The sequence below is a fragment of the Setaria viridis genome, chromosome 6 (assembly GCF_005286985.2).
Source record: "Setaria viridis chromosome 6, Setaria_viridis_v4.0, whole genome shotgun sequence".
Lineage (NCBI taxonomy): Eukaryota > Viridiplantae > Streptophyta > Magnoliopsida > Poales > Poaceae > Setaria > Setaria viridis.
The window spans coordinates 34,441,147-34,502,094 of NC_048268.2; the positions used below are offsets into that span (position 1 = coordinate 34,441,147).

The following is a 60,948-nucleotide window of genomic DNA, read 5'->3' on the forward strand; positions in this document are numbered from 1 at the left end:
GCGATCTTGCCTCGCGATCCGCTGCACGAAAACCAGCTCGGCGACGACCACCGAGTGGTCACCCGTTCCGCCGCGCGCTCCAGGGCTGCCCGGCCTTTGCGCCCGCGGTGGGGTCGATGCTTGGACGGAGGCCGGCCGGATGCGCCGAGGAAGCAGGCTGTTCGGAGTCGAATTCCGCCGACGGCGACACGGGTGGATGATGGCAACCAGTCCAAGGGGAGGGAGAGGGAAAGCTAAGACGAAGAAGAGGGACGGAGCTGGAAGCAAGCCGCCCGGGGGAGCAGCTAGGCTCGAGCACTGTGGGCAATGGATGGATGGATCGGCGCTGTCACTGACCTGACCAGGCGCGCGTGACGGCGACGCCGGCGATGGATCCATCATCCACCTGCAGCTGGTACAGTACTTGTGGGCACTGCAGAATTGCAGATCCATCCATCGCTATAGCCATAGCCTGCCCTGGAGGCTGGACGTACGCCGTCTTCTCTAGCGCTTGAATACATCCGGTCCAGGGTGTCCATCCACCAAGGGCGCGTTTGGCAGACCGCGTGGAGGTTGGCCCATGCTCAGCTGGTACAACTAGCTGTGTTTGCTAGTCTGGTTGGCCTTCCGGACTAGGTCCGTGCAAAAACGGCCCGCCAGCTTGCATCACGTGGAACGCAAAAGCCGGACGTTTCACGCGGTGCAAACCCGCACAAGCGCGTTTTCACGCACGCAGAGGGAAGCGCGGGAGATGAACGCGGCCTGACGCCATTATTTGGGCTGGCTAGGGTTACCATCGCCGGTATATAGCGGTGGTCTCCCGGGCACGTCGCCCTCCTCCCCGCAGACGCGCCGCCTCCACCGACTCCTCCACTCCTCTCTCCTGTCTCCCTTTCGCACTCGACTCCTTCACTCCTCTCCTCTCCTCTCATTCTGGTGACTTTAGGGCGGAGGCGACATCGCGGCTGGTGGCGGGACGCCTGATCCAGAGGTGTCCGTGGTCGCCTGCACCGGCGGCCACGGGTACTTCTTCACCGGCGAGCGCGGGTACTTCTTCACCGGCGAGCGCCGGGTCTCTGTTAGCAACGAACATTGGATCCATGCTTCGTCTTCATCACCGAATAGATCTGCTACCTCTTCGTCCCCGGCAACTTGAGCAACATTTTCGTCCCTGGCGTGACCTGCTTCTTCCTCTCCACCGAGCAGATCTGCGTCGTCTACTTATTGTTCCAGGCGTCCCTCAGCTCATCCACGGCACGCGCTACTTCCTCATCTTCCCCACGATGGTCGTTTTCATCTTCGCGGAGGTATGTCCCGGATCCACTATCCTCTTGCAGTTAGGATGGAGGTTCATCTTGTTGTTCGATCTTTTACGATTTGTTGGGTGGAATCCCTCGGGTTAGGGTTCCCGCAGAGTGGATCTGATATTACGGTTTCTTTATGCGGTTAGTGGGGTATCCTCGTCGGATCTGCATGTCTATTTGATGCACTGTCCTAGCTTCTATGTCTTAGCTTGTTGTTTATAGTCGATTCATGAGGTTACTTACCGTTCATGTGTAGTTACTGCGTGGATGTGGACATGTTGCCATGAACCTATCTCTAATTTCGGTCTGTGTTGCTGACGAGGAGCCTGCCTGGGGCTAATATGGTTGATCTGTGATGTAGTAGCTAATACTGCCTTCTAGCTCAGGGAAAATAGTTGAGCATGTCTCCATCCCTAACCAGTCCTTTCTTTTGCACAGATCTTTATATACGTAGGTCTGACCTATTAGGGTGTAGCCTAACTTGCACTTGCCCTTTTGTGTTAATTTTTGGATTCACATGGGGTGGCTAATTACTAATTAAGTTCTATGGCAGCATGGCAAGGCTAAGAACATTGGAACTAACTATTTGTAAGGAATTGAATGGTAAGTAAGTATTGTAATATGATGATCTAGTACTGCTATATAACTGTGATGCTTGTGATGTGATGCTATGTATGCATGTTTACGTCAGATGCCTATTAGCTTTACTTTAGCAATTTGCCATCTTGAGATTTTCCCGATCCGCTTTACTTTGCCATGATCTTAGTCTGTTCTTTACCATGTTAACATGTTACTACTGTTGTTTAACTTGATATTTACCTTGGTGAGAGTTCCTGCTGTTACTTACCTACTTGGTTGCCATGTTAAGTTGTGATCATGTTCCTTCTGTTATTGAATTATGTGTTGAACTTGATACCATTTTCCCGTTATTCTTCACCTATTTCACTTGTTACCTTGTTGCTGCTGTTGTTTCCCTCTTTCTTTGGCCTATGATGATTACTACTGGGTTGGGCAACGATGAAGTGGCATTTCTATTATGGTTCTTGTACATGTTATTTTTTGTTTGGTGCCTTTCAACTTTATTGCTTTTGTTCTACTCTTTCTTTCTACTCTTATGCTGCCACTTTGGAGTCCACCTGTCTATATGGCAGTTTGTGGATTTGACTTATGATCTAAGACCTGTCATATTTATTTCTATGCCTGTGATGCACTTGTACTGAGACAATCTCATGTTGGCTGATGTTCTGTTATGTTTGTTTATCTGGAGATGATAACCTTAGTTATTTGTGCTTTGACCCAACACATTCTTGATCTGACTTTGTGGTTTTTGGTGTTATGGGTGAGAGGCCTTAATAACCTCAGTTGACCTAATTTCGTGTCAAAATTCTAGTTTTGTGGTTCTAATTTCGCTACTTCAAGTCATTTGTGCAAGTGTACATTATTCCTTGTTGGTTCACATGCAATTGTCATGCAACATACCTCTTAATGATGTTGCCGTACTTGTTAATTACTTTCTCAAACTGATGTTATTAGCTTTCTATGTAAATTTTTGTTATATTTGAACTGATGAACTTCCTAATTAGGTCTTTCCAATAAGAGTTTATGCATTCATCCTTTGTTCTCTACATTTCTGGGCGGGTGGTAAACGGTGAGGGCACTTGTCCCCTGTGCACGCCACCAAACGCTATCTTTAGATGGCAGTTTGGGGTAGTTATGAAGGGTGCACAGCCAGCCCACCATAACAAACACAATCCCGACCCAAACAGCACCATAGAGTGCAGATTTACCAATCAACATTTCTGCACCCTATGAGCCTAGCCCGTCTGCCTCGGGCCTAGCTCACGGGTCCGACTGAGCCTAACGCGCCCAATGGTCCACCGTCCATGGCCGACGATCACTGATTGATCGATCGTCGTCCCAGCAGCGCGTACGACTCAGATGTCATATCCCTCTTGTTCTCCCGTCGGTCGAGCCGGAACAGTGATCCTTCCTTCGATTGGGCATGCTCAAGCATGTGTGATTGATATAATGCTGTACTTAGCAGCTGGCTGCTACAGTGCTAATGTGCTATAGTGCGAGCAATAAGCGTGTGTAATGTGTTCGTGCACGTGGACGCTTTACTGGTGCTCGATTAGCTCTGCTCCCAGAGCGCGATGAATAGGCGATGCATGACTGTCAGCAATCAGCATGCGCAACTGTTGCTTTCATTCAGAGAGGCCTGCCTGACTGACTGACTTACGATGTTGTGTCGGCTGCAGCCTCGGACTTTCTGCCTCGCTCCCTGCCATGCGCCAATGGTCGATCGATCGCATCTGAATCCGTTACTGACGGTGCTACACTGGAGTACTTTCTTCCTTGAAACAAAAAAAAAAGTCCTAAAGAAAAATACGGTGCTAGCTAGCTAGATTATTGCTGATGGAGATGGATCGATGCTGCTGCTCAATTGCTATTCGCATGCAGGAGACGGCGTCCGATCGATCCGCCCGGATAGAGCTTGCGTAGAAAACGAACACGCACAAGCAAGAACAGTGACACAGTCCGGATCGAACCTATCCATCCAACTCGTAGCAGGAATTGAAGGTATTTCAGTCTCCCACTCCAGCGATATATCCACGCTCTGCTGATCTCCGTCCTTGCATAGTTGCATGGGTTGCTTTCTGATCGATAGCAAGATCGAAGAGGCGATTGACGCCGCTAGCTAGGTGCTGGACTGCTGGTTGGTCAGTCGACGTCGACCTGCAGTTACCCGGCCAGCTGCTGGGTTGCCGGGAGTTCCGGTAACTCGTTGGGCCACACCGGGGCAGGGCGGCGGACAGGCTTGCGAATGCCAAACTCTTATCGCGTACTTGACCTGCCTGCCTTCCTGATTATACTCAGACGTCCATCGATCGGTACGTTACTTCAGTCCACGCCACGATTACTTATACATATACATATACATATATATATATATATATATACTGTATGCAATTAATTAATTAGCATGGGCTGGCTGGATCTGGCCATCTGGGCGATGATATACATGATGGTGACACTGATGAGCAGCACAGGATATACTATGTACGTCGTGCGTCCGACAGCGCCGGTGAGACGTCGTCTTTTCGGCACAGCTTGCGTTGTTGTATGGATAATACGTACATACTACGCCTCATATATCATCGCCAGGCCCGGCCCGGCCCTGGGGGGGGGGGGGGGGGGGGGACGGCTTTCCCGGGCCCCCGACACCTCAGGGCCCCCGATCAAGTACACCTCCTGCATGTATACTCATGCGGTCATGCCAATGATGATCACGATATTAAGTGTTTGTTACAGAAATCCATTACCAATCGTGGTTAGAGACGGATAATATTGTGATTTGCTAGTTATTTGATGATAGGTAAGATTAATTGCTAGTTATTTTTTTTAAAATTTTCAGACCATCGTGCCATCTAGAAAGCATGTATCCGGTAGCGAGAAAAGGAACAGGACCGGCCCTGCTCCTAAATGAATTTTCTACGAAGGTCCCTTAGTTTTTAGTTGGTCCTGGGCCCAAAAACCCTCAGGACCGGCCCATCGGATTGGGTTTTATGTGATTCACCATGAAATGTATTTCCATATTGTATTTATTATTTAGTACTGTGCGCGTATATTGTATGTATATGTGTGTGTATATATACAGAGTATAGTCGAAGTCAAACAAATTTAAATCAGAATAAATGAAAAAATAAACATTACTTTAAACGGCGCTACTAGCGCCCGGACGTCTGATGGGGAATTACCCATCGGACGCTCTGTTACAACATCCAACATAAATACCCACAACATCGAAAACATAAGATTGCAATATTGAAAAATTATGTGAAAAATATAGTGCAATGTAAACATCATATTCTAAAGGAAAGAAATTCCAGCCATAACATTGAACGTCTGTTTCATGCAACATTTCTCAACCATATGATAGGTTAAGCTTGAGCACGGTGAAACACTAAAACACAAAAGTTGCAATATGAAACATCAACAGATGGAACATCAAAACCTAACTGTTGGAACATTTATACCACACACATCTATAGCGTTTTGCAACATCCAAAAATTCTACCGGAACATCATGGGTACCTAATGCAACATGGAGTCAAGAGCGCAAAGTTTGCCTCGTGCACCGCCGACCTCGCACGCCGCCGCTCGTGCGGGGTCCGCTGCCCTGGATTTCCCGCCGCCGACCTCACGCGCCGCCGCCCTGATCTCCCGCTGTTAGCTTCGCCCTCTGCCAGCCTCGCGCGCCACCACCCCGGATCTCCCGCCATCCGCCGAAGGCGATGGGGCGGTCAGCCGGCCATGGATAGGCTGCGGAGTCGCCGGACCTTAACTTGGCACATCAAGGAAGGAGAGGGGAAGGGAGCCAGGGAGGTGGACTGCTATGACCTTCGTACCTCCATGGTGATACTTGCGAAGAGGATGGGAATAAACCTGCTGAATGGATAAAAACGCCTGGTGTTGGGTAGTCTTGTGGATGGGAGAGAAGCCACGTCGCTTGAAAATAATTAGCCACAGGTGTGGACGTGTGGGTAGGCAGGGCAGCTGGGCCTCCACGGTAGAATCGTCTGACAACTCGGACTTGTGTCGGACGCACGACCCGAAGCATTACCGTACTTTAAAATATATAGGGAGTACCGTTATTTAGACCTGGCAACCTACCGAGGGGGGTGCCTGAAGTAGTGTTCTGGTTAGTGGGGCTCTTATTATAACGAATACTTTTTTAGTCCTCAATTAGTTCTTGTCTTTCCATATAGACTACACCGTCCTACGCCATTTATGTCAAATGCGTTTCGGTATTCAGTCCTATATTTAGAACTGTCCAAACCTTTCGATGAATCCATAGATTATGCATGTACGACAGGGAGTACAGCTGGGCTCACGTGGGCGAAGGAGGGTGATGAGAAATGGGAGCTGGATGATTGGCAGGGCTCACGTGGGCGGAGGAGGGTGATGAGAAATGGGAGCTGGATGATTAGTACCGTCACTTCATTAGGAATTGACAGTTGTAATGATGATCGCAGCTAGCTGTCGGCTGTACTGAACATACAGTGTCTGAATGTTGGTTCGTCGCACGTGAACGTGATCATGTTTCAATTGATTTCGGTGCAAATTGTATTGCGCACGTACTAGCCAGGGCTCGACACACAGTCCACCTCGTATATATATAAAATGTATTTAGCCGTTTTAGCTAGGCGCGTATATATATATATACACGTATATATACTATATATCATTAGTAAGCCATACGTATACGGTCCTCGAGAAAAATCCTCATGCGTGGCCATCGATCTGGTAGTGGTACTGGTTGTTGAACGCCTCCAGCGATCTGCATGCGTGCGTGCACGGCGCGACGCGTACGTACGGCACCCTGCAGAGGCGCGCAGCAGCGAACATAATGCATGCCGACATGCACAGCACGGAGCAAAACAAACTAACATCTTGCGGCCCGGCCCATCCATATAGTAGCCTGCTGCCCCCTGTGTGTTGTTGTTGGATATGGATGATGGATGGTGTGGCTGTGAGAAGTTGGGCCCAGTTCAGGCGACATTCATGGCGGCCTTAACAACGCGCGGTATTGCTGTGGCAACGAGTTGGGTCGCGACGGTTTCAGGCCTAGTAGTGCTCCTGCACTTCCTCCCGATCGGAAATACATGACCATCTCTAAGACAAACTTAGTCTCGCGCAAAAAAACCCCCGAATCTCTAAGACAAACTTAGTCTCGCGAAAAAAAAACCGACTCTCTAAGACAAACTTTTATACATTTAGCTATGTTATATGTAAAACCAATTTAATACAGATTGAAACATGTATATACTTTGTATTACTGGGTCCATTCATTAATTATGTCTAATAGTTTCTAACATATGACTATTTCTACAAGATAGTACTCCCTCCGTTCCAAATTATAAGTCATTCCAACTTTCTTGGAGAGTCAAACATTTTTATGTTTGACTAAAATTATAGAGAAAATCACAAAAGTTTATGGCATCGAATAGATATATTATGAAAATATATTTAATGAAGAAACTAATGGTACCTATTTGATATCATGAATGTTAGCACTTTATTGTATAAATTTGGTCAAACTTGAGATGCTTTGACTCTCCAAAAAAGTTGGAATGACTTATAATTTGGAACGGAGGGAGTATTTTTTTAATAGATGACGCCGGCCTAAGATTCACTTTGTAGGCCGCCTCGATGTCATAGTAGTTGGCTTATATTCTCCGATCGAATGAAGCACCTTGTTCCAAATTACGACATAATGCAAGGCGTATGGCGTTTGACCTTTATTTTCTTGTAAAAAAGAGGGAAGCACGAATCTTAGAAGTTAGAATAGTCTAACAAGTTGCAAACAGGTGCTTATATTTCTCTTGTTGGCATCATTGGCAGGCCTACTTTTCCATGGCTGGAGGAGAAAAAGGAGAGGGAGATGGAGGGAATAAAGAGCAATGATCGCCGATTTGACTAATGCAAGAAGAAATGAAAAAAATACTAGTGCGTATAGACAGATGGGCAGATGGCTTGTATAGTGGTGTTATAGCTGAGTTGATCATATCCCTGTAGCGATAAACAAAGGCTCCCACTTTTCAATTAAAACAAGGCAAAAGCAGAGTCAGATTCTTCGTGCCCAAAGTCCAAACACCATTGTTATGTTAAAGCCAACCCGTAGCAGCGTCATCTTGTCGTAACCAAATTGGCCAGCACATTATTAGTCCATAATTAAACAAACAGCGATGAATGGTCGGCCGGCGGGTAGGCCAAAAAACCCAAAAGCTGCAAGCTCCCCCGAACCGAGGCACCTGGCGAGAAGCTGAGAAACATCACGAAAGTAGTGGTAGCATACACGCGCGAAGCTAGCTGATCGTCGTGGCCACCGCCCACCGGAGGTCCCTGCCCCTGCTCCCAAAGTCCCAAGTGCCACGGCCCAGTCGCCGCCACTCCTCGCATGCACACGCGCCGGTGGCCTCTGGCTACATCACGGACCACACGGAGCGTGGGAGAAAGAATACGACGTGGCTTTGGCTCCTGAACGCCCCAACGGCCGTGCGGGGGGAGCGAGAGCGACGGGGTTTCGCTGGCTCTCGGCGCCATCGCTGGCCAGATGCCGGGCCGGGCCCCCATGGCCCCCACCAACTGGAGCAAGCGACGACGACCCTGCTGTCTCCGTCTCCCTCCTTTCTGCCCCAGCGCCGGGGACGTTACCCGGTCGGTGTCGGCGATACGATTGGTTAGCATCTGCGACCTGGGTTTTCCGTAGCAAGCGACGATACGCTTGTGTCCCCACGTCCCGCGGATTTTGCACGGACGCGAATTCTTCTTGCCTCAAATGCTCCCGTGCATCTGCAGACACGTGGCCCCGTAAAGTATTTACGTCATTTCTTAGGGTTTTCCGAAATATAATTTTAGTTCAGGAAAAATAGTGCAGATATTTTTTTTTTCACTCTAGGCCGCAGGCCGCAGACTGGTCGCGCCCCTGCCCCGGCGCGCGCACGCACAAACCGCCCCGCACGGCCACGCAGCGATCGCGGCGTGTCCTGGCAGAAAGGCACCCGCACCCGCCACCCACCCCGCCGCCGCCGCCGCCCCGACTCGACTCCCCCCGTGCCCGGATACAGATACACCCACCGGGCCACGCCAAATCGAACGACACCTAATCCATCTCCCCCTCCCTCGTCTACCAGCCCTCCTCCGGTCCACCCTCCCTCCTTCCCCCGTCGCCAACCTCCAGCCTCGTCCCACACCGATCGCGCCGGAGATGCTGGGCGTCGCGCGGAGGCGGCTCGGATCCAGATGCGTGAGTGCTCCCTGCTCCCCCGTCACCGCGCTCTCCTCGCCTGGGTCGGGTCTCGCCGTCCCGGTTTCCTCTCGGTCTCAACGTGATCCGTTTTCCCTCGGCTCCGCGCAGGTGCTCGGCCAGCTGGCGCAGGCCCTCCGCCCGGCGGCCGCCGCCGCGGCTCCAGCGAGGACCTACTCCGCCGCCGCCAAGGAGGTGAGCGCTTCGCAACCAATGACCCTGCGATCCCGCGCGTCGCGTCGGTGCGCATGCGCTGTCGAATCTATTCCCGTTTCGGAACTACTGTATTTTTTTTTTGCTTCCCCCACGATGGGGGAATGGGAATCGTCTCGTCGTTGCCAGCTCCCGCATGCTGCGGTGCTGCCAATGTTTTGCGGGCCGCTGGATTGCTCGCCGTGAAATTCTCTCCTTAGATGGTAGAATAAAACCCTTTTTTATTTGCTTTCAATTTAGATGCAAATGGCAGGAGCTTCGTGATGGTGATTGGTGTTTGTTGTTGAGCTTGAGCTTGATGGATTTCGGATGCTTGTAGCTGTAAAGGGAAACGGGTTAGGTGGCAGGTATCTAATAAGTGGTTGGGTGATGGCTTGCAGCTGTGTGCATAATAGAGATAATTGGTTTGCTCGCGGTTCAAACCGGTGCAGTTTTGGACTATGGACATTTCAGCACAATTACTGTTTAGATGAGACCATGGGAATCTGAATGGTAGCTATCCCGGTTGGCTTAACTGTGTGCTGAGTAGATGGTGCTGGATGTTTAGTGTGTGCACTATATAGGACTTGATGATTTAGTTGCAATGGAAGAACCTGATCACCTTATCCTTTTGTTCCAATACCTGCCCCTGAGGAGGTGCACCACCACCATCATCAGGTACCATGACATTTGACCTCTAAATTGAATATTACAATGAAACGGGTAGGTGGTAGGCATCTAAGTGGTTGGTTGATGGAGCAGTTGTGTATAATACATATAATTAGTTTGCTCGCAATTGAAACCGATGCAGTTGTAGAGTATGGACATTTCATTACAGGTTCTGTTTAGATATGTGGAGAACGTCTGACACCATGTGAATCTGAATGGTAGATAGATGTTTAGTGTGTGCACTATAGGACTTGATGATTTAATTATGATGGCAGAACCTGATAATCTTATCATATGCTGTTACTTGTTCCAATACCTGCTCCTGAGGAGGTGGCATCAGCATCACGTACTGTGACATGTCACCTCTAAAGTGAAGATTAGAAACGCTGAAGGAGGGTGAAAAAAATTGACCAAGTTGGAATAACTGAACCAAACCATGGCATAATAAGTCGACTTTGGGGATTGGATAGTTTCTGCAGATAGTATTATTAAGTTCCCATTCCCTGTGTGGTCTCTGCTTATCTGAGTCATGCCTCAAGATCTCAGGGACTTGGTACCTTTATACATCATGCTATCTTGTTAGTTCAAGAAAATGACATGCTTGTCTACAGTAGTACTTCTATGTTATGAACTTGAGATTTGGCAAGAAAGTTTACTCAAGTACTCTTTTTTCTTATTAGATAACTGTGCGGGAAGCATTGAATTCTGCGCTAGATGAAGAAATGTCTGCAGATCCTTCTGTTTTCTTGATGGGAGAAGAGGTGCCGCCAGTAACTGAACTTGTTTCTTTTGTTCTCCCCTCTGCTTCTTTTGGTTTAATAATTGTCACTTCTGTGGTAGGTTGGGGAGTACCAAGGTGCATACAAGGTCAGTAGTATTTCTAAGAAGATTTATGCTGCATTTTATCTCCCTGTGGCAACTGAAAAGTAATATGAATGCTGTTAGTGTTGAGCTTCTCTTCATTGGTGTTCGTTGCAGATATCCAAGGGTTTGCTTGACAAATATGGCCCTGATAGGGTTCTCGATACACCAATCACTGAGGTAATAAACCTGAAAAAAACCAATCACCATTGTCCATTCATAAGCTTCAGGTTGATTTGGTCACACACTAATACTGATCTGCTTTGGTCCTGTTCAGGCTGGCTTTACTGGTATTGGTGTTGGTGCTGCCTACCATGGTCTTCGACCTATAGTAGAGTTCATGACATTTAACTTTTCAATGCAGGTTAGTTTTTTCAATCATGTCTGCAAATCATTGTGCGCATTCAATTAGTTCTTTTGTTTACTTGACTTGGAATGTGATTTATTCCTTCCCTTTTTTTTTTTCATATTCCCATTTGCTCCACATGTTCCTGAATTTTAGAAAATTCATGTTTTATGCAGTACCTTATTTCAGACATGTTTCTCTTTTCCCATCTCTAAGCTGCATAAATTCTAATAGCTACCGATGACATCTTTTAAGTAGCACCTCATGCAAGAAAGTATATCTTTGTGTAATTTTGATGTTAAATTGTTCGGAGACATTCTTCTCTTAGCAAAACTTACATGATTCCCATGCATCAGTTTACAATCATATAATAAAACCACTGGAATAGACGAATAGTTATGATTCATATTGATCCGGTCACTGAATCAGACGCTCGGTATAATCTGATATGAAGTCCTTGCATGGTGATTTCCTTTGTGTTAACATTCCTTTTCCTGCAAGAATATTGTTCACGATTTCGATACTGTTCTCCATCTGGTGGCACCTTGTTGTATTTATTTGTTTTTTGCTTACCTTTGTGCAATAATGCCCACGTTCTTGACTTCTTCCCATATTGTGGATCTTTGAGAATGAGTACATGCTACAAATTTCACATGCTTAAAACCAAAATCCCTTGACTGTACCCTTTTGCATATTCAGGCAATTGATCACATCATTAATTCAGCTGCCAAGTCGAACTACATGTCAGCTGGTCAGATATCTGTTCCTATTGTCTTCAGAGGGCCAAATGGCGCTGCTGCTGGAGTTGGTGCTCAACACTCGCAGGTTGTTTGCAGAAACTTGCCTCTATTTGGTTGTTTCACCGTTGTTGATTCCTTAGAATGCAGAAAATCATGGAATACCTGGTTCTGTAACAAATAGAATGAATTGTAGAACCAAATTGTTCATTACATGAGCTGTTTGTCTCCTATACTCGAATATTTTGTTTAACGTTTCTCCTCAAAATAAAAATAAAAGTGTTCAACTGAGTAATAGGTGTAAGCTTGGTGTACTTTAATTTCTTGCAGTGCATAATGTCTTGTGGGTATCTGTTTTATGCAGTGCTATGCAGCTTGGTATGCTCATGTTCCTGGATTGAAAGTTCTAGCACCATATTCTGCAGAAGATGCTCGAGGTTTGCTGAAAGCAGCAATCAGGGATCCAGATCCTGTTGTTTTCCTGGAAAATGAACTTCTGTATGCAATACTTGCCCCATTCGTCTTTTTTCTCTATGCTTGTGTTCACATCTCATCATATAATGTATTTTCCTGCAGATATGGCGAATCATTTCCTGTTTCTGATGAGGTACTCGATTCTAGCTTCTGCCTTCCAATCGGCAAGGCTAAGGTATGTCTTTGTATTTATGTAGCGGTAGTGAATTGTTCGATTTGATCAGACTTCTCCTGATGGATTGTCTGGAAGAATCTTATTTTTTGTTTTCTTTTTTCTTTTTTTGGTGTAGATAGAGAGACAAGGAAAAGATGTTACAATCACTGCATTCTCTAAGATGGTCGGATATGCTCTTCAGGTGTGTGAATTCCAGATTTCTTAAGCAGATTGTGTTGAATTCCATTATTTGTCTATCATGTCTTATATTTCTGGGGGGAATTGAACATGCTACTGATAAAGAATGTGATTCTAATTTGCTTCTGTTTTTGAAATATTTTCATGTGAAAATTGCCAACTAGATTGATATGTAACACATGTTTTGGATCATTTACCTAGCCTTGCTTATGAATGGTAGGAGGTATGATACATGTTTGGTTTCTTTCCTTACCTTGCTTTTGGGAATGATAAGCAATGATTTCCGTTTCCTTGCTTCTGAGGTTGACTGTCCCCCACTAGTAAAGTTTTCCTCATGAATCTCTGTTATATGAGCCATTCCATTTTTAAAATTATAGCTATATTCTATTTCAGTTTTGAACAAAACAATTTGTTTTGGGGTGAGATCTACTTAGTTGACCAGATCTATCAATGCAATAGCTATGTAAAATATATCCAGTTGATGTTCTGGTGGCATTCTCACGTACTGTCATTTTTCAGGCTGCAGATATACTGGCCAAGGAGGGTATCAGTGCTGAGGTAATTTCCTTTTGTCATTCTTAGTACAGTTTTACGCTACCAGATACCTCTCTTTTCGGATGGAGTCCATCATCATTTCCTTATGCTTTAGTAATTTTGTGTTCAGGTAATCAATCTTCGTTCAATTAGACCGCTGGATAGAGCCACTATTAATGCATCTGTGAGGAAAACCAATAGATTGGTAACAGTAGAAGAAGGCTTCCCACAACACGGGATTGGCGCTGAAATATGGTGGGTCTCTCGTTTCTCCCACCCTTCCTATGCATGGTCTTTGTCTCTAATAATGGGTTGAAATGTGTCTTGTTTGCAGCATGTCTGTTGTGGAGGACAGCTTTGAGTATCTTGATGCGCCAGTTGAGAGGATTGCTGGAGCTGATGTGCCCATGCCCTACGCTGCCAACCTAGAGAGGATGGCTGTTCCACAGGTCCATACTGACTATTCTTTTGCTATCATTCCAAGTTTGCATAGGAGTTTGTGGTTCTACAAAAGTAATGGCATGGCGGTTTCAATAGCAGAGTAACACGACTACTATGCCACGGTTTCAGTTTTCTTGCTTATACCATTTATTTTAGCCTGCACCCTGTACAATTGATTATTGGCGTGCAGCCTTTTGACAAAACAATATTTTTTTAATGGTATAGCTGTATTGCGAAACACGGTCCTAGTTGTGTGACATAAGTTGGTAGGTTCTGAGGTGCATGAGAAAATTGTAGCAAACAGTTGGCAGATCCTGAAGAAAGAGGTACTAGTATCCCATAATCTCTGGTAGGCACGTGAGAATAGCTGGAAGATCTTGAGAGGTCAATATTCAGAAATATCTGTAGGGGATAGAGTTATGGAAATTGACTCTGAAAAGATAGTATGGCTGTGGAATTAGTCTATGTCATTGAATGTAGTAGGATCTCGTGCTTGACCATTTCTCCGTTCTCATTGTGCCTATTGTTATTACCACACTTGCAGGTCGATGACATTGTCCGAGCAGCGAAGAGGGCTTGCTACAGGGTGGTACCAATGGCGGCAACAGCCTGATTCACCCCGTTCCTCAACCTTCCATTCCGTTGTCTATGTCCAGAAAGATGTGTGGCATAATGGTACGAGTAGAGTACTCCCTACCGCTCCAATTCAAGTAGCGTGAGCTGATTTTGTAGAGCAACCATGAGGTGTCCAGTTCCGTTAACTCCGCCCGCGGCAGCCGGATGGCTGGCCTGACTCTGCGTCATTCTATTACGGTTCAACTCGGGGGTTCGCGAATCATGCAGGATTTACATGAGGGGGTGATGGTGTCATCAATAACATGTATTTGAAAGGAGCTCTAAGAGGTCCTCGGATATAGAATTTCTGGTTGCGCACTTCTTCTGTTTTTTAATCTATGTTTCCATGCTAGAAGCTCTATATATTGTCCTGCCTTGCCACACGTTATGAAATGTTATCCGAGAGTGGAAGGCGAAAGCATGATTCAGGCAAACATCGAAGGATTTGGTGTCAGAAAGCGACGCGTTTTGGCACGTCCACTCTCGCCTGTGGACGCGTCCAAAGTACCGTGGCATTCAGGCAACCAGTCAACCAGAGCAGGGGCAGGGTCCTGCGGAAGATTCTATCTACGATGTAATACAGGTGCGGTGGACGGTGGTATATCCAGGGAGAGCGACAGATGGTGACGGCGGCAACTTGCAGGTTTGTGGGGTCTGGAGCTGGATGAGCCGTCTCCTCGCTTTCGAAAGATCCACACGCGTATGGGAAAGGGATGTTGGCTTGCCATTCCCAGCCCATGACACCACCGGATGGCGTTGTGGATCAGGCAGCCTCTGGGGCACTTGTTTATCTCTGGCTCTGCACTGCATACCTCTTCTAGGTCCTGATCGATTTGTGGTGGATGGATAGCTGATATTAGCTGCCTTTGATGCCACCATCCATCCTCGCCTTTTGGGCGATATTTGCAATAGTGGACGGCCCCGTGCCTCCCATCACATCGCAGAGGGGGAGAGACTATTCAAGCATTCCCAGCCCAGCAAGCGACGCTGGTGGTGCAGAAAAAGAGACGATTTGGCGAATCGGATGCCATTTTTTTTATTTCGAAAGTACCTTGAGCCAATGCGTTTTGTAGTCCAACAACTGAACACTGCAACTCGCAGTTCGAGGAAAGAAACCAAAGAAAATTGCAAGTCATGGCAAGGAAGCGCGAGGCAGGAGCAGGCAGGCAGGCAGCGGATGCAAGAAAAATGGAGCAAAGCTGAAGCGAACGCAGGTTCCAATTATTATCGTCCTTTAGATTGATGCAAAAGTGGGAAAGTGCGGATCTGAGCCGTGCCGGCAGTGGCCCAATTTCTTTTTTCTGGTCACTTTAACGAATACCCCTCGTCCCACAAAATCGGTCATTTAGCTTTCAAAACTTATCCACAAAGAGTGCCCGTATAAGATAATCCAACAAAGATTCTTATAATACCTTCTAGCCCAGTTAACAAATCGATCATTTACTCTCACCATCGATGCCCGAGCCATACTCGTTAAATAAGGAAGGCTAATCGGTCCAATAATTACTGTACTTGGTAATCCATCCAATTAAGAAAAGTTATTAGGGTACTTTGAACTTTTAGTATTACTACTATCTTATCTAGAATTTTCAAAACGAACCGTCTTTGTGGGATGGAGGGAGTAAGTCCTCTTTCAGAGGAATGGTTTTATAATTACCACTCCCACAGCCCAGGCCATCATTCTCAGGGTCTAGAGGGGGCCCAACCGTAGTGATGAAAGGTCGCTTTGTTGATATTTGTATGATGCTATTTTTCCCGAAAGAAGAGAGCTATTCTGTATGATGCTATTTTACTTTCTTTAAAGTATGAATTGTCCATTTATGAAAGAAAAAATTAAGACTTTACGGAGGTTTACAACTAATGTAATATCTCCTGAGTGACATGAAAACTTGAAACATTCTCCATAAAATAAACCTTCCCTAAAATAAAATTTTGGACATAAAGAGTTAAAACCGTCCTCTAACAATTCCCAAAATACATGTTTAATATTTTAGTTAGCCGAAACCCACTGACAGATTAATGCGATATGCGGAAGGTTTACACATGTCGATCGCCGTTTCCGCATTAAAATCAATCCTGGGCATCTCCATCAATTTTAAAAAAAAAACTTGCCCAACGTGTCCTAAACTATTAATAGATGATGTTACACATATTTAATTTTCTATCTGATTTTTAGGAATTGTTGGTAGGGATTTTTAGTTTTGGAAAGACCTAAAACTTGAAATTTTCTCTTTCAGAAACGGGTGGAGATGCTCAGCCCAGAATTACTTCATGAGCATTGGAAAAAAACATCATGAGCGGTTGGTACTCATCTCGACGGCCCCGGTGCAGCCAGGTATGTGCGGTTTGTTGGATCCGGTTCCTCTGAAGTTTTTGAAACTACCTCAGAGAGAGGTAGGTTGCTGCTGGCCAATTGTTGGACATCTAACGGACACGACGGGAAGTAAGGAACTTGGTTCATACATATGGCCCGTAAATAAAATAGCTCAGGCTTGCCACGCAAGGTGAAAGAAGTCTCTTCGTTAAAAAAAAAGCAGCTGCTCGTTAGGCTTAAGTTTAATTCGGCTTTGTAGTCAAATTTGGTATTGTTATGCTCAGAACACGATGATTCTACTTGTACTATTTAATTTGGCCAAATGATATTCATGGGCCAGTTTATTGAATGCGAACTTATCAGAGTATAGTTCATTTTCCTTTCGAGGTTGCTATAAATCTTTGGATAAGCAACGCATTTTTAAAGCTCATATTAAACCTATCAACTTGGTGCTGATGGTCATATTTTTCTAAATTTATTTTGAAAATTAATGACGCTACTCTTTTTAGTGGTCGGTGGCGTGCTTGACTGTTTGTCAATAGTGAGGTGCTTTGCGGTGAATTTATCAATTTCTATATCTATCAGTCTACTATTTAGAACATGCTCATACATGTAGAGTTGCACGTATATATTTATAGAAATAAGTTGTGCACTCGACGGGTTCTTTTTCAGTCTATTTTTCTTCTTACCTACACATTCATTTTCCGACTGATTTTAGTACCTGTAACAACTGGTCCTACCACTACTACGTGGAATGTTCTGTGTAGGTACAAAAATTAATTGAAGCATCCAGAAAAACACCCGAATGTTGTGTTTGTTTTTTAGCGAACAGACGCCCTTCGCCTCCTGCGGCAGGCTATTTGTTTATGGACCTTACGTACAGACCAAGTCCATTGTTTCTCGTCGTGGGCATTGGATGCCGAACGATTGTTCTGAGGTAGGTAGTTTCAGGGTGTGTTTGGTTTGGGAATTGAATTAGGTTGGAACGAGTTCGATCCCTATTAACCTGCGTTTAGTTGAAAATGCATCTAGGTTGGGTCGAATTCAGGAGGGAATATACCGTGGAGATGCAAGTTCATTGCGTCTGCTCAAAACGACAGGACGCACTCGATCCATTTCCATCCCGTCCATCTTCATCTCAAGTCCGTCCGTGGGACGTACGAAAGCTGCTGATGCAGGGAGGCCTGCCGACGCGGGGGAGGAGCGACGGCGCGGAGGGAGGGAGAGCGGTGGCACGGGGGAGAGGGAGGGTGGCTAGAGGAAGAAGATAAGGTGAGTGAGGATGACATGTGAGTCCCGTAGCTGACAGGTGGGACCTGTTGCTAACGGTATTAAAATGGTATCTATCCCATCCTCACAACACCTTCAACCAAATAAAAGAGTGGAACGAACCCGTCCCTCTCATCAAACATGAGATAGATTCATTCCAGAACCGGTTCCAATTGATAAAAAAAAACACTGTTAAATACTTCAGAGGAACCGGATCCGGTTTGTTCGGTGAAGATCGTAAACCTTACAGAAACCGAATTGGGCGCTTTCTCAGGGACTAAAATGAAAGAAGAATCCTCGGGAAACATTTATCCATGGGCGTGGAATGGAACAACCGAACAACAGGAGCACAAAGCCAAACCAAAACAGCCTCCCGCGGATTGGAAGCTACCAGATGCTACCAGCGCAGCTAATCCAGCGTTTCCCACCCTAGTAATTCCTGATTAGCGCGACCCGTGGCAGCTCGCAGAGTTATATAGCCACCATTGGAGAAGATAGGAGGGGGAGAGCAACCAAGAACGCAAGAAGGGAGGGGGGCGAACCGGAGAAAGTTAGGAAGGGGAGGGAGATATCTCGAGGGAAAGGGTATAACCCAGGAGGAATCGGCCGGAATAGACCCCGACTTCTGTGGCGAATTCCTAGCGATCGGATCGAAGCAGTTGAATCGCAGGCAGAAGACCCGATTCCGTTCTTCGGCCATGCGGTTGATCTCTCTGTTTGGTTTCTCTGGTAGGCTGGTTTCTTGATTTATCCGTGTTCTTGCTTTGGATTCCCGCAATTTCTCCTATCATGTTGTGCTATGTTCAGTTATTTTTTGGTATTTTGCTCCCGATCGATAATACAGCGAGTGTTGGAGTTCGCCCCAAATTTGTGCTTCTCGCTTTCTTACGCTTTGCTGATGCTAAGTACCTTCTTTAATTAGATTGGGGTTCGCTAGTCCGAATGTTATTGTTGGTTCATTTACAATTTGTTGTTTCCAGAGTACTGATATATTTGTGTGATGAACCTCTCTCTACTTTTGTGATTTATGCGTACTCTGAAATGGTGTAATATTCTCTGTATTTCATGGTCTCATGCTTAGTCATGCAATCATTGAGTTGCCTTTCACTTGCTATTTCTGATACACAAGTAGAAGAAGCTTTACAAGCTGACACTTTCCTTCTATCATAAACTGAATAAAGTATACTAGCTTATAGCATTAACTGAGTTCAGCACTATGGTGCAGTATGTAATGCCCTTCGATTTGCTTTGCCTGCAGGATTGTGATGGGCATGGTTCATCCCAGGTTTCTGGTTGCTTGCTCAGGCTTCAAGTTATGCTTCATCTCCGGTTGCTGTAGTAGCAGTGAAAAGATGATGATATCCTTGCTTCAGATGCGTTTGAGTAGGATATCGGAGTGTAGTTCTACCCTTCCAGTATTGATTGATTTCAGTAGATGATTCTTGGAGCATCAGTTTGGTGGTCTGGCGACTGAAATACAGATTCTGAAGGACATCAAAAGAAGTTGAATAAGTTCATTTTAGGTGCAAATCCAAATTAGGAAACTAAATCTTTCTGCGAGGATAAGAAAGATTGGTTCTGATGGGTTTACCCCAACTTTCTTCAGTCAATGATGATGCGCCAACAGCACCACACACTCCCTTCTCATGCCCTCCACATTGTGGAGGTGTTGGTGCCTGTGATTTGGATGGTCTTGCGGGAAGCTCAAGTAGCAGGGTGTTTTCATACCCATTGATTGGTGATTTTGATAGAAAAACTGCATTAGATGCACCGAATGAATCAAATGGGTATTCTGAAGGCAATAACGTGTTTCACGAACCTGCAGACCTCCATGGACTGAAAATTGATTCGAGCGATGCAAATTCTAGATCTTACACTAAACTGTTGCCTTCTGTCCATATGCCAGTAAGGAGGGTTGTGGGCTTTGAATCTAGTTGTATTAGGGCTACTGATGGAACAGAAACAGATATTGTCAATTCATCTTTGGTCAACAGCAATTGTCATTTGCCATTTGATCAGCATGAGCTTCAGGCAAGGAAAAGACTGCTCTCCCCATTGAAAAATGTGCTCACTAAACAGTTCCATGGTGATATGCTCAATATTTCTTCTGGCGATTCTAGATTTAGGCATTCTGATTCAGCTGGTAAACTATACAGTTCTGGCTTTCAGGATAATAAAAAGGCCAACACTGGATGCCTCAATTCTTTTGAAACACAGGAAAGTCCAACCTATAGGTGCTCCAATTGGAGCCCAGAATGGGATATTTCTAGGAGCAATTCTAATTCATTCACTGATGGTCCTTTACTTGGGAGCAAGGATTCTATATCCTATTATGACCATCTAGCAGCTAGTGCAAAATTAGCACACTCTCCACTTTCTCTGTCTCCTCTCAGCCCTAAATATATGAACAAAATTAAGGTTGCAGGATCCCAAAGATATATAATGAGAGATCTTGAAAATGACTTCCTTGATTTAAAGGAAACTGGAGGTTCTGATGGAACTAGGATGCAGGAGATATCAGAAGAAACTAACTTCTTACATGATGAACTTGATGTTACAACACCTAAATGGGTTTCACTGAGAAGATATCGAAATTGGGGCCCTCAAGCTTCCCCTACATCTCCCCGAATTGGTTATGGTCGGAGTTCGAGTTTGCTTGTGAGGAGGTCACTAGTTGGCTCCTTTGAGGAGTCCCTTTTATCTGGTCGATACTCGTATGGAAAAGACAATCAGGTCTCTAATTTCTTGTTTACTTACTAAGAGATACAAGCATACAGGTTCACTGATTGTTGAATTTGATTCCATTTTCTTCTCAATGCAGACGATTGATGGTTTCTTAGCTGTTCTGAATATCACTGGTGGTAGTTTCTTCCCCCCAACTCAGAAACTTCCATTCTCAGTAACAAGCATCGATGAGGATAGCTCCTTATTGTACTATTCTTCTATTGATCTTGCGGGGAGGTTGCCCGCAAATAACAGCAAAAGCCCGAAGCTCCAAAGAAGCTATAGTAATAATGATTCACGATCAGCAAAGAGTCGCCTACGCATCCCTGTGAAGGGTCGCATACAACTGGTAATAAATTGTTTTGTATCCTTAAGATTAATATCGTTCCGACCTTTCCCCAGTTTATTCTTGGTGAAACCATTGTTCTATATCGTACGCTAGTCTATGTTTTTTCTCTATTTGAACTCATCCATAATCAGACATGGAGCTGTCTGCATCTGCTTTGATAGAATTGGTTACAGCTGAGATAAAACATGATTAATTTTCCTTGCTACATGAAATTTATACTGTCAAATGCTGTTGGGTTCATGCAAAATACTCAGCATTTATGAATAAATATCCTCCCTTTGGTACTAAGTCTATTGGTAATTTCTTATAGGCATCACTGAAGTTTGTGTATATACTTTTGTTTTTATAGATTTTTTGTACCTTACTGCGTTGCACTCTACAGGCTTGATGTTTCGCTGATGGCATTTTATTTTCAATCCTTCCATTGTTTGCACAGGTCGTGAGCAACCCGGAGAAGACTCCACTTCATACTTTCTTCTGCAACTATGACTTGAGTGACATGCCTTCTGGAACCAAGGTACATGAATGATTAATGGACAATTATTACTATCTGCTACCATGGACTAATATTTTTCATTGCATACTGAAGGGAACTGAATGTTCATCATATGGTTGCATGTTGACCTGTCCGAAATATGTAGAGACATTGTTTTCCTTATTGACTAATGTTAATCATGTGCATAAGAGATCAGCATATATTACTGTGCATTAATCCTCTATATTAGATCTGCCAAGTGGTTTGCCATCAACTAAGTACTGGATAGATAAACTAATTTGGAAATAGGGTTGAGCAGGTAATCTATTGTTTGCATGCCTGAAGGTATTGAGACCTGCAATGAAAATGCTTTTATCTTTTCTCAGAGGGATTGAACGCCAAGTGTTTTTTAGGGCTGTTTATCAATCGTAGTGACATGTTTTTGTTTTTTTCTATCTGTCATTCTCATCTTGTTTCTCCTGTTGTGTAACGAGACAGACTTTCATGCGGCAAAAGGTCACACTGTCCCCCTCTGTCTTACCCTCTAATCCAGCGGAAGAAGGGAACAGGCCATGTGATGTTAATGTTGGGCCCAAATCTTCTCAGTCAGTCTCATGTGGAAGTGAACCTAGAGAACGGGGAACTCTATGTTCTGAATGTAATGGAGCTGATAGCCTGAAAATACCAAATAATGGCTGAATCCAAACTGGTAGATTTTGAGGCAATGCTAATTTTTCTGTTTTTCTTTGCAGGCTGCAGCGGTGGACAGAACTGCAAGTCAAATGACGAATCAGAAAAGGGAGATCCGAATGCGGAGAGTGATTGTAAAAAATCAAATAAATCTAGTTCTCCTGGGAATAAGAAAGACAATTCTGATTCTGATGATTGCTGCTGTCAAGCGGATAAGGTTGGCTTAGGTGGAAAGAAACCATGCTGCTCATCTTCTAAGATCAATGATAGTTCAGGTGGAGGTGTACTTCGTTATGCTCTGCACCTACGTTTTCTGTGCCCCTCCAAGAAATCCTCGAAATCAATGCTACGGTGCAAATCTGATCCATCATCAGTGCCATACAACAGTAATACAGTGGCCGAGGAAGAGCGTAGGTTCTATCTCTACAATGATCTTAGAGTTGTATTTCCTCAAAGGCACTCAGATTCAGATGAAGGCAAGGTAGGCAAACTGATGATGTTGAAATTCTCTCTCTTGGCATTTACAGTATAGTTTCTTTCTACCATCATCAGTCTGAAACTGGGTTGATTTACAGCATACTTGGCTGCACAACACAATACTTAAAAATGATATTCTGTTATTCCCTAGAGATGATGGTAAACCATCTTTAGTCTTTCTTGGAATCATTTCAAAACACTTATAGAAGTTTGCCCTAACATCCTATCACCGACAATCAAACTGCTCCTTGCTTGTTTCTTGTTCTGTTAAATCCATGTATTTTAGTGTGACAGTTTTCATCTTTGTTGCAGCTGCGAGTGGAGCATGACTTCCCCGCCGATCCCAAGTACTTCCCCATAAGCAACTGATGCTTCTTGCGCTCTGATCTCATGTATAGCTTGCGCTGCTGCGCATAAAAAGAATCTGTAAATATTTTACAATGACTAACTCAGTACCAGCCGTTTCATCTTTGGCCGGCAAACTGTACAGGTTTAATCTTCCAATAAAATGCATCTCCTCGATCATTGTTCTATCTATATGCGCTTCTGCTCGTGATTTTGTAACCGTTTGAAAGGCTGTGCTGTCTTCTGTCTGAACACCAACTCAGAATTCAGACTTGTGATCACGTGGTTTCATGATCATTTGGAAAATGAAATGGTTACATGCCCGACGGAAATGTGGCCCATGCCCAGGCAGTATGGAGTTTTATTCGTGTGTGGGCCGGCAGGGCGCTGTTCCCGGAAGCCCATGTTATGGCCCGCTTAATGACTGCTTGCGGGTTTGTGGGTCGGGGCGTGAATTGGGCTGGGCTATGACACACGTAAAAGCAGCAATACCACGTGCGGCGTGTTATTTTCCTGAAGAATTCTCTTCATGCACGCCCCCAAGCAAATGAGACATCCTTTCAGAAAGGACTCGTAAAAATCCCCGAAATTAAAAGGCAATATTTTTCGAAGAGAGTCCAACGTTCTGAGAAAAAAATTGGTCTGTTCAATCTGACACTGTCGTGGCCTCCTGGGTATGTGTATATCCGTGTGAATGGAGATGGGTGCACATACGAGAGAGAGTCCGGCAACGTTCTCCGTTGTTCAAACCCTTTCGTCCTGCAGATAGAGCACGCCTATTTATTTGTCGTGTAATAATGTACCCGAGAGGCTCCGACAATTAGCTGTCTCGGCTCCGACAATTAGCTGCCTGCCGCTGTTCGCGATCGTCGCACGCCGCACTCGTGTCAGGGTTAGATAGCAGAAGAAAGGATGACGGTCGAGCTGGAGTCGCAGGAGGAGGCGGCGGCGGCGGAGACGACGATGACGATGGTGGCCGCCTCCGCCGCGCACGTCAGGACCAGCGCGGCGCTCCGGGTGCTGGCGTTCGCGGCGTCGCTCGCCGCAGCGGTGGTCGTGGCCACCAACAGGCAGGACCGCTGGGGCATCATCGTCAGCTTCAGGATGTTCGCCGTCTGGGAGTACGTATCGCTATGCATCAGCAGCAGCAACGCGCATCATCATCAGATCTACGTAGCTAGCTTTGCTGGCGATCAACTAACTGATTGATCATCGCGATGCAAACTTTTAACTTTTGCAGGGCTTTCGTGGCGATCAACTTCGCCTGCGCCGCCTACTCGTTGCTGACGGCGATCTTCGTGAGGCGGCTCGTCAGCAAGCACTGGCTGCACCACGGCGACCTGCTGACGGTGAACCTGCAGGCGGCGTCGACCGCCGGCGCCGGGGCGGTGGGGTCGGTGGCCATGTGGGGGAACCAGCCCAGCGGGTGGTTCGCCGTGTGCAACCTCTACCGGCTCTACTGCGACAGGGGCGCCGTCTCCCTCGCGCTCGCCTTCGTCTCCTTCGCCGCCCTCGGCGTCGCCACCACGCTCTCCCGCTTCCCCAGGGCACCCCCACCACCACCGGAAGCCTCCAGATGATGCATTAGCCACATGTTCTTTCTTTTTTTCTTTTCTTTTTGTTGCAAGATGCAGCTCACTCTCTTTTTATGCGTTTGCTAGCCTAATCTGTTTGTCAGAACTAGAATTGTACATCTATTCTCCTCCAAACAGCATGGACATGTGTCCTACTAAAATATGGTCAACACACAATGAAGGATTCATCAAGATGGTAAAAAAATAAACGGATATAAAACACTCCACTGCGCTCGCAGTGAAACCACATGGTAAACAAGTACCGTAAGCTACCTATTTCTGTTCTGATGGCAACAGCAAAAAGGGGTTGTCGTTCCTTACAACTTACGAGCACACCGTGCGATGCAACCTCTGGCGTTGACTGACCAATGACAACGATTGCTTCAACGCAAAAATTTGGCCCAACACTGCGCAGCGATTCAACGATAGCATCGTGCATAGGTGTAGCGCGCCGTACCACCTTCGGATAGCACTACCTTACCACACGCAACGCAGCGAGCTCGATCTTCACAGGCCCATGGATCATCCGCCATTGCCGGCGTTCAGTGCCTCGGTCGACTTGACGAACCGCCCTTTCACCCGCTTCCGCGTGTCCGCCCTCAGCTTCCTCGACTCGTACCGGATGTGCTTCTCATACCTACAGAAGAATAACCGGAAGATGGGGTAAGAAAAACTGTAACTGTCTCCTAATAATGCAGAAGCTGTTGCTGTCCGCAGCAGGCAGGTAAGGGTCAAGGTCAGCTCATGGATCCGTGCCTGCGATTCTTCCTCTTCTCCCTGTACCGCTGCATCGCGCTGTCCCTGTTTTGAGCAAGCGTCTCGCTGTCGATCCTCATGGCAGCAGGCCTCTCAGCTCCTGCGGGAGAGACGGTTTGATCCCCAAAGGAGATTTCCCTTGTGAGAGCTGGTCCTGAAGTGGGCACATGGTTCCCAGAGGTTGTCGGTCCATCCATCGTCGAGGTGCTGGGGCTCACCTTCCTTTTGTTGCTCCCAGTACTCACCTGAGAAGAGGAAAATTCAGATACATATCAGCAGCTTGGAAATGCTGAAAATTTTACTGCATAGCTAGTTAGCTACAAATACAGACTTCTACTTCTCTACAATTATGCAAAACCAAAAGCACGTGGTAGGGATTTTTTGGAGGTGACAAAATCAGACTTTAATGTTTGATAAAGAAACAAGATGCCTCCCATAACTTGTGGACCAGAGGAGGACGCAACAAGCATATGTATGGTGGCCCATAACTATCCTGGTGACTGAAAACAGCTCGACATGTTCATACCATATGGGACCATTGAGCCCACTTTTTCATGAATAGCCCGTTACAAGATAAGATCTTATCTAATGATGAGCATGACTGCCTGAACACATTCAACAGTAAGTAGTGCATCAACATCAGCAAAAGCTCGGTTATGCAGTCAATTCGAGCGGCAAGTAGTGCATCAAGCTATCAAACATGTGCGATTTGTTGTCTCCTGTAAACATAAACTTGTTTTTAGAAGTTCACTGAAATCTTCAAACAGCTGATTTTCAGTAATTTGTTGATCTTGAAGCTTTGCTTGACAAACAAAAATATCCTTAACTCAACCCATAGGATTTTATCATGGAAGCTAGCTAAGAGTTTCTTGAGAGGGCAAAGTCATGGTACAAATTAAAGGATGACTGCTCATCTATAAGAATGGCATATTTAATCAGAAAAGTATTTGTTTCCTTTGACTTTGCTCCTCCGCATTTAGGGCTATAGCGATATGAAGGGGAAAAAATGCATCAAGTATGAGATAAGTGATGCCTTCACATCATGACTAATAATACTTATTTTTATCACATGGCCGACATGAGAAGAATACATAGTTGACACTGTAACTACAGTGAACTTGCCACATGTGCTGGATAGGCACAGCTGCACACCAGGCATCCTTTTAAGTACGGAAAAAGGGGAAGAAGACTTACATTTTTCGATGACACCTGACAGATATTAGAGGACATGATATCTTCAGCAGTTGAGCAGTATCTTGAGTCATAAATATCTTCCAGATCCTTCGTTGTCCCCGAAGAAATTTCCTTAAGCATGTCACTATAACTCTTAATCATAAAGCCTCCATGGTTCGAACCAAATCCAACTTCAATAGAAGACTTCTCATCGTGATCCCTTGACCTTCCTAAATTGAAGTCCCATATCTAGCATGCAAATAACAAGCAATGAACTGTTTTGCATAACTTGGCAATAAACACACTCAAACATGTAGTTGGAACAAAATTTGAGGACTCTGGAGCATCCGTAGTGTGAAGGATGTGACTCATTGACAATAAAACATGCAATCAGAAGTTCAAATAATTATTATTGCCATTGGGGCATGATTGTTGAGCAGATTTACATGAAACATATGCTCCATTCCATATCCGAAAAGTCAAATATAGTCTGAAATTCTGAATAATAGTCAGTAGCGTGCAAAATCACATATAGCGCACTTTTCCACATCATGATAGCAACGCCTCTTGAGAAAGGTATGTCTAATTTGCATCCTTTGCTAGAGGAAGTGCATCTTTCTTCACCGGCTCAATTTGTGCATTCAATGTCACTAAAACAACTTGTCCGTGAACCTTTATCCCAACTAAAAGCTCACTGTTAAAAAACCGAATCATAAATGGTGAGAGGCTGAGAGCATCCCAAAAGATCAAACTTATCTCTAGTTCTCTACTGAAAGCTACTGTGATCATTCTGTTTTCCTGGCTGACAAAACCTAGGAAACTAGAGGAAGAGCCATGACAAGTTCAGAACCACAGATTAATACCTGGTCATGATGCGCAAAAGGCGCAGACCTGTAAAATTTGATGGCTTTCGGGGGACCGACACCTATAAATCCAGATGAAACTACAAATATAAAAGATTCATGTAAACTAAATGTTTGCATCTACCCACTCACCTACCAGATATCTTGACTGCATTTCTCAATCTTGCTTGTATGCATAACGAACTGTTAACCACAGCCAATTTGATTTCTATTGCTCGCTTTGAAGATTAAGATCCTATGACCTTAATGGGTGTGAGACAACTGAATTTACAGCTCAACTTCACAAGACTAACATACTACTGATAAGGAGAAAGTGTTAGCAGTACAACAAATTAACAGCAATCGAATTTATGAAGTCATAAAAATCTCTCCTTTTTCTTTTTCACCTGGGTTTTCTAGTAGAATTCTAGTTTACCTGTGTGGGCGGCACTGAGGGCGGTGCGCAATCCCATAGCAGTTGCTCGTCGTCATCAGCCATCCGGTCGTGTCCGCCAATGAGCTCGGTGCAGTTCGCCGATGCCATCATGAGCAATGACGTGTACGGCAACGGCACCTCCTGAACCGCCGCAGGCGGATGATGAGGCGGCGGCGCGGGGGGTGCCATCTTGCCTGGCAGGCGTCCGCTTGAGGCCGCGGAGTTCCGGCGCGGCGTGCGGGGGCTCAGATCCGAGTGCGGCTGGTGCGGGTGCGAGGTGTCGGCCTCGCGGCGCGCCATCTCCGCGAGCTGGTCGCACAGCGCCTCCCCCTTAAGCCGCCTGGCGCCACCCGCGTGGGCGGCCCCCTCCGGCGGGTCGCACGGCACGTAGAGGTCGCGCAGCTCCGGGTCAGCCCCCAGCATGGAGTAGTCGAGCACCGAGAAGAAGGCGTCGTCCTCCGCCTCTTCCTCGCCATCGCCGCCGCATCCGCCGCCGCGGAGGTCGAGCCCCCACGACGCGGCGAGCTCGGCCGCCGAGGGGCAGCCGGAGAACCCCTCGACGGCCACGCGCGCCGCCGCGCCGCCGTCGCAGTCGGCGCCCTCGCAGCAGTCCGCGCAGAGGAACGCCGCCTCGCCCCAGGCTGCCGCGGTGGCTGGGGCGGCGACGCGCGCGGCGGCCGGGCGCCCCGCGCAGCCCGCGCAGAGCGGCGCCCGCACGTGCTTCCGCGACAGCGCGTTGGCGGCGTGCACGTGGCGGTCGCACGCCACGCAGAGCCGCGCGGCGTCCGCGCGGCAGTGCAGCGCCGCCGCCGCCTCCCCGCAGTAGTCGCACGGCCACTGCTGCCTGCCCCCTCCTCCTCCTCCTCCTCCTCCACCGCCTCCGCCGCCGCCGCTCTTCATCTCCCGCGCTGCCACCAAACCAAACCAACCCGAGCACAACGCACCCCAAGCCCGCGCGCACGTGAACCACGAGGCCGCCTTGTCTCGCGCTACGGGACCAGCCGAGCCGCCGAATAAAACGGCGAGGAAGGAAGGCAAGGGAGGGTTCGCTTGCTTGCGGCTTTGCGCCCGCGCCGATGCCCCCGCGCGACGCAATAAGCAGAAGGCAGCGGGCGCGGGAGCCAGCGGAGGAGCCGCGGAGGAGGAGACCGGGCGGATCCGCCACGCGGCGCGGAACAGCGGACAGCTCGGGCTCCCCCACGTGTCACGCGGCGGGGCCCGCGCCGCAGCGGCGGCGGCGGGGGTGCCGGAAAATATCTACTGCCTCGCGGGCCTCCTCGCTGAGCTGGCGCGGCGGAGTGGCGGAGCACACGATCCGCGTCGCTGACGGGGTGGGCCCACGCTCGGCTCGTACAAGCAAGGCTTCGTGGTGAGGGCCCACCGGGTGATGGATCGAGAATTCGTCTCGTAGGGGTGGCGTCAAGATGGGGCTCCAAGTGAAGTGATTTGGGCACATGACACATGAGATTAGACGACGGCAATGCAAAAGAGGATGGGATGGGATGGGATGGGTCTCCAAAGGTTGATCGGCCATGGAAAAGGAGACACGATGAAGCACATGCTCTTGCCTAAAAGCCAGTGATGGCGAGGACGCTAACTTTTTCCGGTGGTAATTGTGATGTTGACGGATTACTGTGAGCTTTAATTTGGTTTGTTTCCATAGGTGCCTCAGCTTTCATCTGTTGATCACCTTCACTGGCCAGGCGCGCGCGTGTGTGTTTTGCTGGCTTGATTAAGTTCCAACAAAGTCTGTTATACGATGGAAAATCCAATGAAACCATGTTACAGGTCTTATGTGCATGGCCATGTAATAATCTCCACATATCATATGTGTTTATGTGTTTAGTTGCCTGGCTAACTCCTACATGCTCACTAGAACCAACTAGCTCACGTTTGGTTGCTTGTTTAAACCGCTTGGTCAGATTCTACTTATGCAAGAAGGGGGTCTTAGCTAGGCTCAGCTAGTACAAGAAAAATAAGGTAGTGTTTGGTTGCTCGCATGGAAGATGATCCTGTGTGGGATGGTTCAGCTGGATGGGTTGATCCTGGATGGATTGATACAGGTGGGGATGGTTCCATCCTGTACCTAGTCGTTCGGTCGATTTTGGCGCACAGCTCGGTACGACATCTTCTCGGTATATTCCAAGAATCTGAACCATCTCATCCTGGACGAAACGGTGCGATTCAACGAACCAAACACTTGGGCGTGCTCAGATCTCGCACCAGTTCATACATGTATCGGTTCATACAAGGAACCAAACACTACCTAACAGTCCCCAACAAACCAAGCTTGTGCTAGCGGCCCGCAGAGCCATATCTCCTTTGTCTCCACCTTCAGCATCACCTCATGGAGCAAGGAGGAGACCTTGTTCAAGCCAAGTCACACGATCAAACAAAAAGTATCCAAGCTATACTAACTTTATACAGGCAACCAAACATTAAGCAATGCATTACTTGCCAAGTTTCAGCTAGCCAGGCTAAGATTTCTAACTAGACCCAGGAAACCAAACACACCCATAGATCACTTGATATCCAGCCTATTATTGAGTTAGGTTTTCATCTATCTTTTATTAATTCTATCTATCTTTTATTAATTCTATAGGGACCTCAAAACCAAATGAAATTAAATTTCTTATCATCGAGGTAATTGCAGTACCATAGCATTACCCATTAAATTAAATGACTTCTTCTTCCCATCATCTAAAATTCCAAGTGACAATGCATGAGACTGCAAGGCAACAATAGATGTTTTTACTATGCTTAGCTTCATCATCATGCAATGCCAGCAAGAAACTTGTATGGCGTGATGGTGCCTCATACAGGCCACTATCAACACCATCGGTGTCATCCATCCAATGGGATCCTCCTAGTACTATTCGTGATTTTCGTGACAAAGGTAAGGTAGAGGCCCTTTTTTATTATTTAATTTCTTTTCACCGATAGAGGATGGTTCCGAATTTTCTAAAACTAAATCATAAAGGCTCTTCCTGTATAAAGGTATGAAAAGGTATAGCTAAAAATGACATGAAGATAGTACAACTGATTTAATTAAGGTGAATGTTTTTCCCTTTGTTGTCCTTGTCTAATAGGAAAAAGAAGAATTCTAGGGAGAGAATCCTACCTGAATTTCATTTAAAGGGCCTTGGTAGGCTAAAAACCTAAGAGTACAATCATACACAACAAAGAAACAAGAGAAACCTTTGAACTTGGATTAATTTATCTAGGGTTTATTTTTAGTTTGTCTATTGGCGCAAAAACCTTTGAACTTGATTAGTTCTTGGATTAGTTCTAATGTCAGTGGCCAAATAAACTTATATCTAGAATAGCACAACTTCGTTCGTACGATAGCGTACCTTTCTGATCATGTGCTAGATCTTTAATTAATAACTTGGATATCAGACTCCGATTTGAGCCAATCGTGCTTGTCAAATTCAGGAGGTTGGCGATTGGATGCTTTCCTCGTCACAAACAAGACATTTGCACCGTCCATATGGTACTAAACAGATATCTTCCAATTAATTCCACAAGGACACACCAAAGAGCATTGGACCATAACATAGCATGGCCCGTTTTCTCTGTTCTTTTTGGGAAAAAAGAACTATATCATGGTCCTTTGGTCACACACCACCCTCCTCTGTCCTATCATACTTCTTCTTCAGTGGAAATTACCATGTCCTAAACTAATTAAGTCTATTAGAACTTTAGATAGTAAAAAAAAAAGTATTTTAATTTTGACCATGTATATAGGCGTGTTTGGATGCACGCCACAGTTTGCCAAGTTGCACGTAGGGTGCAGCCACAAAACTTGGCTATTGATCAATTCTTGCCAATTTTTGACTCGCCACACGGAAACTCAGTTCATTTTGAGTGCGTGGCTCGCCAAACTCTAGCGCCATTTACCTGCGCCACAACTGCAGCGGCCACGACGCCCGTGGCTGGGCGGGTTGTGTCTAAACAAGTTTAAAGGGATGTTTGATACTAAACTTCAGCACCAGTCACATCAGATGTTTGAATACTAATTAGGAGTATTAAATATAGTCTAATTACAAAACTAATTGCACAGATGGAGTCTAATTCGCGAGACGAACCTATTAAGCCTAATTAGTCCATGATTTGACAATGTAGTGCTACAGTAAATATTTGCTAATGATGGATTAATTAGCCTTAATAGATTCGTCTCGCGAATTAGACTCCATCTATGCAATTAGTTTTGTAATTAGCTAATGTTTAGTCCTCCTAATTAGTATTCGACCATCCGATATGACCCTGCTAAAATTTAACACCTCGTATAAAAATACCACCAAAATCACGTCTATTCAACATTCCACAACTCTTAAAATTCAAGAAACCAAATTCTAGCTCATCATGAGCACTGCACACACACAGTGCACGTATGAGTACGACCAAAGACTTTCATTGAATCTGTAAAGGTTACTGCACTCTACTACGTGCTGACCTGGCACACGTGCAGTGCCCTCTCGAAGCATCTGGACTCGCGTCCGTACACCATCTATTCTAACCATTTTTTAAAAGAAAAACACACTGGGACAGCGACAACAATAGAATAGTACATCCATATCTCTTAAAGATTGACACAATCATGCTATTAATATAAACTAATCCACCCTCAACAGCTTAAGAAACACTTGGATTCATCCTTTCTATTTCCACCGCTGATATAGTTCCAATTTCATAATTTGCACGGCACCTGTGATTTTACATCGGCTGTTGCATGTGGGCCCACAAATTGTGGTCCCCATTTTCGAGGGCACAGGAGTGGTGACATGAGTTCCCTATAAACAAAGAGAAATAGGCCATTCAATTTCTCCACTTGCAAACAAACTTGCAGCATTTTACACTGTACTTAAGTTCATAATCAAACACTGTATTCACCTTTATGAAAAATTTGCAAGCAAGTAGAAGCGATGCATATGCCCTTCATGGGAGCTGATCAGCTGGGCCCACCGAGACACCACACTATACGTACAAAAACTCTTTTTTTTTGTACATGTAGAAAGAATGGTATGATACTCCTCCCAATTGAGGTCACGCGTGACGTAAAACTGCGGATGCACTGAGACGAATAAACAAATCCTGATAATTGCTCGGACGTTCGAACCGGGCGCTGACACGTAGCGCCCGTTTTAGCTGGATTTAGCAAGTTGGCGGTTAGATCAGGCTTAAACTAAGCTGAGCCTGTCCTGGCTAGGCGAGTGGGGGACCATGATTAGATTGGGGGTGCTATATTATTATTAGCATTAGCTGCCTCTTTTAGCAGGTTTGGGTTAGTTAATTGGTTTAAAAGATGCCGTGACAGTTGCGGCGGAGTCCAGAAGCGTCTGTTGGGTCTACGGATCCGAGTATTCTAGTGCATCAATCTTACCAGAAATAAAGTCCCCCTGTCGGCTGTCGACTACGCTTTTAGTACTCCAACTGACACAGATTAGTGGAGGTTTAGAGAGAGAGAGAGAGAGATGGAGTGACAGCGAGAGGAGTGAGACTGAAGAAGCATCAAGCAAGCATCCATGCATGCAGAATGCATGTGCCATCCGGTGTGTGTGTGAGAGAGAGAGAGAGACTGGTCGACTCGTGAATGGGCCTATATTGGGCTTCGGCCTGCTCCGGGTATGGGCTACGATTTTAGACGAGAAGGTGATGACGGCCCGTGTACGGAGGCCCATCGTCGATGGCGAGGAGGCCCAGTATGGACTCAGTGTGAACGTTTCTCAGGACTGCGTGCTAGCTTTTGGCAGTTTGGTGTAAACGTTGGAGGAAAAGAAAAACTGAGAATGGGAATGGCAATCAATCTGATATTCTGATGCAACATGTTGGGGGTTGACATTATCTGGAATATGTTCTCTGCAAAATAAAAAGGCGATAATGATGAAAGATTCTATATGGTTACATTACATGCATGAAAACGAATTCGTATTTTGCAAGCTACTGTCTGCATGCCTATAAATAGCTCTGGGAGCAAGCACTGCCAGTGCACCAAACAAGGCAACCTAGCTAGTGTCAAGCCATTAGCCATGCATGCGCTAGCGGCGGCGGCGGAGAAGAAGAGGAGGAGGAGGAGGAGGAGGAAGAGAGAGCAAGGCTTACATGGCGATGAGGGTTTTAGTAGCTCTGGTAGCCAAGGATGACTTGCCTGTGTCGACCTGATCTTTCCCTGAAAGGATCGTCGTCGTCATCAGCAGATGGTCGTCGATGAGCCTTGGGGTGGTCTCACCGGCAGTCTCCTTGGCTAGCCTGGCTCACTCTCCTCGCTCATGCTAGCATTGCATCTCTCTGCTACCATTTTCACACAGCAAACACATATGCTTCATTGGTCGTATCGTAATACATCCTTCCCCTATCTTCGTCAGATTATCGATCGGCTGAATCCTTAACTGTTCATGGTCTATATATTATGCGCATCGTAGAACTTGTTTTCAGATCGAACGAACGCATGGATTAGTCAACACAACAATATATGATGGATCTTCCTGAAGAACAAGGGGGAGGATGAAGGCGAGCGAGATTTGCTGCATGAAGCTGGCCGGCGAAGATACGATGATGATGATCCACTGAAAATTAAACATCTCTTTTGCTGATCTTCCTGTACACTATATCCAGAGATCGGGCTGCACCTTATGCTTCCCAATTTCTACTTCTACCTTTTGCCTTCAATTTGTCCAGATGGTGGGCTTTTCTGAACTTAATTTGCAAGTCTCTGCTTGCATTGTGCCTTAGAATGACAAAGACATCATACTCTGGCCCCTGTACGTTGAAGTGGGAATGTTATGCAATGATCTCTAATTCTCTATCGCCCAGCAATTGCAACGTCCTATACACTGTTTATACGTACTACCATGCATGGTTTCTACTGATGCTCGTGGTGTTTTCAAAGAATATGATCAATTCATTCTCGAACAGATATTAAAAAGAACGGAAACAAAAGAAAGTGCTCGATCGAACAGAGATATTAAACAGTAGCAGGGGACAATATATTTTTTTTCCAGAAAAGATAAGTATTCCATTGACTGAAAAGCTCGAGAACGAAGATGCATGCACGGACAAGATCTCGAACGCAGCCGCAAAGTAGTTGATGAAGATAATGTGTGTGTATTTCTTCCCGAGACAAAAGCTGGCTAGATGCACATATTCCCTTTTTTTATTCTGCGTGTATTGTAGGCGCCGCTGCATGCTGTTGTGTCCAACGGATACTCACACATAACATAATGAGAATGCAGATAACGCTGGAAAATGAAGAAAATGGCAGCTAGTTACTTAGTTAGCTTAGCATTTTATTCAGGCATTCATGTTAGGTGCCCAGAACTTTCAAGCTTTCACTTCCAGCACATGGATACGTTTACATTGGACAATATACGGTGGAAACTACATATTAGGTGGAAACATAGAAACCAATTTGAAAACTGTATTTCGATCGCTTCAAAAAAATTGAAACGATGTGCATCCATGCATTAATTTTGTGGCAAAAATTGGGATGCAAATTCATTTTTAGAAAAATTCATACGAAAAATGACAAATTTCATGTGCATGTGCACTATAAGACAAAAAACAGGATTTTTTTGTCTTCCAGATGCATGAGAAATTTACCATTCTCGTATGGATTTTTTCTAGATTGAGCTTACAATCCAACTTTTGTGACAATATACATATATGGATGCACTATGGATGTGCATCATTTCAAATGTTTTCGAACAATTAAAATACCTTTTTAATGGTTTTCATTTTTCCACCTAAGATGTGTGATTTTCACTACATATTTTCTGTTCATGTACTTGTGTGGAAATAAAGGTAGTATTCAGGCTTGCTGCTGGCATCTTCTTTGCAGGCTCACAGCTGTTCCAAGCACACTGATTCAGTGCATGCTCGACCAACGGCAGGCTGTGGATGTACAAGACCTAAAAGATGCGGCCAATCAAAAGGTCTTCGAATAAAAAAGACTTCTGTACTACACTACTACGTATCACAAGCGTGTTAGCTAGAACTCAATTCTATCACCACTGGAGGAGCAAAGCATATAGCAGATATATATGTGTTGGCAAAAGGGGGGAATTTAACACTTGAATTTTCAGAGGAAGGTCGTAGCGACAATGTCGCTGCGACATATGCTCAAATTGTCTTAAATTCCTCTGAAAATTGGTGAATTTTCAGAGGAAGGTCGCTGCGACATATGCTCAAATTGTGTGCATCGTGGATCAATAATTACCAAATACTTCGTCCCTCCAAAGCTAGATTTTCACTGTAGTTCGTAACAATGAAGTTATAATAATAAGAAACTACTTTCGTATGAATCTAACAGCTAGCCAATCTTGTATCAGAAAATTACATAGATAAGTAGCTGGTGGTAAAAAAAAATCAAGAAGTTCATATCTTGTAAATTGTAATGTGTGGCCTTAATAAAAGAAATGAAGATCGAGGCGAGGTATATATAAGCCGACATGGGCCAAACTTTTGTGCATCTAATTAGCTTAGTCTCTCAATAAAGAATACTAACAAGATGTCTACTGTTATTTTCTTTAAGTCATGGATGCATTGCGAGGATAGAATATTATCTACATTAAGGCACATGCAAAGATTTTGTTCGAGCATATATACTCCATAACTTTTATTTAATAAATAATTCTGTACAGCAAAACTTTTAAAGAGAAATATATATCTTTATTCTCAACATTATTAAGATTTTTCACATAAAGAAACCATACTGTCGTATTGGTCATAAAAACATTTTGAGTAAACACGTTTTTTTTTTCTAATAGTAGTTGCTAATACACACACACACACACACACACACACACACACACACACACACACTTAAAACTGTACTCAAACTCATGTCTTAGTTTGAGAATGTGTGGTGCTCAAAACGGGAAGTGGGAAGAAAGAAAGGAGTATGTGGAGAGGCAGAGAGCTTTAGCTCAAATGCCACTGGCATGATATTCGGTCCAATTGGGTTAATTATAAAAGCTGACAACAAATTAAATAAAAAACATTATTGATGAGATGCACAGTTAGCCATCCATATAGAGCAGATATTCCGGCACAAAATCTCCCTTTTCAAGGTCAACTCACGTCTCCATTTTCCAATATGGAAGGTGGCCGTCCGTCCGCTACCACTGCTTTATGCAAAAATATTCTACGTTTTTCCCAAATGCATGTATGCCATGGATGCATGTTTATAGATACTACACCTTGGACGGTCTCGTGCATGATATATCCAAGTATTGTTTACTGTTTATCTTTTCAATAATGGAGACATTTTGCTGCATGCTGGTTACCTGCAACAAATATGCTGCACATGGTTGTTCACATTTCATTTGCGAGGGAATAGATTCTTCGTGGGTACAAATCATAACGAAAGGTATTCTTGATGGGCATACGGATCGACGACTGACCACAGAGAATATTTTGCTCCTTGCTATTGCTTGCTATAAATAAGAAAGACAGAAGGAAGCACTGGAACACATAGAGAAAGGGAAGAAGAAGAGATGGTGAGATAGCAAGCCTTACATGGCGATAAGAGTTTGGCTCTGGTAGCCAAGGATGACTTGCCTGTGTCCTCTCTGAAGGATCAACAAATATTGAGGCTTTGAATGGTCTCATGGGCAGTCTCCTTGGCTAGCCTGAGTGGCTCTTATTGCTCATGCTAGACTTGCATCTTTTTGTATACATGCATGTATGTGACTTCTGGAGAACACTACTTAGCTTAGCTGGTTTACAGGGGGTATACATGTGAAGGGAGTAACTTCTGGGATTGTTCATTTGCAGATTGTATTGAGATGCATGTGTTGCAGATACACGAGGTATATGTTAGCAGTAGCACAGAGTAGCTCTTCCTTTTTTATTCAGTTAGCTGTAAATATATGTTGCGTCAACATGATGCCTTCATCATGACCATGCATAACTCTAAATTTCTTTCAAATTAACCGATATGAATATTTTTTTGAATTAATTAACTCTGGTGGAACCTGCCCACACAAGCGGTCATATTTTCCTTAGATAAAATCCTAGGAAGAAATAGTACGTACATGCATGAATTGGTGTGTTCAGTGGCCAAAACATACACATCCACCTGTAATTTTGTTCAGAGATGTGCAAGGACATCCACATGGATGGTTTCATATGTGAGCACGAGTATGGTGTGAGTGCATGAATGTGTCTTACTTGTACTTAAATAGTAACTCTGAACTTCCAGCCCCCTTTGCCGCCCTACAACAGTTTCTCTGAGGCGCACTAACTACGCAGATCTTAGTTTGAAGAGAAAAATGAGTTGGTCTATCACTATATAAATGCTTAAAAAACAAAGAATGTGGTCATAGCACATAAATCATGGGATGGTTTTATGAGATTGGTTTAACCTTATGCTTGCTACTTGTCTGTTTGGCACAACTTCAGCTTCGAGATCCACATAGAATTTAAAATTTATATGCTAAATAGAATGGTGTAAACATATGTATTTAACCAAATACCCCACCCACAGCTCCAGCCCAAGAATTCCTGGAGCTAGAGATGAGCGGCTTACTAACATATATGAATGCTTAGTTACATGCATGCATTTAATATTTATTGATTTGTTACTGATACATAAAGTTTCTATATGCAATAGAAAGTTCCTCATTTTCTTTAAATCCTTAAAGTTTTCCCCTTTGAAGTAACTTAATTAAGTTTATATTTTGGTGGTGCTTTCATTGTTTTTATTTGTAAGTGTGTCACATCCTTTTAATCGGAAAATAAGTTTGCATTTTGCACGCTACAACAAGTTCGCTCGTTGATTTTTCAGCCTAAAAGTTATTATACTTATTTGATGGTCCACCGAATGATGATATCACCCAGTTCCGCCCGAGACTGCAAGTATTCCAGTCGTACTGTATATTATCCAACACTCAGCGAGCAGGTGTGAAGTGGTTTGTCGGACTATAAACCATAAAGTTGCTGAAAATTAAAAATTTCTCAAATTAAACTAGATAACTGAGTTAAAGTGTGCAACCGTGCAAGTGCTCCATTTCAACATTCACCTCCTCTCAAATCAGTTCTCCACACATTCAGCTCTTAATTGCTAGCTCAGCTCCCAGCTTGAGGAATTAACAGCCACCTCAGCTCCCACTGGTATATGTTTATCATGTTGCCGGCTTGCAGAAATTCTGTGAAAGAAAATATACATCTTGACACTGGCCTTTCCCTGGTTAGTCGGCACACCATGCACAATTGCCTACCACCAACCATTGTACATGTGAGAGGCAACACCAGAAGATGTGAGGAAGGCAGAAGATGCATGTAAAGAGATTCAGTTTTGCTGTAGTACAACCAGGTGCCTTTTGGAGGCAAACCACACGAGTTTTATGCCTCACAATGTGCATGGAGATGTATTCTCCGGCCAGGCTCTGGGTCCAGAAGGATGTCAGGACCTAGGCGGACGGCACTGGGAGCTGAGGCGGCTACGGTGCCACCAGATCCGAAGATCAACACGAGGGCATGCTGCAGGTGGCCCTAGCCACAAGAGCGTCCAGAAAGAGAGATCTATCATGTCAGAGCTTAGAAATTCTAGTATTCATTACTTCTCAGGCCATATAGGCATTCATCAGTCAACTGGACGGCAGGACACCAGTACAGCACCGAGCAGGGAGAAGCTTTGCAACTAAAAATGCAATTCTTCTACAGATTTGCACCAGTTCGACGAGATTAACTATTCAATGACCAAACGAAAAAGACCTGTATGTCGGAAAAAAGTGTTTTACCTAATGTTCAGATATGAAGTTAAAAGTTAAAACCCCAACCACTGTGCATCACCGTCAAGCATTGAGCTCCTGATTAGGTAGTACCTGCATCCACAGGATGATAGCACCCAGAGATGTTCACAGTATATAAGTCCTAACTAGCTAGCTGGTTAAGCAATCCTGTCGACAGAATAGCATCCTAGATTTTTTCAAGGAAATCTAGACTAAAAAAAGAACTTTCAAGAAAATTTATAGAAAAGGGTTCTTTACCATTCATGAACACATTCACGATCCATCTTCCCTTGCGCTTGAAGGTCAACGTTGCTGCCTTTTTGACGTGGAGATAAGCAGGAACTATTCCCATTGCCAAATCTGTTACAGGCACATATAGCACAAAGCATATATTTGGTCGGTGAGCAAATTCAGATCTGATATCATTTGTGGATCAATATCAGATTCTCTGTGTTTGGCCGATATCAGGCCAATTCACTTACTATGGAAAAGAACAATTTTTCTTGACGCAACTTCTTCTCAATCGATCAATACCTAGCTACATGACGGAGATGTCTTTATCTCTGTTATGTGGCCAAGGTCAACGTACCTGTCTTTGTACATATGCCATAATCGTTGCTGCCAATTGCCATGCATGATAAGCAGGAAATATTCCCAGGTAACTTCGGAACCACAAACCGCGCCGAAAAGGGACATCCAATCATTTGCAGGAACATATTCTCTTTTCATGCAAATGCATTCTGATCAAGCATGTCCTTTGAAGAAGGTATGGGACTATATAAATAGGCATGCAATGCAGCTCCATGTATGCATGGCAGTTCACAAGCCACGCCTAGTGCCTTACAGTTTAGCTAGATGATGAGAATGTTAATGACTAAGGTTGAGAGATAGATGGAGGAGAGGGGAGACCTTGCATGGTGATAAGGGCTGATCATCCTGGTAGCCAAGGATGACTTGCCTGTGGCCTCCCTCGCTCGCTTGCATTTTGGTGGAGCAGGCAGGCAACTGATCTCATAGGCAGTCTCCTTGGCTAGCCTGGACGGTTCTTATCCTTCATGCTAGGCCTTCACCACTTCGATACCTTTTCTTTTTCAAAATTATCAAGAAGAACTGCGTGTCTAATATATATGGTTTTGTTTTTAACTCCCTCAGTCCCCATGATGTGGGTGCTCACTACATTCATGAAGACCTTGGATCACATCTAGCTTCTCAGTCTGAGAGGAAAAATGCGAAAAATGGAAGAGTTTGAGGCCTTTGAGGGTGTTTTTACTCTGTTTGCCAATTGATGAACTGACACTATAGTTTGTTTTTTTTTGAAAGAAACAGCGAGGGAAACCCCCACTGTGGAACTGACACTATAGTACTGCCATTGCATGATATTTTATTGGTGTGCACAGCTAAGCTCGCTACATATATATCCATCCTGCACTGATTGAAGGAGAAAGCAGTCATCGTCCATTATCTGGTGATCATACATCAGGAGAGGCCATATGATCAGTTGATAGTTGTTTGCTCTAGTACTCTATATGCAAGCCATTGCCACCCTTGTGATTTCTACAGTATTTCAGAAGTGCTAGCCTTGCGTATATCCTGCACTTATCTGACCTCTAAACGAGTTCTATATATTAGCATGTATGTATATGTATCATCAGTCAGGCTGTGCACAACAAGCTTACATGCATGTATACGATGTATGATTTCTGAAGTTCCAGTGACAACTCAATGGAAGTTAGTTCCTTTCTGAAGTTTCTCATGTTCTCATGTGATGCTAGCTTTTATGTTCTCTCCTTGTTAACATTGTGTGACACAAAATACAGAAACACACTTGCATCAGCCAGCAGAGTGGCACAAGAAAATTAACAAGCTGGTTTCAGCTTATAACTAACCAATTAAAAGTTAGTTGTCAATCCTTTTGGAACTATTCTACACCATACAACATCTCTAAGAGTTTTTCACCAGGAATATAAATAAATAAAAATGACTAAAAATAACATGTCACCACCATCGGGTACAATGTTCCTGTACCAACTAGAAAAACAGTACTTCTCACAAAAAAAAAGGGAAAGACAACTAGAGAAGCAGTAATAGATCGACTGGTTACCGCTGGAATTTTCAATCCAGTATCAGAATTAAGTGTGTGGCTCACCTTTATGGCTCACCTTTCTTGCAGATGGGTATATTTGATAATTTGAATGTGTTATGGCTCAACTTTACTTCAGAAGATATCTACACAAAATTCACATATATCAGACCCAAAATTAGTACTGAAGTTCCCAACAATCACTACTGGAAAATTGAGCACTCGTCCAACACGTTAGTACCGGTCGTCACTTACAGTACCACCGGAGCCCCTATAGTACCGGCTTGAAGCCTCAGCCAATACTAAATGGAGGTATGGGGACCGGGTGGCCAATGGCTAGATTCCCCTGAAAGCCATTTAGTATAGGTTGGTAGTTTCAACCGATACTAAATGGTGTTCACGCACGTATGTATCAACTGTTAGCTTCAGCCGGTACTAAATGTCACAATTTAGTACCGGCTAGAGCCATCAACCGGTACTATCGTACAAACTATAAAATAAGCTCCTTCCTCCTCCCCAAGCTCGAGCTCAACCATTTGACCGAGAGCTCAGACAGATCAAGTCCTACAACAATTAAAGGACCTTCCTATCAAAGCCACCGGTCCTTACGGCGTCAAACCCTAATCATCTATTTGTTTCTCCAAATATCTTCAAGAATCAAGACTACAGCCAGCTGTGCAAAGCTTTTCCTACATGCATAATTCGTTTTCACCAAAGAAAAATACCAAGTAGTGGAAGATCGGAACCAAACTTCTCAAACAGCTGCTAGCATCCATCAAGATATCAATTAAGTTTGTCAACCATGCATGAAAACTACTAGCCGCAGCCAGTGATCCAAAAGCATTTGAACTTTCCGTCGTTTTGCAGACAGATGGCAATCACACTAGCTTTAGGCATCTTCCTTTCGGAGGGTCAACATGTCCTTATTTCACAAAAATCCAAGGAAACCTTCTATACATGTAAAGTAATAAAGTTGTATGCATGGCTATCGATTCAGGATGTGCTCAATGATTGCTATTCTTTGACATCCACTCTTGTTTCCAGCGAGGTCATTAAAGTTTCCCGTATATCGACAAAGTTAGAACATATTCTGCCATCCAAGTAGGGGGAGATATATGAAATATTCTGTTACAGCAAGAACTTGATCCGGTTCTCTCTACAAGGTATGTATAAATAGATGTTGGATGGAAGAAGGACCTCGAGCCAATTACAGAAGCATCCAGTTAGGTGGTACAGAGGAGGAGCCTTACATGGCCATAAGGGCCTGCCTCTGATAGCCAAGGATGACTTGCCTAGGTCCTTTATACTGAAGGATCAGCAGTCAGCAGTGTGTGAGCCTTTGAGATGGTTCATAGGCAGTCTCCTAGGCTAGTCTGAGCGGCTCCTGTTGCTCATGCTAGGCATGATCGAGCCTCTTTCAATTAGCCTCCATTTTTCAATCAGACCAGCACATGATCTTCTTGTATCTAGCAGTGTTTCAGTGTGCATGCTCCATTGTTGATAATATGGATTGGCATTTTCTTTTGAAACAATCAGCACAAAATACTCTGACCTTATTCCTCAATACATGCGCACGGTGTGGATCAATCAGTTATCTTTCAGTAGCAGTTCAGTAAAACAATATAGGAAAGAACTTTAACACAGCACAGAATTAAATGATGCACATTTGCTCCTCCACTGCCAGTACTGCGAATTCTTGCAAGAAGAAAAAAAAATCAGTAAATTGCATTTGGATTACCTGCATAATGTCTGGGTTCCTTTTAGAGAATATAGATGATGACGTTCTCAATGTGTCAACAATCCGACAAGATGGAGAAAAAAAAGAGAGAGAGAATTCAATGTGCAATAGAGAAAGCAAAAGGGCCTATGCATGGTAGAGAAAACTAACACATAGGGGGTGCGAAACGGCGCAATCTAGAAAACTAGTCAATTAATTGAATTAAAAAAAGGTAGGTGATCACCTTATTTTTTCGACAAACTTTTTTTCCTGATTGCGCTCCTAATAGTATGTGTGTCTCACCAATTTTCAGAAAGAAGCTTCAGGCAGATAATTTCACTGCTGGTTGCATCTAGAGATCGTGGAGTTCCTATTCTGCTCGATTCAAAACCCGAAATTCTTTCGACTAATCTCCTTTTCTATTTTGTACTCACTTTCTGTCTTCCTCAGTAATGTTCATGTGTACAGTTTTTCTGCATGATTAATAAAATTAGGTAAGGGCCTCCCATCCCGAGTTCCTACAAAATAATTTCTACACAGAGAAGAAAATTTGCCTCTCATGGTCATGGGATGAGATCCACAGATAAATGTCCGGCAGATTAGGGAGGGGGTTGTCAATAACTGGTCACCTGATTCAAAAGGAGGTTGCCATTTTCTCCTCAAATCACACGCACGCTGCTTTTTGGCCGGAGGAGATGCCGCCGCAGCTGTCAAATGACTCCGCTACCCGGCGCCCCTGGGGATCGACGGGAGGAAGGACCAGCGACGAGAGGAGGTGAGGGCTCGGAGCAGCACGACGCCGGCGTCTGGCGTCCGGAGGAACGGGAATGGGCTGGACGCGAAAACGGTTAATTAAAGGCCGGGGCTCGGCGGACCCCGCCAGCCCGTTTCAGGCGCTATTTGGGCCGCGAGGAGGAGAGCAACCAAAAAAATAATAATAAAAAAAAAGCGCTAGAAGGAGGGCTCGAACCTCCGACCTTATGGTTAACAGCCATACGCTCTAACCAACTGAGCTATTCCAGCGGATGATGCCATTGTTTGTATGTAATTTTATATAAATATAAAAATACATACTTGGCTTCCTGATCTTTTTGCTGACATGATGAGTTGGCGGTTTTAATGATGTTGGTGACTCGAGTACCACAAGTTCCCAAGTGTTCCAAGAAACGGAGCCATCTCCACAGTGTCAGAACTCAGAAGTTAGCAGGCAAAAGAGGAAGAGCGGAAGAGATCTAGATGAGCTACCAGAAAGCCCCCCACGAGGAATCCTACCCTCCACCAGGCATGTAATTTCTTCTGCTCCTCATCCTCTTAGCATTGTCCGTAACTTAGTGTATCCGATTTACTAGATTGGCCCCTCTGCAGTTTTAAGTAAGAAACAAATCTGAACTATGGTGGCCAACTTCTTTCTTATTTGTGAATTCTACAACTATCTTCTCGTCAAGCCTCCTGGGATGTTCATCCCTGTTAATCTTGCTTTCATAGTTGCTCTGTGCTCACTCTCTCAAGAGGTTTCTATTCTTGCGAGCTGCGATAGATGCGACGCAATATGATAAAGATTTAATTTGATCTGATTCTCCAAGTTCTCAGGTCATGGATTCTGTTAAATCGCCGCATGACGCTGGTTCCCCTCTCTGCAATTTCAGGGTATAATCCGTCTCAGCAATATCCGTACCCTCCTCCCTCTCAGGGCTATGGCCACCCGCCCCCTGGTGCGTACCCTCCACCTCAGGGTCAGGGACCGTACCCTCCACCGGGGTACCAAGGCTACTTCAACGACCAGCAGCACCCTTACTACCCGCCGCCGCAGCAGCAGCCGCCGCCTTATGGGGGATATCAACACCAGGAACAGGAGGATAGCTCCTGTGGGTTCCTCAAAGGATGGTAACACATTCTGCAACTGCTTGATGTTAATTAATTTTATTGTCATAACATCTCATGTTTGTGTGTCAGTGTGCACTGTGCTATAGTACTGAGCAAAAATTCACATTTTTAGTTAGAATTAAGATAGGACTTATTAATTTTTGCTTTGGTCTATTTGAGTCTTCTTTTTTTCTTAAATAAAAAAGGACCAAGCAGGAGTTCTGCTGTTCATATATTAATAAAGAAGAGGAGCAAAGTTCAGACCAAGGTCTATTTGAGTCTTGAATAGTTGAATGCATATTACTAGTATGTTGAATTTAAGAGGAGGTCCATGTTTACTTGAAATAGTAGATATTACTGCTGATTCTGGCTTATATTGCGATTCACCCTGTGAGTTGGATGAGAACTTGGTCTATGCGGCTAATAGAGAGCTCATCAGGGTGATGCTTATTGCTTATTCTGGTTTTAAGTTAGCTGTTTCTAGTGTCTTGCAGAGGGGAGAGCAAGATGCTTGTAACATTATTTATCTTTTGGTCCCTGTACCATTGTTTGCGTGTCTGTTTAAGAGCTGATATAGAGATTGCTGTTAGGCATGTTGCCAGTTTACATTTTCTATCAAGGACATGTCTTTTTATCAAATGCTGTTGCTATATCTGTTGGATTCAAAAAAATGTGGAACTCAAGAGAGAATGAGAAAGTTTGAAAGATGCTGCACATATACAAATGTAATCTTTTGCATGATGCAGTAAGATTATTCGCTTTGCTAACCATTAAAAATTATATCATAAGAAATTTAGAGTTATAAGAAATAGGCAGTATATTCTGTAATAGTAGGCGTTCATTCAGTTATTACATGAGTTTCAGCATATCTATGTACATCACTTGAGGCATCATTTGGTTTGCCTGATGTCATGTGTCCTGCTTAATTACTTGGTCTCATTTTGATCCGTGTTCCTCTCCAGTTTGGCCGCGCTCTGCTGCTGCTGCGTGCTGGAGGAATGCTGTGGCCTCTTCTGAGATGTTAGCTCTTAGCTACTCCTAGACTTGGTACTTGGCATTCAGTATCAAGCAATTGATACTAGCACTACGGAGCATCGTCCGAGTATCGAGATGTCTTGAATTGTGGTTGTAACTTGATGCAATAATCGGAGAAGGGTGTTCAAGAGCTTTCAGCTATTGTATTGTATCAGTGTCAGAACCAGGCAGTATTGTGTCTTTGTCTATGCTTTGTAATAAAGGCTTTTATGCATCCTTTGGATTGGACGTCAGGTTTTTTGAAGAACATCCTGGCTTGCTGTGGAGTGTAGCACCAGCACCCGGTCAGAGATCGCCGGCCATACCGCCATACTCCTTAATATGCCTGGTCACAGATTCACTGTTTTTTTTTTGTTTTCTTTAAATGATCCGGCACTAGATGTGCCATTTTCTATTGACAGAGAAGAAGTCAGAGTACAAGGCAGACATTAGCAGAAGCCAAGGGCCAAAAATTCACTGCGCAGCCTTAATCTCCAGAGAAAAAGGGTCGCTAGGTGCCTAGCCCATGCGCGATTCTGCGAGACTCGTCGTCGCGGCGGACGGAGCTCTTTTTGGTTTTGTTCATTCCAAGTCTCTCTCCCAATTGAGGTCTCTGGGCCGGGCGTCGGTGTTGGCCCAAGACTCTGGTCCATGGGACTGTGACCGGGAGACCCATCCATCATCCTGCAACTCTTGGGATCGATGGCCGCAGTGTTCAAACATGTGTTTATATATTATATGAAATCTTAGACCATCAAGCACCAGAGGTTTCGTGGTGTAGTTGGTTATCACGTCAGTCTAACACACTGAAGGTCTCCGGTTCGAACCCGGGCGAAGCCATTACATTTTTTTGTTTCTCTCTCCATGTATATTCTTTCTTTTGCTTACCATTTACCTGCATTAATTACCCTATTATTTTTTTATATGCGTTGTAGTATACTCTATTATTGCACTGCGAACCAAAGCAGCCAATCCGGTCTCTGTTCCTTGATGCAGCACGTGAAGATGGATCACCTCGAGGCAACGCGCCACGTACATGTGCAATTGTTCTTTGCCAAGCCACACGACGCGTTGACATCCCGCAACAATCGGGCCGGGCCTTTGCCGCTTCATCTGCGTGGTCAATGATGCTCTACCTCAAGATCGGCTACACGTTTCAATTTTTTTCTCCCAGCCGCCACGTTACAATATTCCCTCGACTTTGATGTAAGATAAGAGTGGTTGGCACGTACCGTTATAATAATAAGCTAGCGTGCAGCTGTTGACAGAATTTGATTAATTTGCTCAAGTAGGGATAGCAAACCATTTACTAGCACAAATTATGATGAAATCCACTACTAATTAGTAACATCAACCTTTGCATTAAAAGATATATCCAGTTATCTATAATTCCATATGATGATGGTCACAGATGAATCCTAAAACAACTTATTGTAACAACGATTGGGAATTAAAAAACATAGATAAATATTGACACTGACAGACAAGTTGGCCACTTCATTACATTATTCAAATAGCATCTCTCTCTCTCTCTCTCTCACTGAACATGGGGCCACTGACATGCAAATGCATCATCACCCCGTAGTTCGTGCTAAATCGAGGTCTTAGTTTTCTTCAACGCGTACTATTTTAAACGCTAGTCTCTCTTCTCATCGCGGATTAAAAGCCGCAGCTGTCATAGCAAGTTCCCAAAGTCAGCAAACAGCTCCTCTCCCCACAGCAAGCAAGCAAAGCAAGGGGAAGGCAAAGGGCAACAATGAGCTACCAGCACGATCCCTACTACCCTCCACCAGGCAATTTCTTCATCTCTCTTATTCGTGCTAATCATCAAAACTTTATTTTTTTTTGTGCAAATTTGTGTTGGAATTACAAGATTGTGGTTTTCGCTGTCATCTTTAATTTGTGTTGCATTGGCTTATGATCCTACAACTGCTGCTAGCCAAGCGTACCGAGATTGTCTTGTTTTGCTAGCTAGTTCTTGTGTGCCCATAGCCTTAAGAAGTTTGCTATGAGGGTTCTTTTAGTTACTTGTAAATGTTTCAAGAGATACCAAATTATAATCTGTTTTTAGTACCAGACGTACCAAATTTGGATGGTAGCTTCATTAGGTACCGATGTTCAAGTACATATCTCATGTTATAGTTGGTGGTGCCTCTATCTTCATACCTTTCCAAAGATTGTAAAAAAAAAAGCTTAAAGAATTATCTTAACTTGGATGCTGCCAAGCCATTGGATTCTGTCAAGTTGATGCCTATTTGGCTGTTTCTTTGTGGAATTTCAGGGCATCGACCAGGGTACCAGGGCTACGGTGATGAGGATGAGGACGACAGCCCCCACTACCCGCCACAGCATCGGCCCTATGAAGAGGAGGACGATGGCTGCTGTGGCTGCCACTGCTCCGGGTTCTTCAAAGGATGGTAAGATATGCTAGATGCACATCAACATGTTTGATGCTAATGATATTCAAAGCATGATTGCCTAATTCTTGTTAGAATTAAGGTAGGATGCTTTTTGGGCATTAATTCGCAGGACTATATTTTGGTCTATTAATTTGAGAATCGGGAATGTTTTAAATTGATAACTAGCTCAGTCTTCACTTGAAATACTGCTACCGGACAGATTGCTGATTCTCTTGTTGATATATAACACGATTAGCATGAGTCGAATGACATTTTGGGCTGATAGAGAGCCCATCAGCTGATCGATGATGCTTATTAGTGGGATGTGAAGTAAAATTCAGTTTTATGAATCATGTGATGCATTGTTTGGTCTAAATCCAACATCATGTAGTAAAGATTCAGTTCTTAGTGATCCTTGTAAGAATTAAGCAGTGGTATTGACATTTCGATTAAAAAAAATTATGTCATTCAGTTATTGTAAGGAGATTCAGTATATGGTAATGTGCATCAGTTTGAGAGAGTAAATATTTACTGGTAAAAAAACAGAGAAATCAGACTGGTCACATGTGTCTATTAGAGTAGTACCACCGTAACAAAAAAAAAGGGATTAATTCGAACATACCTGATGGCCGATTTGAATCGAATGCTCGAAGCTTGTAATAATGGCTTTAGTTTGCGCTAGGAAAGTAATAAAGTACCAAGAACTTTTTACAAATCAACCTTGTCATTAAGTTTTTCAATCAGCATTTACTTGCCTAATCTCATGCATGTATATATCCTGCCTGACTATAGCTGGTCCCATTTTGCTGTTTCCCTCCTGCAGTTTGGCCGCTCTCTGCTGCTGCTGCGTGCTGGAGCAATGCTGCTTCTGAGATGTTTGATCAAACTGGCATCCAGTTCCAAGCTATCGTTTCTACCTTCTAGCATTGTGGAGCATATACCATGCTTTTTAAATCGATGTGATAATAAGAGGACAGTGTTGATGATAAGCATTCAGACGACAGTGTTTATTTGTCTCTGTCACAATAAAATAAAGGTGTATACGCATACGATTTGGACGCCACGTCGTTCTGTTTTTGCTGATTGATCTTTGATGTTTTATGATTATTGAAGTTTCCTTATTTGTGCAGTGCAAACCGCAAGCCTGCAACTGTTTTGTAAAATATAATTATGATAATATAAGTTTCATAATTGTTGGAACCAGCAGAGGTTTCGTGGTGTAGTTGGTTATCACGTCAGTCTAACACACTGAAGGTCTCCGGTTCGAACCCGGGCGAAGCCACTTTTTTTTTATACTCTCATTTTCTCCCCTTTTTTATGCCCTTTGTACTGATGTTAAATAAGTTCCTTCCTTGTCAGTACTGTACATTGTTATCTCTGCAAACCTTTTACTCTGCTGCGCAGCCGATTCGCATCAGCTTCATTGTGGATCGAAAACTGTGGCTGAAATGAAGGACCAGCCTAGCACTGCATCCTTTCCTTCTTTGTGCACGCGTTCGCAATTGACGACATGGTCCCTGATGGAGGTGACGGCGCGCGGAGGGCTTTGCTAGTCATGTTGGAAGAAAGCTCCCGGAAATGCAATGGAATGAGCTAGTATGATTGTCATGCACAAGACATCATCGAAGGAAATTCAAACTGATGCTGCCTGAATCTGAGTGACGATGACGGGAAGCTCTCTCTCGTTCTGCCTATGCGTCGCCGCCTTGGCATGAAGTAGTGGTGGTAAAGCCTGACAGATGAGTGGAACGAAGGAGACCTGGAGATATGGATGCGGCAAACGCGTGGTGTCCGGTGTCCTGCAGTTGCTGAACATCCTCACTCATGGGATCGGCCGGATCATGCATGCTAATGCGATGCGTCGTTGAGCAGGAGCTAATAGGATTTGGTACCGGAAGGCCCATGAATTGCACACAGACTAATAAGGCCCATCCGGTCCAATACGCCTCCGGCACTGTGTTAGTGTCACTGTACGCCTCTACCACCATCGCAGGATCGGAGATGTAGCTGCTAGCTTCTAGGTTGATCGTTGATATCGTTATTTTTTTTTAAAAAAAAGTGCATGCACCACGAGTTGAAAGAGACAGATCAAATAATATAGTCCTCACAGTACAGTGGTGACCGTATCTAGGGTCTAGATGTGGCCATGCTTGCATGCACAGTTGAGAGAGAGCATGGCAGGTTCATGCATGCATATCTCGGATCATCAATTCATGATCAGGCAAGCGCGGCGATGCTGCAATGGCTTGGTACTCACTCGCACGCACGACACGACAAAATCAAAAGGCTTCAATTCGCTGTTTGGTCTTTGGTCCCCCACCAGTCAGTCACAGTGCGCGCCTGCTCGGTGGGGCCGGAGATGATATGCAGGCGATCGACGATCGAGCTAGTAACGGTCGATCGGGATACATACAGTACGGCGTCGTCTGACCAGGCTGCAGGCTCTGACGACAAGGCTGCAGGCAGCGCGCGGCGGCGGCCGGACCACGCATCCGTGGCGGCCGGCGTGCGTCCTTGGTGCACATGCTAGCTGCAGCTAGCCGCCCGGGGCCCGGCCGGCCTTGAGCTTGTGGCGGTCGTGCCTCAGGGAGCCCATGCATGCGTTCCTTGTGTATTGCGTTGAGCGCCCTGTGTCGTACGTGTTGCCGCGACCCATCGCGCGGACTTGTTCGAGTGTGAAACTGTGAACACAACTGGCCGGTTTCCCCGTAACGAACTGACGATCATATATGTCTCCGGCCGTTCTGGTCGGGAGGATCGGACATGAGTCGTCGTCTGTCGGCAGTCGGCACATAGAAATGGTCGTCGCTCGAATTGCCAGGATTTTCCTCTTTTATTTTGGTAGCTATCTAGGTGAAATTTCCTTTTCTATCAATCCATCCAGGTAGCTCTGTAGTGTTCTGGAACCAGCGGCGGCACGCATCGCAGCGAAGACGCTACAAGCACACTGTTGTAATTATCATCAGAAAATGCACCTGTTTCTGCGGCTGCTACGTTCACATACGAGAGTTTTTTCTTACCACAAACTAAGTTATAGTACTAGTTTGCTAATATCGTCTTCTTAACTCCATCCGTTTCAAAATGTACGGTACAATCTTAGACTCGGTGATGTCTACAATAAAAGTACACTTTGACTGCCCTTTCCTTTTATATATATTTCATTGCCCATGGCAATAACATCATGATTATAACCATTTTTTTCCTACACACATTTAACAAAACAATAAGCTAGTTGTTGGTCAAAACCATCAAGTTTGAATCTTGGAATCCGCTGGATCATTGGTGTGAATACTAGTGCACACCACGGTGCTATATATTGCACCCCGAATGATACTATTCTAAATGCAAAAGTTTTTTTTTAAAGAAGCGCACCAAAGATAAGCAACTACCCTCTCTTTTTTTTTTCTCACTTCGCACCGTACCCAATCTAGCTTTGATGTGCATCTGCATTATAGCATTCCCACCTTTTGAATGAAAAATAGAAAAAAAAATACCATATCCAACATGGGCCTAAAGAAGTCACGCCTTCAATTCCGCACACAATGGCAGCTACAGATGGGTCCCCGACCGGCCGGCAAGTCACCGGCATGCCTAGCCCCACCGGATTACAAGCCCTCCCCCCCTCCTGCGAGATCTCGACCTCCCATTCCTCCCTGCTTCACGCATGGCAGCTAGCTCCCAAACCCTATCTTTTGTGCCAAATGCAGTGTACGTGCACACATGCATGGGCACACAGATCCGTCGACACCCACAAAGCGCAGGCTCAGATGTCTGCGCGAGATTTGGATGCGTTTCTACTAGCTTTTTTCTTGCAACCATCGAGCTGTTCTGAATTGAAAGCCTACAGCACCAAGCAGCTGGGGATTGTTTGCCTTGCTTGTTCCCATATACCAGTGTCTTGGCCCTGCACATTGCTTGGAAAGGTAGTTGTGGGTCCTGCTGCTGATAAATCGGCATGGCATTAGCAATCAAGCACTGACTTATTAGCTTGATGATGTCATTAGCCATCTGATTACTTTAATTAGATCAGGTTTTCAATGCTCCTGTCTGCTATTCGGAGATGGTCACATCAGCTGGTCACAGTCAAATGATTTGCCAATTGCGAACATCGTCGTCAGCTGCAGAGGGCACAGGCACAGCCATGTACTAGTGTGGTACTGCTAGCTAGGAGTAGCATCTTCTCTCTTTCTCTCTCACACAGACACACATGACACATTGAATTGCCACATCTGACTCGACCTCCCTCTCTCTCTCTAGACTCTAGTCTCTGACCTCAAGGTGAGATGGATCATGGATGGTGAGGTTCTGTCGATGGGTGATGACTGCCTCTCAGCTTTTGCATAAATGCTGCTGGATCCATTCAGTTTACTGTGCCGGTGCAGGCCCAAGGCCATGCAAACTTCAGTAGCGCTGAAAAGGCACAGGCCGTGCCATGCCAATCCTTTGGTTCTTGTTGACGCGTCGCTCACTCACTGCGTGAGCTACTGTCATGGGAGTAGATTTTTGAGCTGAACAGCATTTTTTTTTGCTGTTGGTGGTGACATTGGGAGGAACGCGGTGCAGGTGCCCAGTGGAGATGGGGGAGCTGATTCTGATCTGCAGGGAAACAAGAGCCGGTGATGTCTATGCGAAAACGATTGATGGAGGTCGAGAGGCCTCGAAAGCGTGCATTTGCCTGCCAGAAAGATGAAACCTGGCCTTATTTAAAGATGCACGCAGAGGTTAGTTGCTGCAGTAGTGTCCAATGCACGCGAAAAGATGAGAGGTATCAGCTAGTAGGATCCAGACCCGGACATGACCTCCTAGCTACCTGCAAGCAGTATAGGCGGCTTCAGATTAGTTGAAAAGCTGTCTGTCATGGATCCCGTCTTCATCTAGCATTCAGAGTTTGAGACAATCCATTCATGAGGGAGAGGCCCAGCAGGTCCAAGGAGGCAGATCGATTAATCACCATATTTCTGATGATGCATTTCATTGATGCGAAATAACTAACCCGTATTCTCATCAATCAGTTCACCAATCCATTCATTCAGTCATCCATTCATCATGAGCAGACAGAGAGAGAGAGAAACCAATAAACCATGCTGCAGCAACAATGCAAGAAACCAACAGCTATACGCGCATGTGAGCAACACATTGAGCAGGCCAGGCTCAGTATCAGAGAGAGAGAGAGAGAGAGAGAGGCGGCCACTGTTCCATCGAGCTATTATTGGACAGCTAGCGTTAAGCGCATGCAGATCACTGACACCATTCGCTCGATCTCGCTTGCTGATGAGCCTGCAAACCCCACCGTGGTTAAGGCGGCTTTGCCCCCTCCGATGTCCGATCCCTTGTGGGCATGGCCGCTCGTCGGCCCCATGCGAACCTGCCCCGCCGGCCGACCGCCAGCCGGGGCCCGGCTCCGGCGCTCGGTCTGCCGGCCCACCGGCGGCCTGGCCCTACACGGCGCCACCGCCCCCGAATGCCGCCATCCATGTCACTCGCGGCCTTCACGGGCAACCACCACACACATGCATCCATCAATCCATGCATGCATGCCCGATCTCCTCGTCCTAATCAAATGGCAGGGGAGGAGGGCAAGCTTCACTGCCCGAACAGTCGCTGACATATGGGCCCGCACCATCCAGGTGGGCCCGCGTGGCGGTGATCGTTTCGACCGTTTGCGACCCCCAGTGGAGGCGTGCGGCGTGTCGTCGTCTCCGGAAAGACGCCGTGTCTGGCGGCCGGGAGCTCGCTGCCGTCGTCGTCGATCGATCGATCAGCCGCCCAAATTCATTGCAGTTGTGCGGAGGGCTCACACGGTTGCCTTAAAGATTCTTCATTTTTCCTCAAAGCTTCATCAAGTATTATAGATTTATAGGGCCCAGTTTACGGTTGTGCTAGTTTTTTTTTTGGAGCTGACACGCGTTATTCACATCTCAATCAACTAACCGATCTATCGATGTCGCAGAATAAGATGACAAAAGTTATCCCGGAAAGTGATTGAGCAATGTCAGCATGTGTGCATATTACCTTGCACTGCACAAGTGCATATATATGTTAGAGCTAAAAACTGTAGTGATGTGAGGTACAAAAATGTATCTTGATCGGAATTATAGAGGCTGAAGATAGTTGTCAGGATAATTTTTTTTAGCGGTTCTTGGAGGTATGACGACAAAAGCTACCACCAAATTGTAACTAGAGAGGTGAGGGAGCTTAGTTGATTAGGTTTCGTATTGTGGAATAGCTACTTGGGTTTTGAGTCCTCGAAGCAACGAGGGCGGAGCACGTCCACCTGAACATTCATTCAAAGGTTAGGCCGGAGCCGACAAGGTTTTGTTTACATCCTACAAATTACAGAGGTTCCTATAGGAGGCATTTTTTTTGGGGGGGGGGGGAGGGGAGGAGGTGGTGAGCACGGAGGGCTATATTACACAAAGGCCCGAGCACCAAGTTTTCTAGGGGGGAGAGTGTTGAGGCGACGTGGAGCACGATGCACCCAGAGGGCCAGATGTTCCCTAGCGGCTTGGGCAATGGAAGAGGGGGGTTGGTTGATGGAGTCGAAGACCATCCTGTTGTGGCTCTTCCAGATCACCCAGAGGAGCAGGAGGGTGGCGGTGTTGAGGAGCTCCCCAGACAGGAGTGGGAAGTCGAGCGCCTCGGCAAGGCTGGCGACGGGGGCACCCGGGCACACCTCCTACTAGAAGCAAGCGATGCGGGGGCAGGCAAAGAAGAGGTAGGTGGCATCCTCAACGACAGTGCAGAAGGGGCAGATGGGGCTGCCCAGCGTGCCATGGTGGTGGAGTAAGTCCCGCGTGCGCGTGTTCCTTTGCTGGAAGATCCAAAAGAACACCCGAACCTTGATCGGGGTGAGGTTCCTCCAGTTGGCATTGGAGTGTGGCACCGTGCACCCTGTACTCTTGAGCATGGAGTAAAGGGCGCCGGATCGTACATCGATGGCATCCCCCCAGGCCAGGCGACGAGCCTCAGGGGCAGAGCCCAGACGTAGGCCGCTTAGACGGGCGATGAGAGCTTGAAGTTCTTCATGAGCCGTAGGGGAGACACATTCGCTCATGGGCAAGATGAGGCTGCCCGTGGTGAAGGCGGCGGCGACCGTGGCGTCGGGCACGAGACAATGGGAGAACAGGGCCAGCAGCGCGTGGCTCGACCCAATATTGATGTCCCTTGATACTTGATAGCAAGGTATCTCTACTAGTGACTTGTCAATCTCAAGATAAGTAGCAATTTTCTACGTAGTATAATTTATTAATTTTGCGGTGTCTAACTCTCATGGCACCTAAAAAGATCTACAAGGTTTTCTTTAGGATCCATTAGGATAAACTGTTTTCACGGTTCTTTGGAGGTATGACAAAATCCACCACCAAATTGCAACCAGAGAGGCGAGTATAGCTCAGTTGGTTCCTAGGTTTGAGTCATCGGCTCAAACGTTGTTACCCCTTTGGTATTTTTCTACGTAGGTATAATTTATTACTTTTTTTGTGCTTGCCTCTAAAAAAGCAGCAAAACTTTCGTTGGGATCTATCAGAAGTACATTGTCAAGAATGAGGGGACCCCCGTATGTACGTAAGCTCCTTGTACGCTACTACATACAGAATGATCAGGCCTGAAGAAGGAACGATGTTTCCTAGGGCACGGCAGAGCTCAGCAAGGCCACATGCATTGTGGTTAATAAAGGTAGCTTGAAATTGTAGAGGGAGCCCAACATGCACGCATCGTCGTTTCAGTTATCATCGCCAAAGGACCACATGTGGATGCACTAGTCTAGTGTAGTGTGCAGCAAGAACAAAACAGTTATAGCTCCAGGGACCTCAGCTCGCCCCCACGAACTTCAATTCCTGCATGTCCTGTTCTGTTCATGGTTGATCTATCTTTCACAGTACATGATCAGTCATTTAGCTGGCTAGATTGGATTGGATATGGTTTCATGTATATGACATATATTTTTTCGATAAAGGGAAATTTTATTAAATCCAAGGTTTTTACATTTGTACCACGCAACAAAACTCTTGCCATCCTTGGATGATGTATTGAAGGTGCTGGGAAAGTCTCTTGCTGACTGAAAAATGAATTTGATGGAAAGAAAATTTGTATATATTTTAAATTTGAAGACTCGTATTTTAGACAACGGACATCTTGGCATATGGTTCCTCAAGTACAGATTGTCCATTGGCAGGTGACCAACATCATGGTTGGTGGTGTGTGTTAGGAAGTGGAAAAGTGGAATGATGTAATGGAATGGGATGATCTCATTGATGTACTATTTACATATTTATACAAGCCCAAGGGGTACGAGGGTGACATTTCGGAAGGGGCATGGCCCCTTTACGAAGTGGCCCTTTCACCAAAAGGTGTCTCCCTAATTAGTAACTGCTAATGACATCACTAATCCTAGTGATTCACAACACTTCCCCTTGCTCAATTTCTTCATGTGATCTTGTAAACAGTGTTTGTATAACTCCTTCAAAAATCCTGTGGGAAAAATATAAGGAGTTGTGTAGATATGTCATAGGAAAAACTCCTTTAAAACCCCTTAAGGAAAATATAGGAGAAAATATTATATGACATATATGATTGCTTTGTAATGCATATTGCCTTATTAAAAACCTATATATGAGAAAGCCTTGATAGGAAAAACTCATTAGGAAAAGAGTGCAATATTCATAATCAGAAGATTATGTATAGGTTATATCAAGGAATGACTCCCCCTAATGCTTGCAAATCTTCGAGTCGTCTCATACCTATTCCAAAAACATATTTCTGGAATCATGATATTGGTAAGGACTTTGTGAATTATGAATAAATCTGCAAGATTATCACATGATTTGGTTTGCAAGATTTCTATCTCTCCTTTTTTTGTAATTCGTGATGATCGAATAATTTAGGAGCAATGTGTTTTGCGATATTGCTCTTTATATAACATGTATTCATTTATCCAATACAAGCAGAATTATCTTCATAGATAATTGTAGGATTCATGATCGAACCTATACCACATGACTATTGTATGATTAATCATTCTGTGAAGCCATACACATTCACGTGAAGCTTCAAATAATGCAATTATTTCAGATTGATTTGTGGATGTGGCTACAAGAGTCTGTTTTCATGACTTCCATGATATAGTTGTTCCACCATATAAAAATACAAAGCTTATTTGAGATCTGGCATTATGGGGATCATATAAATAGCCAGCATTTGTATATCCAATTATAGTTTTATCTTAGCCAAATTTATAAAATAAGCCAAGATCTATTGTGCCTTGGAGATATCTGAAGACATTTTTAACTCCCGCCCAATGGCGTTTTGTTGGAGCAGCGCTATGTCTAGCTAGTAAGTTTACCGCAAATGCAATTTCAGGCCTTGTGCAATTTGCGATATACATTAGCGCTCCAACAACACCGAGATATGGAACTTCTGGTCCCAGTAACTCTTCATCTTCATCCTTTTGTCTGAATTGATCTTTATCTATATCAAGAGATTGAATGACCATAGGTGTTTTGGTTGGATATGATTTATCCATATTGAATTTCTACGGAATTTTCTAGATATATGCAGACTGATGTATTAAAATCCCTGTTGGGAGATGCTCAAGCTGTAAGCCTAAGCAAAATTTGGTTTGACCCAAATCTTTCATTTCAAATTCTATCTTAAGATGGTTGCGTGTTTCAGTTATATCTTGCGTATTCCCAATGATATTGAGATCATCAACATACACAGATATAATACAAAATCTAGTTAAGGATTTCTTGATGAATACACATGGGCAATCATCATTATTGGAAATTTTCTTCTGTAGAAGGAATTCCTTTAGTCAATTGTACCACATTCTTCCCGGCTGTTTTAAGCCATATAATGACTTTTGAAATTTTACACAATACATGTTGCGAGAATGATTCTTATTCAAAATATCATATCCTTCAGGAGCTTTCATATAGATATCCGAATCTAGTGACCCATAAAGATATGCTGTCACTACATCCATGACATGCATGGATAGACCTTTTTTACTGCCAATGATATGAGATATAGGAATGTTATACCACTCATAACTGGAGAATATGTTTCATCAAAATCAATGTCGGGTCTCTGCGTGAACCCTTGTGCTACAAGCCTCGCTTTGTATCTCACAACCTCATTGTTTTCATTCCTTTTACGGACGAAAACCCATTTTGATCCCATAGGAAAAATATTACGAGGAGTAGGTATCACTGCGGAGAATACCTCTCATTTTTTGAGCGAGTGCAATCCTACCTCGATTGCTTCCTTCCATTTGATCCAGTTTGGGTGCTTGATGCACTCTGCCATGGACTTAGGTTCTGGATCAGGTTGAAGGTCACTTGCAATCTTGGAGGCGAAATAAATGTCGACATTTTTAGTCTTTCTATTTACCCCATGTGACTCATCATGATTTCCCATAATGATAGAGTCAGGATCTTCTGATGTCCCAGCACTTATATTATTGTGTGCACTTGTGCTAGGTATGTGATGTATCTGTTGAACAACCATATTATTTGGATTTACAATATCCAATTGGTGTCGATCAACTTGATGTTGATTTGTATTTACTCTTTGGAAGTAACCTTCCTTGGTTTCCGCAGAGGCTTTTGTGCAGCCTTATCCTTTGTAACAGTACCTCTCCCCCTCTAATTTTGATTTGGAAGATCTTGAGTAGGAATTGCTACTCTTTCTGGTACATTAACAACAGGATTATATGATTTTGTGACACCTTTATAGTCGATAAATGCCTCTGGAAGATGATTTGCAATGTTTTACAAATGAATAATCTTTTGAACTTCACGTTCAGATTCTATAGTACGTGGATCAAAGGACTGAATACCGATGGCCCGGGAAATTATCCTCATCGAAGATGCAATCGGCGTGCCGGGCTGTGAATAAGTCCCTTGTAAGAGGCTCGAGGTACTTTATGATTGATGGTGATTTGCACCCACATATATCCCCAATTTTCTATGGGGCCCATTTATATACGTTGCGGTGGTAAAATCAGTACATATACAATGCAATCGAATTTTTGCAGATGGGAAATACTTGGTTGATTCCCACGCACTAACTATAACGGGGAAACCGTATTGTATGCAGTAGGTCTTATTTGAACCAACTCAGCGGCGTGTAAGACCGCATGACCCCAACATGATGTTGGTAAATTGCAATTGTGTAGTAATGGTCTAGCAATTAATTTTACTCTCTTGATAAGAGATTCGGCTAATCCATTTTGTGTATGTACATAAGGAATAGAATGTTCCACATTAATGGCTAGAGCCATACAATAATCATTGAATTTTGATGTATGTGTAATACAATTCTGTTGATAGGGAAGGAATTTTCTCAAGCATTTGCTTGTTATATCCATTATTTTTTGTGATGAATAGATCTTCATCTTAAACATAAAAACCATTGCGACGGATATCTTTGTAACTCAATAGGGTACGAGTTGAATCAGGATACAGGAGTGCATCCTCAATTACTATTTGAGTACCCATAGGGAGAATTATTGTGGCCCGACCGGAACCAACAATCACAGCATCGCGACCCATGATAATTGTGACATTTCCTTTACTCTTTTTAAGAGTTTGGAAATATTTAATTTCCCTGAGTATGGTATTGGTGGTGCAACTATCTACCAAACAAATTTCTTTCTCCATTTGGATTGTCCCCGTAGGATAATCTAAAATGAGTAAATCAAAATTAAGATTTTGACTCATAGATTATATATACATACTTTATTTAAATAAGTATCATATGTCGTACAATACTTGTGATAACAAATATCTATAACACAATATTACATAAATATAGCTTATAGAACTAAGTTCTTTTGGGGAGCATGGAGTCTAATTGATGTCTCCAAATATGTCGTTGGATTGAAAATTCACGAGCATGTCGTCAGTGCTGTCCACGAGCATGTCGTCAATGTTGAATAAGTCATCCAACTGTGGTGGAATCTTCTCATTATTGTGTTCCGTGGGAACATCTTTGGAGCAACTGGTGTCAGTAGATTGAGTAGTGAAGTACGCTTCAAACTTGTCCCCATGAACTTTCTTTCCAGTATATTTTTGGTATAAATCAACCAAATGCTTGACAGTGTGACACTTTCTAGTGGTGTGGTTGTGAACCACACCTTTGACAAACTTGAGAGTTGTCATGATGAGTATGTTTCTTAAAAGTGCCTTTGCCTTTGTTAGAACCTTTGCTTTTATGGTAATTCTACTTCTTCCATTTTCCCTTGAAATTCTTTTTGAATTTCTTGCCACCAAACTTTTTGTTATTATTCTGAGCATTGAAGTGAACTTCAGGCAGAGGTGCTACACCCACGGGGCGCAGTTGATGGTTCTTTGTTAAGAGCTCATCATGTTTTTCTGCTTGAAGTAAATCATATATTAAGTCAGA

At 44.5% G+C, this 60,948-nt stretch overlaps 4 protein-coding genes, 1 long non-coding RNA gene and 4 other non-coding genes across 9 annotated transcripts; 7 read left to right on the forward strand and 2 right to left on the reverse strand.

Moving 5' to 3' along the window:
• Nucleotides 1-8,909: 8,909 nt before the first annotated feature.
• On the forward strand, nt 8,910-14,632 carry LOC117861007 (pyruvate dehydrogenase E1 component subunit beta-1, mitochondrial). Its single transcript, XM_034744459.2, has 14 exons — nt 8,910-9,093; nt 9,205-9,288; nt 10,635-10,715; nt 10,795-10,821; nt 10,933-10,995; nt 11,093-11,179; nt 11,861-11,986; nt 12,263-12,396; nt 12,475-12,547; nt 12,663-12,728; nt 13,244-13,282; nt 13,389-13,513; nt 13,593-13,707; nt 14,244-14,632. The coding sequence occupies exons 1-14, from the start codon at nt 9,055-9,057 to the stop codon at nt 14,310-14,312; spliced, it is 1,128 nt and encodes a 375-aa protein (XP_034600350.1). The 5' UTR covers nt 8,910-9,054; the 3' UTR covers nt 14,313-14,632.
• Nucleotides 14,633-18,210: 3,578 nt separating this feature from the next.
• LOC117862037 (uncharacterized) lies at nt 18,211-23,149 on the forward strand. Its single transcript, XM_034745543.2, has 7 exons — nt 18,211-18,626; nt 19,156-20,630; nt 20,719-20,970; nt 21,407-21,487; nt 21,944-22,103; nt 22,198-22,616; nt 22,925-23,149. The coding sequence occupies exons 2-7, from the start codon at nt 19,479-19,481 to the stop codon at nt 22,979-22,981; spliced, it is 2,121 nt and encodes a 706-aa protein (XP_034601434.1). The 5' UTR covers nt 18,211-18,626; nt 19,156-19,478; the 3' UTR covers nt 22,982-23,149.
• A 140-nt stretch (nt 23,150-23,289) lies between these two features.
• LOC117862040 (CASP-like protein UU-1) lies at nt 23,290-24,678 on the forward strand. The gene is made up of 2 exons (XM_034745545.2): nt 23,290-24,078; nt 24,198-24,678. Exons 1-2 carry the CDS (start codon nt 23,870-23,872, stop codon nt 24,535-24,537), a joined length of 549 nt encoding a protein of 182 aa, XP_034601436.1. The 5' UTR covers nt 23,290-23,869; the 3' UTR covers nt 24,538-24,678.
• Nucleotides 24,679-24,715: 37 nt separating this feature from the next.
• On the reverse strand, nt 24,716-28,853 carry LOC117862038 (zinc finger protein CONSTANS-LIKE 15). The gene is made up of 4 exons (XM_034745544.2): nt 27,739-28,853; nt 26,482-26,709; nt 25,288-25,532; nt 24,716-25,168 (listed from the first exon to the last, which is right to left on the reverse strand). Exons 1-4 carry the CDS (start codon nt 28,636-28,638, stop codon nt 25,054-25,056), a joined length of 1,488 nt encoding a protein of 495 aa, XP_034601435.1. The 5' UTR covers nt 28,639-28,853; the 3' UTR covers nt 24,716-25,053.
• A 14,631-nt stretch (nt 28,854-43,484) lies between these two features.
• Nucleotides 43,485-46,393, forward strand: LOC117861403 (uncharacterized). Its single transcript, XR_011898485.1, has 4 exons — nt 43,485-43,499; nt 43,581-44,549; nt 44,914-45,151; nt 46,093-46,393. It is a non-coding gene; the product is annotated as an uncharacterized protein (transcript).
• TRNAN-GUU (transfer RNA asparagine (anticodon GUU)) lies at nt 44,217-44,290 on the reverse strand. The gene has a single exon. It is a non-coding gene; the product is annotated as a tRNA-Asn (tRNA).
• Nucleotides 46,394-46,910: 517 nt separating the features above from the next.
• Nucleotides 46,911-46,984, forward strand: TRNAV-AAC (transfer RNA valine (anticodon AAC)). The gene has a single exon. It is a non-coding gene; the product is annotated as a tRNA-Val (tRNA).
• Nucleotides 46,985-47,778: 794 nt separating this feature from the next.
• On the forward strand, nt 47,779-49,746 carry LOC117860271 (uncharacterized). The gene is made up of 3 exons (XR_004641431.2): nt 47,779-47,937; nt 48,426-48,561; nt 49,367-49,746. It is a non-coding gene; the product is annotated as an uncharacterized lncRNA (long non-coding RNA).
• Nucleotides 49,747-49,751: 5 nt separating this feature from the next.
• On the forward strand, nt 49,752-49,825 carry TRNAV-AAC (transfer RNA valine (anticodon AAC)). Its single transcript has one exon. It is a non-coding gene; the product is annotated as a tRNA-Val (tRNA).
• Nucleotides 49,826-60,948: the final 11,123 nt, after the last annotated feature.

Bases quoted from the DNA above. Each gene is read 5' to 3' on its own strand.
- LOC117862038 (XM_034745544.2), bottom strand. From the start codon at position 28,638: ATGAAGAGCGGCGGCGGCGGAGGCGGTGGAGGAGGAGGAGGAGGAGGA. The intron at 26,710-27,738 runs GTAAACTAGAAT...TTTGCATGCTAG, and splicing joins CCTCAGTGCCGCCCACACAG to ATATGGGACTTCAATTTAGG. The intron at 25,169-25,287 runs GCACGGATCCAT...ATTCTTCTGTAG, and splicing joins GAGAAGAGGAAGAATCGCAG to GTATGAGAAGCACATCCGGT.
- LOC117861007 (XM_034744459.2), top strand. From the start codon at position 9,055: ATGCTGGGCGTCGCGCGGAGGCGGCTCGGATCCAGATGC. The intron at 12,548-12,662 runs GTATGTCTTTGT...TTTTTGGTGTAG, and splicing joins TTCCAATCGGCAAGGCTAAG to ATAGAGAGACAAGGAAAAGA. The intron at 13,283-13,388 runs GTAATTTCCTTT...TTTTGTGTTCAG, and splicing joins AGGAGGGTATCAGTGCTGAG to GTAATCAATCTTCGTTCAAT.
- LOC117862037 (XM_034745543.2), top strand. From the start codon at position 19,479: ATGGGTTTACCCCAACTTTCTTCAGTCAATGATGATGCGCCAACAGCA. The intron at 20,631-20,718 runs GTCTCTAATTTC...TTCTCAATGCAG, and splicing joins CGTATGGAAAAGACAATCAG to ACGATTGATGGTTTCTTAGC. The intron at 20,971-21,406 runs GTAATAAATTGT...TTGTTTGCACAG, and splicing joins TGAAGGGTCGCATACAACTG to GTCGTGAGCAACCCGGAGAA.
- LOC117862040 (XM_034745545.2), top strand. From the start codon at position 23,870: ATGACGGTCGAGCTGGAGTCGCAGGAGGAGGCGGCGGCGGCGGAGACG. The intron at 24,079-24,197 runs GTACGTATCGCT...TAACTTTTGCAG, and splicing joins AGGATGTTCGCCGTCTGGGA to GGCTTTCGTGGCGATCAACT.